At 43.4% G+C, this 70,650-nt stretch overlaps 7 protein-coding genes and 1 pseudogene across 8 annotated transcripts in view; 4 read left to right on the top strand and 4 right to left on the bottom strand.

Moving 5' to 3' along the window:
• Nucleotides 1-1,207: 1,207 nt before the first annotated feature.
• Nucleotides 1,208-6,036, bottom strand: LOC133913092 (putative linoleate 9S-lipoxygenase 3). Its single transcript, XM_062356141.1, has 8 exons — nucleotides 5,743-6,036; nucleotides 5,050-5,342; nucleotides 3,863-4,100; nucleotides 3,394-3,729; nucleotides 3,201-3,286; nucleotides 2,672-3,087; nucleotides 2,276-2,539; nucleotides 1,208-2,184 (listed from the first exon to the last, which is right to left on the bottom strand). The coding sequence occupies exons 1-8, from the start codon at nucleotides 5,930-5,932 to the stop codon at nucleotides 1,413-1,415; spliced, it is 2,595 nt and encodes an 864-aa protein (XP_062212125.1). The 5' UTR covers nucleotides 5,933-6,036; the 3' UTR covers nucleotides 1,208-1,412.
• Nucleotides 6,037-19,404: 13,368 nt separating this feature from the next.
• On the bottom strand, nucleotides 19,405-19,749 carry LOC133910720 (F-box protein At1g55000-like). The gene has a single exon (XM_062353020.1). The coding sequence runs from the start codon at nucleotides 19,747-19,749 to the stop codon at nucleotides 19,405-19,407; it is 345 nt and encodes a 114-aa protein (XP_062209004.1).
• A 5,631-nt stretch (nucleotides 19,750-25,380) lies between these two features.
• On the bottom strand, nucleotides 25,381-26,036 carry LOC133910718 (uncharacterized; annotated as a pseudogene).
• LOC133913093 (N-terminal acetyltransferase B complex catalytic subunit NAA20-like) lies at nucleotides 25,933-28,990 on the top strand. The gene is made up of 6 exons (XM_062356142.1): nucleotides 25,933-26,250; nucleotides 26,347-26,437; nucleotides 26,930-27,062; nucleotides 28,253-28,322; nucleotides 28,504-28,564; nucleotides 28,658-28,990. The coding sequence occupies exons 1-6, from the start codon at nucleotides 26,173-26,175 to the stop codon at nucleotides 28,747-28,749; spliced, it is 525 nt and encodes a 174-aa protein (XP_062212126.1). The 5' UTR covers nucleotides 25,933-26,172; the 3' UTR covers nucleotides 28,750-28,990.
• A 5,682-nt stretch (nucleotides 28,991-34,672) lies between these two features.
• LOC133913091 (pescadillo homolog) lies at nucleotides 34,673-40,488 on the bottom strand. Its single transcript, XM_062356140.1, has 14 exons — nucleotides 40,331-40,488; nucleotides 40,154-40,239; nucleotides 39,704-39,832; nucleotides 38,901-39,020; nucleotides 38,695-38,820; nucleotides 38,146-38,230; nucleotides 37,925-38,035; nucleotides 37,659-37,752; nucleotides 37,209-37,495; nucleotides 36,990-37,097; nucleotides 36,280-36,401; nucleotides 35,654-35,864; nucleotides 35,319-35,549; nucleotides 34,673-34,910 (listed from the first exon to the last, which is right to left on the bottom strand). Exons 1-14 carry the CDS (start codon nucleotides 40,352-40,354, stop codon nucleotides 34,824-34,826), a joined length of 1,821 nt encoding a protein of 606 aa, XP_062212124.1. The 5' UTR covers nucleotides 40,355-40,488; the 3' UTR covers nucleotides 34,673-34,823.
• A 9,840-nt stretch (nucleotides 40,489-50,328) lies between these two features.
• LOC133910717 (uncharacterized) lies at nucleotides 50,329-53,221 on the top strand (the record flags this gene model as incomplete). The annotated part of the gene is made up of 14 exons (XM_062353019.1): nucleotides 50,329-50,445; nucleotides 50,584-50,661; nucleotides 50,789-50,827; nucleotides 50,915-51,011; nucleotides 51,115-51,211; nucleotides 51,325-51,391; nucleotides 51,469-51,500; nucleotides 51,607-51,685; nucleotides 51,903-51,982; nucleotides 52,077-52,146; nucleotides 52,246-52,314; nucleotides 52,384-52,451; nucleotides 52,540-52,588; nucleotides 52,768-53,221. Coding segments are annotated over 14 exons (1,326 nt in total), but the record flags the coding sequence as incomplete, so codon positions are not given.
• A 10,630-nt stretch (nucleotides 53,222-63,851) lies between these two features.
• LOC133911210 (oleosin Zm-II-like) lies at nucleotides 63,852-64,406 on the top strand. The gene has a single exon (XM_062353415.1). It carries the CDS (start codon nucleotides 63,852-63,854, stop codon nucleotides 64,404-64,406), a length of 555 nt encoding a protein of 184 aa, XP_062209399.1.
• Nucleotides 64,407-70,436: 6,030 nt separating this feature from the next.
• Nucleotides 70,437-70,650, top strand: part of LOC133913090 (alkaline ceramidase-like) — a 4,308-nt gene continuing 4,094 nt past the window's right edge. Inside the window, exon 1 of one of the 2 annotated variants that reach the window (XM_062356138.1) lies at nucleotides 70,437-70,602. The gene's annotated coding sequence lies outside the window, so the exon portion shown is untranslated. The other variant, XM_062356139.1, reaches the window with a different exon arrangement.

The raw sequence follows: 70,650 nt of genomic DNA, 5'->3' as shown, positions 1-70,650 counted from the left end.
TCGCATTTATATTCTTGCAAATTATCTTTGTGCATTTACTTTTTTTTTAAGTAGTTTGTTAGTATTAGCTATAGATTGTAAACTTTTTGAGTGGTAGAATATACTCTTAGATAAACCTAGAGCACATTTAGATGAAATTTGATATAACTTTATCTTGTGAAGCTTTTGGTGCAATTAGATTTTAACTGTCATAATTCATCTTCTTTTAGGACGTCACCGATCCTTACATCGGGGTAAACCGGTGACCCCGGGGTTAAAGGGAGACTATGACGGCGGTGGGTTACGACATGGCAGTGCGGCGAGGTGACGGTGGTAGCGCCAACGCTGCGAGCGACAGGTGGGCAGTGGGCGGAGTTGGCGGCAGGGGAAAAGGAAAATTGAGTGGTTAGCGTGGTGACGGACGGTGGACACGGATCCAACTATGCGGGAGCCGTCGGAGACGTTGCAGGTAGGCGGGGTGGGGCGAGCTCTGGAGGAAGAGTGACATGAGAAGCATCTCGCGTGAGAGAGATGGCCAGAGGTGGAAAACAAAGCATCAACAGTTAGATCAACATCGAGTACCCAGGAACCGTTGACTATAACATATGTCAATTTCAGACACCTCAAAATTAGCATCACCCTTAATTCAACTCCGTCAGTCCTCTGTGTGTCCAGAACTTCCGATGCAACAGCTTACATTATTTTGCTACAACTAGTTAACTTGCCCGTGCTTTGCTACGGACAGAAAAAATATTACTGCCCAGCGCGTCAATGCAATTTGTTGGGATTGGTAGCATGAACTACAAAGCACGAACGATGGTCAATTTGAACCCCATTGTATTGAAAAAGGCATCGTCACAAACTCGACGGCGATGAAAAGAATGGGTGCGGCGATGATGTCTGTTGTAGCTATTTAGTGCTAGAGACTGATAAGAGTAAGAGCATGAGAAAAAAGACGATTTTTTGGAGACAAGTTTGATGAATTTTAATTGAATTTGTGAGACACATGAGGTCACCTGTGCGTACGTCGCTGAGAACTTGTGGTTTTGCTCGTGTGCCATCGTTAAGTTCATAATTGTGTGTTGGTTTGACAATGAATTTGACTCTGAGCCATTTTCAACCGGCTGGGAATGTCAGCTTGTTATTTTGGCTTTGAAGAAACCGTTTTCCGGCGAGGACAAGGGAGAAGGGAGGCGAACAGCTCGGGGGAAAGGGACTCAAGATCGACGGGACAAGCAACATTCACTTCGTATTTATTATTTCCATTTTCCGGCTCATACAAACACTAATCGATCGATCTTTACATGCTCCCGTGCCGGACGTACGATACGCCGCTCATACTACGACTTATTCATGGCTCGTACGTAGCCTCGCGGTAACCGCGTACGCGCGCGCGCGCAGCACCTAGACGTGACGTGCAAATGCAAGCTCGATCAGATGGAGATGCTGTTGGGGATGCCCTTGGCGGTGAGCCCGGCGGCGGCGCCCTTGCGGTCGGAGGTGTTGGGGTAGAGCAGCATGTAGGGGAATTCGGCGGGGCCGTTCCGGTTCTTGAGCTGCGGTTCGCGGTTCGCGCCCACCACCTTGCCCTCGATCGCCACCAGCCGGTCGCTGAACCGCTTGAACGCCTCCAGCGCCCGGGCGTCCGAGGTCCACCCCGGCGTGTCGCGCTGCCCGAGGTACACCTCGTCGGAGGAGTGCTTGGACAGCACCTCCAGTAGCGAGATGCCGATGATGGTCTGGATCTGGCTCGTGATGGTGTGGATGAAGGCCAGCTCTGGGTCGCGCTCCAGCTCCGCGTACTCCTTGGTACCGGGCTCCGGCATGCGCCGACGGCTCACCGTCGGCCGGTTCGGGAGGTACCCCGCGTACGGGTACTGCCCGAAGTTGACGGCCGCGTGCAGCGCTGACGCGATCCAGATGATGGTGGTGCAGGCACTGGCCAGCTCCGACACGGCCTGCATCTCGGGCCACCATGGCGCGTCCTTGAGGTCGCCGTGCCCGACCTCGCGCACCTCCTTCCACCACGCCTGCAGCTCCGCGTCGCCCTGCAGCACGGCGTCGCTCGGGTAGTAGATGGCCAGGTACTCGCTCACCCACTGCTCGATCGCGTGCCAGATCGCCAGCCCGTCAGTCGCGTACGGGTAGTCCTTGATCAGCAGCCGCACCTTGTACGGGCTCGACGGGTCGGCCACCGCCACGCCTCTGCATTGCATTTCGCACCAGTGAATCAGTGATCATTACACATCTTGATTGTGTTCTTGATCCTAACAGTGATCGATGATGAGGTAATTACCGCTTGATGAGGTCGGCGGGGAGGGCCTGCTCGGTGAAGTTCCAGTTCTTGTACACGACGGAGGACATTCCCAGCGCGTACTTGGCCGGGAAGACGGTCATCTCAAAGATGCCGCCGCCGTTGATGAGCGTCTGCCGCGCCAGCGCGTTGATGGTCATGGTGTCGCGGTAGTGCGGGTGCAGGAGCTTGTACACCGGGTGCGTCACGCTGAGCTGCCGGTTCGTCGCGATCACGAACGGCTCCATCACCGCGTGCGTGTTCAGCCTGCACGCACGTACGCAGAAATCGATTGATTAATTGATTAGTTTGTTTCACGACTACTACTCATCGTAATGGAGCACATGCATGTTCACATCCAAGGCGAAGGAGACAGTGCTGTTGTTAGTCGGTCCGTACCAGTGGCTGATGAGCTGGTGCCAGCCGGAGTCGTTGACGGCGACGTAGGCCTTGGCGAGTTGCCACACCCAGGCCTCGACGCCGCTGGACGCCGGCGTGTAGACCTTGCTCTTGGCCGTGGTCAGGTTTCCGTCGAGGTGAGGCTCGCTCAGCTCGATGGCCAGCGGCGTCAGCGTGCCGTCGCCGCGCAGGAAGAAGAGTGTCCTGGTGGCGTAGATAAAGTTGCCCTCCAGGTTGTTGACGTCGATCAGGAACGGCATGAACCGGTCGTGGTGGTCCAGAATGTAAAGCCGGTTGCCGTCCAACGCTTGCTGCACGGTGAGGCCCTCGAGGTTCTTCTCGATGTGAGCCGCCGTGATGGTGCTGGACTGGTCGCCATACTTGCTGGGATCAAGCGTGCTTTTCGGCGGGAATTCCTGCGACCGAACAGAGTGTTGATCATCAGGCTCACTCCATTTCATTTCCGGCCGGTGAAGCCACTCATTGACACACGCTTGCATGCATCTTTGTAAGAGTATAGTTCGCTCACCGTGAGACGCGTGATCATCATCGGATTGACGCCGGCGAGAACCTCCCGCGCGAACTCCTCGTCGGTCCTCCACGCATCCTTGTCCTCTGTTTTGCACAACGCGCGCAACAATGAGCTTGTCAGTCGACCTCTCCCTAGTGACCACTAGCATAAACGTTAAAAGAAGACGCGCGTGCCGACGAGGGCGACGTGCCTTTGATGATCTGCGGGATGGGGAGCTTGAGGAGGTAGTCGCCGCCGGCGGGGAGGAGGTCCTTGACGAGCTGGAGAGGGAAGAGCTTGCGCATCTCCTCGAGTGCCGGGATCTTGGGCAGCTTGAGGCCGCCCTCGTAGAGGTTGATGATGTCCTGGAAGGAATCGAACTCGCCGGGGGTGGTGTCCACGTACGTGCGCACGGCCGGCACGATGCCCTGCGTGATGGCCTTGATCGAGAACCCTAAAAAGTCCGACATCTTGAGATGCCCGAACCGCTCGTCCCGCGGCACGTAGATCTGCTCCACCAGCGACAGCCGGCTCTCCGAGTTCGGGTCTGCGGTTGCGAGTCAAATAAAGTCAAGTCAAAGCCAGTCAACTCTGTAGCAAGTACTCCGTCTGACAGCGGGCCCATATACCAGTGCAGTCAACAAAAGGGACCCTGCTCGATCCACGTGTCATAGGAGTACCTGTTTTCGTGGGCTTGCGGCCGGTGCGGCAGCGGCGCGGGTAGGGGTGGTCCGCGGAGCCACCGAGGACCGGGCGAGGGTTGCCGCGGTCGGGCTCGCCGAGGTCGTTGTAGACGTCGTAGCGGTACACGCGGTCGTGCTCCTTGTAGGGGCCCTGCTGGTCGTCGCCGCGGAGGTTGCGGAGCTCATCGTCGCGGTACGGCCTCAGCGCCGCTGGCATCTGGCTCGGCAGGTACGTCTGCGTCGTTCGGCAGAAAATTAAGACGAAATCAAAAGACTGACTGGCATTCAGCTAGCAATCCTGGTCAATTAGCTAATCTCTCTCAAAAAGTAAGCATACGTTGATCGCCAATTTGCTAGTACTTTTCAACTGGTTTGAGTCCACTCCACAACTAATACTTGACCCGGGCAACTCGATCCTCATCGTGTTTTACCATGTCAAAGTATACTCGAGTGCATTGGCATCGATCTTTTTAAAAGTTTTCTCGGGGCGATAAGACGAGGTCGTCAGCAAATGGACGTGCATACATGGCTGCAGGGATTCTTTACCCGTAAATAAAATTCACTAGAAGTTACCGATAAATATAATTTATTGAATATATCTGATATATCGGATAGCATTTAAATAAATTTAACTAAATATAATAAGTTTTTTTTATACCGAGATCTACTGTAGAAGGCCAGGCCATTCTATCCCCTGTCAGTGAATTCACTTGACCTATCATAGTACTACTTACGTTTCTAAATAGATGTTATCGTAAAATACGTGTAGTTAATTTTTAGAAAATTTTATTATTAATATAACTATTAGAATTTGACATACGAAAATGATAGTAATGAATTTATCATGAAAAATACTTTGACATCATCTAAGTTTTATCAACTTTTAACTAGTTATCAGAGATAATGATCAACTGTGCTGGTTAGAGACTGTGCTGGTTAGAGATTGTGTTGATATTTTAAACGATAAGTAAAAGAGAATAAAGATAGTTCTAATAAAGCAAGTACACAGGTACCACTTCATTTAATCTTCTTCACCAAACCATGTCCTTTCCTACCTAAATTACTAACATAAAATGCTAACTAATCATGAAAGATAATCCTTAAAAAAACGCAGCCACTTGCCAAATACTGACAAGACTCGTGACCATGAACGACACGCAAGAAGATCGACGACGGAGACTTACATCGTTGGCGAAGAAGACGCGGTTGTATTTGTACTTGGCGACGGGGTAGACCCATGAGTTGGCGACGAAGGTGACGGTGCCGCGGCCGGGGACGTCGTCGAGGGTGATGGTCTTGAGGAAGAACTCCGAGTTGTGGTAGTTCTTGACGATGATGGCGCCCGGTACGCCCAGCTTCTCCACCTCCCACTCGAACGTCACACCGAACTTGGACTCGCCGGACGTCAGCGACGGTATGCTCGTCAGCCACTGCTCCAGGTTCGCTTCGGCCCCCACCTTGCCGCGGTTGCCGTTGTCTGCACACGCATGTGCACGAGGGCGCAGGTGAGTATGTCGCGTTTCGGCGTGTCGCGCATGCACGCACGCGGCTCGCCGAGGTTACTTGGGCGCTTAACAAAAGATTAAAGAATCTAGTTCAAAGTACAATAAATAGTTTCTGATCTTTTGCTTTGGAGCTGCTACTGTGTGCTTTTAGCTAGTAGCAAAGCATCCGGTGCTCTGCACCCGAGCATGATGTCCTTTTCTCGGTGTCGCTCTCTTATTTCCAGGTTCCGTCAAAGCTATGACCGAGCTAGGCAAGCTAGCCATGGCCCTGGTCGCCCACACAGTGCTTTGCATGGGGAGAAATGGCATGCACAAAGGAAAAGGCAACGATCAAGAGCTAGAGATCAGGTAGAGGGGGAGGGTGGACGGTACTTGGGTCGACGAGGGTTGAGCTGATGAGTTGGCAGGTGACGCCCTTGCCGAGGAACTCGCCGATGCCGTCGATGATGGTGGCGCCGAAGTCGTTGAGGTCGAGGACATTCTTGCGCATGAGCACCACCGTGCCCTTGACCCGCGCATTCTTGTTCGCCCCCGTCAGCCCGCTGATGATCCCTCCAATCATCTTCGCCCCCAACTACTTACCCTTCTCGCTTGCAGGAGCGCCTTTGTTTTTGCACTGGTGACTTGGTGTGGATGTGTCTGTGGGGAGAGCTTGCAGAGCGAGCCGGGGATTATTTATAGCGAGGCGAGTCGAAAGGGAGCGCGACTACCGACTACGTGCATGTGCCTGTGTGTGGTGAGTTCGGCAGGCAGCGTGGGGCACTGCGGGTACCACTACCGTTCCGTGTGGAGATCGTCTTTTCGTCGCCGCCGCGTAGCAACAACGCAGCAGCTAGTGAAGGAAGCTGACCGCATGGCGCACCAGCCGCGACGGCGACGTGCCCGCCGACGGCCGCCCTGTGTTGCGCGTGCGATATATGGTATGGGCTCCACGGAGATACCAGCGCGCGGCGCCCACCGTTCCGGCACCCAGCGTCAAACGGTGCATATCTCCGCCGCACACGTGTGGCTGCACGCATGTGCGTACGCGAGTCACGTTCACGTTCCACGATGAGCGTCTGACCGCGAGCCAAACGGGTACCCGGTCCGCCAGTCAATCGCGTCGCGTGGGTGGCAAGCGTCGTCGTCCGCGGGGCGCCCCCGCGACCGGCTGGCAGGGCGCGCATGCCGCAGGCGGAGCGTGTCAAGTTGCATCTCATTAAAAAGCTTCGAATAAAGTGAAAGGGGATCCGGTGCTTAAAAAAAAATATCCTAGCTTACACTTTGGAGTCATCCAAGGAGGTGAATAATAAGTGAAGATATCAGGAGTTAATCACCTCTGTTGACAAAGTCATATACCTGCTGTAGGGGAATAATATTTGGCCCGGTATATCTCTCTCTCTTAAAGATTAACACGGCTCTAATAAATCTAGAATGTCACCCCGCGTGATGTCCAAATTTTATCGTTTCCGAATTATACTGGTTACTGCATGTGCTTCGAATATATCAGTTTTACCAATCAGCACATCAGGGTGATAAGACTCCTGACACTAATTGAATAATGTGCCACAATTAAGTAGTGGTTACACTTGCCAACTGCCCTTCTTTTAATCGCTAAATCACTGTGTTACGTTGTTGCCACGAGATCCTTACTTCACTAATTTTGTGCATTGGTCTATAAGGACACACGTGGGGTGTGTAAAAAATGATCGTAAGGCAAAAATATGGTCTTAAGACCAAATAATAAAATATTATTTATACATTAATTCTTCCCTCCTATTCATCAGATATCAACTAATATCAATTGGAGCCCCCATAAATTTATTTTTTATTTTCAAGTGAGACCTACCTTAGAGTCCGATTTAGATATCAAAGGAACACAAGTAAGCAAGACTTAAACCAAACCAATATATATGAGAACATCTTAAAGCTCGTTGTGATCTTAAATACTAGTGATGGCCTATATAATAATATAGAATTAAAGCACGCATGGACAAACCAAGAATAACATATTCGAGGAAGCAAAAAAAAAAAAAAAACTCGAACGAGAAATGACAGGCAAAGAAAAGAAAAGCTGCCGTTAACTGCAAAAGACAGTGAGAAAAAAAACTACTCTATACTAGTAATTGGTAGCTCTGGCTAGCTGTAGCCATTTTTACGTATATTAATTGTGCTTAGCTCGAGATCCGTTGATTACTTGATGGATCTACTCATTTGCGTGCTGCATGCATGAGTTGGCAGGGTTCTCTCGCTTTCAAGGTGGCCTAATACCTTATCGAGGACAAGATCGATGCAACCGTGCATTATTATCATCCAACGGTATTTGACTGCTTGCAACTAGATCTACAGGATACGAGTACTCCGATCCGTTCGAATCATGATAGGCAATTCAAACGTGGCCTTTTCCAACCATCTGTACGTGAAAACAAAATGTTTCCGGTATGTATACTGACAGCTAGATTATCACAAAAATATCCGTCGCCATAGTTGTTGTTGACGTAGCAGAGGTAGCTCGGGATACGGCAACAGAAGCTGAAAATGTGGAGTTTTTACATTTTGACTTTGTTTAAAAAATATATATTCTACCAATACATCTTTACGAAAATAATTTTTTAAAATATACTTTTTTGTACGAGGTCATGATATTTTATGTTGTGGCTGAATAATACGATGACATGCTACCGTCTTGTATTTTAGACTTAAAAGATGATACGCGATAGCTTCAAATGTCATGGCGCCGAAAAAAAAATCTATTTTTTTATTGCTTCCCATATATCTATACGTAGATTTTTTTTTTTAAAGGACTGAATTCTAAAAATTCTCCGCGCTGAAAAATCTCGTAGCACACTTCGATATCTTTTCGCCACAGGCTCAGAGTAAGTAAATAAATAAATAAAGTATATGAAACAAACGGAATATCGTAAGCAGCACGCGATGCACGCTAGGACCGTATAAATACATACTCTCAGACAAAGTAGTACTCGTAGTTATTACAACTTGGACCACTCGCTGCTAGCTTCCATCCAGCATGGGAGTCACGTGGTTGCAGATTAGACGGGTGTCCACGTGTACATGTACCCGGCGAAATTCCGACAAAATGCACGAGCACGTAGGGTCGCTTCGCCCGCTGGCTTGCAACGTCGCGTCGATCAGATGCCCAGCTACTCGCCTACTCTTTGGTTCGGTTGGCAGGGGTGGATCTAGGAGGGCTCAGGGGCTTCCTTGCCTACGAAGTGGAAGCGCATGACGGCATGAGTTTTTTTTTTTTTGGCTACGGCTGAGGGAGGAGAAGAAGAAAAGAAATCGAAAAAAGAAAGGAGAGAGATGAATGAGCTTCTATAGGGGCTGTTTGGTTAGAGTAAAGGAGCAAGTTAAATTTTAGTCGTGTTCTGTAAATTTGGTCTACGTTTGGTTTGAGATTAAAATATGATCATATCTAAATTTTTTGACCAGTTAAATTTTTTTATAGCGTTTCTATACAAATTTCGAACAGGCAAATTGTTCGCTAAATTTTTTGACCGATCAAATTTTAGTTTAGTCTAAAATCAAACACCATTTTAACCGTCAAAATTCGACACTATCTAATTTTATCTCTGACGAATTTTAACTTGATATGTTGAGACCAAAACCAAACAAACCCTATATATCTCTGCATCCGTCATTGTCGATTGGGATCCGAGATCCATTCATGCGTACTCTGCCGGATCCGCTGCAGCTGTCTCCACAAACTCGCAAATCACAATAATGGCAGCGATGCAGATTGGCGATCGAGTGCCTGGCCGGCTAGGCAAGCTACTCCAGCGCGGTGACGGTTGGCACAAGATCGACTCAAGCCGTACGTGCAGGTCGATCTGCACCAAAAAAAAGAGAGGAAAGGGAAAAAAAAAGGGGGTCAAATGTGCACCCTCCAGCTACAATATACAAGCAAATATGAAAATCGCCCCGCTCAAAAGAAAAGCTGAAAATTGTAGGATTCTGGAATCCAATGAACGAGATCCAGCTTGTGGCAGCCGAATTATAATGTACCGGTACTGTGAATCCCTATTCGCAAACGAGTTCTATGGCGCCGCTGGTGTAGTGGTGCGAGATGGCTGATGGGCAATTCACTTTATTCATTTGTTTTGAGAGAGCAGATGGCAATTATGTATGGGGTCGCCGAGATGGCTTCCGTTTGTCTCTGCTCCAGAGAGCAAGGACGTGCTGAGACGGTCTCTAACTTATGCTATGTTTGTTAGCATGCAACGACAGCTGATTCTCTGCAAAGACTCGCTCGTCACGCGCGCCGGACTCGCTCAACGCCAACGGAATCGCTCGCCGCGGCTCCGCACGCCCAGCGCCAACTACGCCGCATATAGCTCACGAATCCGTTAGCAAACTCTACGGCTGTACGTGTATAAATACAACCCTATATTGATGAATACAAGCAGCGGATCCAATCCTCTTCTACATGGTATCAGTTCAAGCGCCGAAGCCGAATACCGTGGCGTGGCCAACACTGTCGCCGAGTGCTCCTGGCTTCGACAGCTCCTTGGCGAGCTACATTGCAACATCACCAAGGCAACCGTGGTGTTCTGCGACAACGTCTCTACAGTGTACATGAGTCGGAACCCAGTGCATCACAGGCGGACCAAGCACATCGAACTAGACATTCATTTTGTTCGAGAGAAAGTGGCGCTTGGCGAACTCCGTGTCCTGCATATGCCCAGCGAGCGCCAACTTGCGGACATTTTCACAAAGGGACTACCGACGTCAACCTTCATCGAATTCAGAAACAGTCTCTGCGCCGACAACACGAACGCCGAGACTGCGGGGGGGGGGGGGGGGGTGTTAGCATGCAACGACAGCTGATTCTCTGCAAAGACTCGCTCGTCACGCGCGCCGGACTCGCTCAACGCCAACGGAATCGCTCGCCGCGGCTCCGCACGCCCAGCGCCAACTACGCCGCATATAGCTCACGAATCCGTTAGCAAACTCTACGGCTGTACGTGTATAAATACAACCCTATATTGATGAATACAAGCAGCGGATCCAATCCTCTTCTACAATGTTCAATCATTGGTGGATTTATCAGGGGTTAGGGGGAAAGGGAATTCTATGATATTCGGTTTTATAGAAAGACTATTTTTTGTGAATGTCACGTCTCACTTCTTCTTGTTAGTTGCATGTGTCAATTGTTGAATTAGGAAAAAATGGTATGGATCAAAGTCTCGGATTTTTTTTGGTGAAAAGTCTTGTAGAATTTCCTTCCGTTACAGAGGGCTTGAGTTCAAAGATCTCTTAAGTTCTCAATAATTTTGATATAGAAGAGAAAGAAGAAAACAAAGAAGAGATGGAAGAATAATAGATAAAAGAGAAGAGGAAGGAAAAAAGATGAAGAAGGAGAGGATCCTGCTTCTCAGCTTCAGATCTGCCATTGAGTTCGGTTCATGGGCATGCCGTTCTAAACGGGCTACCCGTACTGCCGGAGTAATCTTTTGGGATCGATGACGTATGTACGCTCACGCACGGCGGATTATGAAACCATCGACCTTGGATCACGCACGCATGTCACGTGGTCAACTATTGGCGAGAGAGATCTTATTCGTGTGGGTGAGAGAGAGACACGCCCTCGTCCAGTGGTTTGCTTGCCTGGCAACACGGTCGCCACCCGTGTTGGTTTTGCACTATATTTTATGTCAGAACTCAGGAAAATTGCAGCTTGCTTGCCCCCAGTAGACGATTTTTTGGTTGGTTCTTGAGAAACTGTGCATCCAACAATTTACAACCTAGCAGCTACCGGTAAATAGAATTCGCATCATGCATGCATGCAGCCTTCGATCAATTTTGAGTCCTTTGGTTTGTACATGTCGTTTTCGTCTCTTGTATTATTGTGCCCATGCAAGTACACTGATGCGCAGTTATATGATACAGTATTACAGAACAATTGCCCTATTTTAACTTTAATCGATATGGCTAGTCTGCCTTTCTTCGAGATTGTCGTTCTTCCCCGCCGGCCTGTTTTTTCTTTAATAATGAAAACAAATTCCGGCCTTTTAAACAGTTCATGCATACGACCTAAGTTTATTATTATAACATTTCAGAATAATGAGATCAAATGATGAAGATTACAAATTAGTAGAAATGTAGCCTATAATTATGTTATCACCCATTCTTAATGAAGATTTACATTGCCACTACCTCTAAATAGTGACAAGCCTTTAGGATATCCTTACTTTTTGATTTCTTTTGTAACAGCCACTAGAAGCGCAACCAAAAGTTTCCCTGAAAGTACCCTGCATCGTAGACATATTACCTTTTTTTATTGAAGATAATGTCAGTACAGCATTATGGCATAGCCATATGGGGAAAAAAATGGTAGCAATGCTAACTAGGAATTTAGTGGTAGCTACCCTTTATCTGAGCCAAAATCTCATAATATGGCCTATGCTTCTAGGTTTATTTATTCCTAAGGCAATAGTGATTATATACCAAATGGATCTAACAAAATGACACTAAAAAAACAGATGTTGAATGTTTTCGTTATAATTGCAGAAACAACATTTAAGATTATCTTTCCAATTTCTTTTGACCAAATTATCATTGGTTAAAATAACACATCTACATAAATACCACAAGAAGACCTTGATCTTAAGTGGAAGTTTAAACTTCCATAGTCCCTTTACTGTGGTGAAAATGGGTAGAGCTATCATTTGATTGTACATAGAATGAATTGAAAATAATCCATTCTTATGCAATCCTCATTTAAAGGTATCTCGTCCATTGCATAATTGGACATATGACAATTTGGATACCATGTTGTGCCAAGCAATTAGTTTCTCCCCAATAATCGGTCTACGGAAAGAGAGGTTTAGTGGTAAGGAGTGTATGATTTCTGCCACTGTGGTTTGCTTTCTTCAAACCATATTATACAGTGACGGATACTGTTCACTCAAAGGGGATACTCCTAACCATATATTATTTCAGAATCTAGTCTGTCATCCATCCTTAACCTGGAAGGTCACCCATCTGAGTAGCTCATGTTTCACTTTCATAAAACCAAACCAAAAGTGAGAATCTTCTATTTGTCTTCTACCCGAGTGACAGATTTCTTGCCTAGGTATTTATTCCTGAGCATTTATTGCTGAAGCCCATCCTCAATAACCAGTCTTAAATGCCACTTGGTGAGAAGGCATATGTTCAAGACCGAGAGATTAGTAATGCCTAAGCCACCCTGGTCTTTCGGTTGGTAAAAGATGTCCCATTGACATAGTCGATATTTCTTATTAAAGTTATCCCCTTACCAAAAGAACCTAGAGCAAAGATAATCTAGTCTTTTAAGCACACCTCGGAGAATTTCAAAAAAGGACATCATAAAAATAGGGAGATAACTTAGTATCGAGTTTAGAAGTACTAATCGGCCTCCAGCAGACATATGTTTTCCCTTCCTACTACTCAATTTCTTTTCAAATTTTTCTTCAACCCCCTTCAGATCACTATTTCTTAGATTCCTGTGAATTATTGGAATGCCAGGATATCTAAAAGGCAAAGAGCCAAAATCACATCCAAATAATTGTTTGTAATGGTCTTTGCGTTGTTTAGTATCTCCATAGCAGAAGATCTCACTTTTATGAAAATTGATCTTAAGCCTAGATAGTTGTTCAAACATACACAACAAGAGCTTCATATTTCTTACTTGCTTGAAATTATGATCCATGAAAATTATTGTATCATTTGCATATTGCAGAATAGATAATCCATCATCAATAAGGTGTGGGACCACTACAGTGATTTGCCCATCTTTTTTTTCTCTCTTAAAATTAATATTGCAAGTATATCTGGTACAATATTGAAAATAATAGGTGATAAGAGATCTTCTTGTCTCAAACCTTCTTTTAATTTGAAAATAAGGTTCAATTTCATCATTAGCCTTAATTCCTACATAGCCCCCAGACACAAAGCTTTGGATACATCTACACCATTGTGTAGAAAAAACTTTCATTCTCAAAATCTGTTAGAGAAAGGGACATTTAACCTTATCATATGCTTTTTTAAATCAATTTTCACGATTACACTATTTTATTTTTTCCTATGTAACTCATGAATTGTCTCATAAGTATTATTGCTCCTTCCATTATATTTCGACGAGGCATAAAGGCAGTTTGAGAGGGGCTAATTATTTTTTCAGCCACCGTACCAATCCTATTTATGGTAACTTTAGTGAAAAATTTAAACCTGATATTAAGGAGGCATATCGGATGATAATCTTGAATCTTCAACGAATTACTCTTTTTAAGAATCAGGTAATAACATCGGAGTTCAGGCTGAAAATAAATAATCTCCCCTGATGGAAGTCCTTGAATAAAGGCATAAGATCATCTCTGATAATTTCTCAGAAACCTTGGCAAAATTCAATAGGGAAGCCGTCAAGGCCTCGAGATTCATTATGCTTTATTTTGAAAATTGCCCTTTTTACCTCCTCCACTCCGAACGGGGCAATAAGAATCTCATTTTCTCTTTCACTTACTTGAGGGATATTATCAATTATTGATTCATCCATTACAAAATTATTATTCTCTTCTTTGCCAAATAGATCTTTATAATACTTTGTAATATATTTTTTAAGATTAGCCCTTCTAATTACGTTGCCATACCCGTGCTCCAACTTATATATCTTATCTTTCTATTTTTACCATTGATCACTTAGTGGAAGAATTTTGTATTACTATACTCTTCTCCTCTTAACATATGAGCTAACTTTTTATTAAGGTAATGCTTAAATGTTTATTCATTAGACATTAAAAGATTATTCTCTACCCTTTATCTAGCTCATTTATTATTGGAGTGAGCTATTGTTTTTCTTTCTTAAGAATATTAGAAATATATTTGGCTCAACTTCCCAAATATTCCCCATCAGCCTGTTGAAGAGCCCTCCCAGCATCTTGTATAGTTGATATTAATCAAACAACAATCACTGAACCAACACATGGTCTCCGTACACCTCGGTGGCTATGGACGTGGCGGAGCTCACCCTATGGAACTGACGATCAACTGCAGGGAGGAGCAACAGGAGAGCCAATGTCAGTGTGACCGTCAGATATCTGTAGTCCATTGATTCGATTACTGTAGTGTTTAAATTGTTTTAGCAACTCAAAAACTCTGTTTTTTACTTGTCGCCAACTTTTTTTACTGTAGTAATTTTGATTTTATATTTTTTTCTACGAAAAATTTACGAATATTTAAAAGTATCTGATACTAATAAAGTATATTTTATGATGAATCTAAGATACAAAAGTTTTAGTTATTTATAAATTTTTTATAGAAAAAATTGTAAGGTTAAAATTACTACAGTAAAAAATAGGTGTCAAGTAAAAAAACGGAGGTAGTATATATCTATATGAATTGTCATATATAAAAATTCTCTTTTTATAGTATATCACTCCAACAGCATATCTATATTTCATTCTTCATATTCTTTCTCTCATTTTTTAATAGTATTATGTAGCTAAAAATATATTCGTAACGACTATATTTTTGGAACGACTATATTTCTAATAGATTTTTTTTTTCAACGGCTATTTTTTCAAAGACTATTTTTTTCAGGAGCTATTTTTCAACGGCTCGTTTCACCATTTCATCGCACTCTAATTCAATTTCAAAAAACAATTCGAATTTCCCTCAATTTACGCGTACCAATTTTCAGAAAATAAATTTGTATCAATTTATTTCGTGGGCTCTAATTATTTTCGACTAATAATTAGGCCCATATAAAAACCACTAGTTAACCTAACCCTAACCTTGTACTTATTCTCAAATTACCCTCATCTTCTTTTCCTTTTCTCTTTCTCCAAGCCAGCCACCGCTCCTTCCTTTCTTCTTCTCCCTCACACTATCTCCCTTCCTGTGTTACCTTCTTCCCAAATCAGAATAGAGCAAAACAAATTGAGAACCTTTACAGTACACTATGATACTAGATAGTGGAGAGTATCATTGTTGTGATCCAACCGTCCATTTTAGTAGGTATTATTGTAATTATCTTGATACCCTTAGGGGTAATTACGTCATTGACTAACCGGACTTCGGACATTTATCACCCATCATCGACCGATCGACGGAGGGTGGAAACCCTAATAAATGAAATGAACAGAATAAGTGAAAGTTTATCCGAAGAATAAACTAATATTTTGACCTTTCCTAATTAAACATATAATTTACAAGTTTATCATGATTTTTTGTTTCCAATCCTACTGTCGGAGAGTGAACTCCTGTCGCAGGGATCCCGAGAGACCCCTCTTTAGAGATTCGGCCGGGGGGATGATCCTGGAAAGGCTTGTGTGGGAAATGAGTGGGAACGGAAGTAAATGCGATGGCTGGCGGGTACACCGGGTTTTTGGACAGGTTCGGGCCGCACGGAGGCGTAACACCCTACTCCTGTATGAGTGCTATATCTATCCTTGAAGGGGATTCTTCAAGGATATATCTGGTTCTAAGAGGAGAACTGTTTACAAAGAGCTGGAGGCTCTTATGTTCTAGCTTAACTCGAGCTGGTTCGAAAGTCTATCGATTTATCTTTCGCCTGGCTCACCGGAGGTTGTTGGCTATCTGGTCTCTTGATCGTCTTGTGATCGGGGGCTGTTGTTTTCTTGTCCTTCGACTGACCTTTTTTTCCTCCTCTTTTCAGTGTTCTCCATCCTTTCCTTTTATAGGTGTGCCGACCTCGACATATCCTGAATGGGAAAGAGGGGACGCGAATGCCCAGGTGCCACGGAGAAAGGCGTAATCATTTCATCTTGGCGAAGTGACAGGGGCGGTGGAGGAAAGGCGGCGCGCATTCAACCACCAGCCGCCGCGGGAGCTTCGGGGCGCTGTGAAAAGGGCCCACCGGACAGCCTCGGAGGTGCCCGGTGCGCCCACCCTGTCTTGTTCTCCTGCCAGGGCAGGGTGGCAGGCCGAACGCTTCGATTCTGGCAATGTTATCCCGAGGTGCGCAGGTAAAAACGGGACGGGACCCGTGCATTTAATGGACCCACGCCCCCCTGCCAGTGCATGGCAGGGTCTGACACTGGGGCGTGGGCAGCCGAGAATATCAGGATGTCAGAATGTCAGGCCACGCGCGCCTATTAAATGCGGCATTGGGCCCTTGACTGGATGACACCCTGACGACGGGGCCCTTCGAGTCTTTGAACGAGCTTGCGCGAACCTTCTGGGGACCGAGTCCTCGGGGGCTGCCACGTGCAGCCCCGAGCACTCTCTCCCGAGCACTTCGGCGGGGCCTTCGGGGCACCGAGTCCTCGGGGGCTGCCACGTGCAGCCCCGAGCACTCTCTCCCGAGCACTTCCGTGGGACCTTCGGGGCACCGAGTCCTCGGGGGCTGCCACGTGCAGCCCCGAGCACTCTCTCCCGAGCACTTCGGCGGGGCCTTCGGGGCACCGAGTCCTCGGGGGCTGCCACGTGCAGCCCCGAGCACTCTCTCCCGAGCACTTCCGTGGGACCTTCGGGGCACCGAGTCCTCGGGGCTGCCACGCGCAGCCCCGAGTACTCTCTCCCGGGACTCTGCTTCTACCTATCTTGCAGGGTGGTGATATGTGGTGGACGGCCGGTCTGGCCTCGGGACTTAGGGACCTCTGGTTCTAAATACACCGACACCTACCCTTATGATACCCATGATACTCTTTAATGATACCCATGATACTGATGGACGATAGAGTATCATTGGGTCAATTTAAACCACCGAATGAGAAAAATGGACGGTATGCACTCATTTAGGTGTACTGTAAAAGTCCTCAACAAATTAACACCACCACCGTTGCTTCCCGATCCAATCCACCATCATCTCATGTGCTTGTCTCCTTTTTCCACCAAATCAGTCATCAGCACCACCACTCCTCTTCCTTAAGCTGCTAGTGCAGCCCAATCGACGCCACTACCTGGTTCTCTACCACCTCCGCTCTGTCGCCGTCAAGATAGATTGACCCTGAGCACTAATGCTGTTGTTGTTCCCACTCAACGCATCCATGTGCATAAACCTCGCCAACTTGCAGCGCCACCATGAAGACCTGAAGCTACTGAAGCCGGCGTTGTTGCCAAGAAGCTGCTGAAGCCTGGTCTTCTTCCCTGATTTTCACGACCACGTGGAGGCCGCCCACTAATGCTGCACTAGAGCCAAGCGTCATCGTCGACCATGTCAATTGGAGCAGCTGCTGGACACCACCAAACGCTGCCCGTTTCCTTCCCCGTGAATCCGAACTAGCAGGAGCAGGGGAGCTCCTCCTGCCGCCTCCAACTGGTACTTCGTCACCGTCTCGCTATTCGTCCTCTTCTTCCGTGACAACTAGAGCTACCTCCTTCCGGATGGTGGCGGGAGCGCACTGGGCAGTGACGGTTGAATGATGGTGTGTGGGGAGAGGGACACTAGATGTGGCATGCGGGAGGAGCGAGATGACGTCCTCGTCAAAATGGCGTGGATGATGGAAGTTCTGTTGGAGATCGATTTTCTCTTATTTTAGCTATCGAGTGGGATGACGTGTAGGATAGAAGGGCTGTTACAGATGCTCTTACAGACCTCACTTGATCAGCACGTATGAGCCACTTGTACAAGTTGATAACTAAAACATTTGCATCTTAACCATCAAAACAAGTTTGATGGTTCCCGGTACAAATTACTCAAGCATATATTTTAAAAACTTAACAAATAACAAGTGAAACTTTCACCTGTCAATCATGGGATAGCTATGAACCTATGACCCCAATGGCATGAGAATTTGCTTGTGATCACTGATGCCATTCGGCAATTATTGTATCTGTTTCTTTGTTCATACACTGAAGCTGATATTATATCACAAACTTTTTTTATTGACAACATAAATTACAAAGGCTCAAATTGTATAATATATTGCAGAGGGCAGCCCAGCAAGCTGATAGTATTATATTACAAAGGTTCAGATTGTATAACAAATCACATGCCGAGGGCAACCTAGCAATAGTTGTTCGAGCAGGTTGCGACCATCTATCAAATGATACACTGATCAAGCACCATGATCTTAACATATCCCATTGATCTGAATCTAGTGGCCTGCTCGTTGCTGCTCCTGCCTTGGTCCTCAGAGAACTCCATCATGGCAGCCCTCGGATCGCCGTCTGTAATGGACAAGTAGTATGCAGCCGTCCCATCGTCAATGTGCAAGCTTTGCCTCACGAACTCGAGAATCCTTCTGCTTGGTCTCTCCGCAGAATAACAAGTGAAGCTTTCACCTGTCAATCATGCGATAGTTATGAACCTATGACCCCCATGGCATGAGAATTTGCTTGTGATCACTGATGCCATTCTATTTACTAGTACGGTAGTACCTGCTAGGCTGCAAATTGTTGGATGAACAGTTTCTCAAGAACCAACAAAAAAAATCGTCTACCAGGGGCAAGCAAGCTGCCATTTTTCTGAGTTCTGACATAAAAAAACAGTACAAAACCTAGAGGACACACAGGACTGTATTGCCAAGCAAGCAAATCACTGGACGAGGGCGTGTCTCTATCTCACCCACACAAACAAGATCTCTCTCGCCAATAGTTGACAATTTGACATGCGTGCGTGATCCAAGGTCGATGGGTTCACAATCCGCTGTGCCGGCACATGCATACATCACCGATCCCAAAAGAGTGATCCGACTGCACGGGTAGTCTGTTTAGAACGGCATGCCCACTCAACCCATGGCGGATCCGGAATCAAGAAGTAAAAAAAAATCTTCCTCTTCATCTTGCTTTTCTCCTATTTTTTCTCTTCTTTTCCTGCTCTTCTCCCTCTTCCGTATAAAAAAATATAGAAGGGTTGGAAGAGCTCTCAAGTGTTCCTATGGGTAGAGGCTGAAGCCCCACTACAACATAAATTACAAAGGCTTAAATTGTATAGTACATTGCAGAGGGCAGCCTAGCAAGCTGATGTTATTATAGTATAAAGGTTCAGATTGTATAACAAATCACATGACGAGGGCAACCCAGCGATAGCTGTTCGAGCAGGTAGTGACCATCTATCAAATGATACACTGATCAAGCACCATGATCTTAACATATCCCATTGATCTGAATCTAGTGGCCTGCTCGTTGCTGCTCCTGCCTTAGGTCTTCAGAGAACTCCATCATGGCAGCCCTTGGATCGCCGTCTGTAATGGACAAGTAGTATGCAGCCGTCCCATCATCAACGTGCAAGCTTCGCCTGACGGACTCGAGAATCCTTCTGCTTCGTCTCTCCGCAGAAACAGTGTTTGCCGAAGATTCAGTTTTTCCACCGGGGCCGCCCTCGGGATAAAAGACTGCAACCTCCCTCTTTGCGTTGTGATCCATCTCAATGTAGCAGGTGCTGCCCGACAGAATTTTCGGGTTACTGATTGGTATCAAAAGCCTCTCCCTCGAGTAGATACCATGGTCACTCATGTTGTTGAACCGCCACGGGCCGGCGACAGTGGTGGGCGGCGGGTGGCGCCAAGCTGTGACCCAGCTTCCTGTCCCTTCCCTTTCTCTTCCCCTTCTTCGCCTCCCCCTTCCTTTGCTCTTTTCCTTTGAAGTTCGACGGGATGTGTTGTGGTTGTTCGGATCTGTGAGAGAGGGACCAGGTCAGGATGGCAACGGCCTTTTCTGATGGTTGCCGGCGTCGGTTCCAGCGCGATGGTCGTGCGGCCTTCGGTGGCGTTGCCCCTGTGCTTCCTGCCTGGTCGAGCTCCAGGCGGCGGTTGCTGGGGGCTTCGTCATCGTGCTCCCCATCGCACACGTGTTCGTGCGTGCCGTGAAGCTCTCGCTCCGGTGTTTTTGTTGAGCCGCCCGTCGTCTGGGTCGGCCGATGTCCGTTCGAGGCGCCCGTGCGGGTTGGCCCGGGCCACGTCGACGCGCGTGTTGGCACACGTCCCCTCCGTGTCCGGTCGGGTCGTGCCGCTGGTGGGCTTGTACGTCCGCGCTGGGCTCCTCGACTTTAGCCTCGGCCTGCTCGGTGTTCACGGGCGGGCGACTAGATCTGGTGCAGTGGAGGCTAGATCTGGTGTGGTTGCGGCCGGATTTGTGCGTCCGACCGGTTCAGTGGTTTTTCGGTTCTGCGGGCTCCGATTGTGGTGCCCCGGATCAGTGTTGGCCGCCCCCGCCTCTGCCGCAACCTACCAGTTCTATTGCCTTAGTGTTGTCTATTTTAATTGTGTGCTGTTGCTATTTTGGGTGTGATGGCCGCTCTTTGCTACCAGACGCTAGACTCTGCTTCTTTCCCGTCTCGTGTCACTATCAGGCTCCTCCCCTTGTCAGATCTCTCCTTTCTTAGATCTGGCCCTCGAGGAGTCTGGTGAAACGGTGATTTGACAATAGGGTAGGTTTGTGGTATTTTACAACTACTGCCAGAAGCGGGGTGGTATGGGGGAGACTCGACTAAGGGCCTATTTGTTTCAGCTTTTACAATTCGAAACTGAAACAAACAGACAGTTTTTGGTTATAGCTTTTTAAAATCTGCTGGTTGGATTGTGGAAATCTGAGAAGCTGATTTTTCTCAGCTTTTGATAGATTGTGAAAGTCTATTTTACTAAACTGTCCATCAAAGTTTTTTAAAATCTACAATATAAAAGCTTTTTACAATCCAGCTTTTTACAATCCAGCTTTTCACAATCCAGCTTCTATAAGCTGCTTTTCAGAATCTCCAGCTGAAACAAACAGGCCCTAAAGCCTTGCCCGGCTTTTTACCGATGCTGACAATGACGATGTCCTCAGGTATCGCTCTCCTCCCTAGAGGCGTTGTCGTGACGTTTTTTTCCCTCATCCCACCCGTGGGGGATTCTTCGGGTGAAAACCCTGCGACAGCAGCGCTAAAACGTTGTGTCCTTCTCGAAGGCATCACATTGGAAATCCTTTATAACTTTCCGGTGGCCTTCGACCTATTTAGTGCAGCTTTGGTTAGTTTCGACGTCAGCTCCATCGACTTCTTCTGTAGGTTTACACCTACGTCCTCGACTGTCGGCGGCTCTTCATTCTAGTTTGACTCTTCCCAACAGTGATTTGTTTCAATGCGCGCTCCTCCAAAGCGATGTGCTACCAACTTTGGTGACAAGGAAGTGCGGCGTGAGAGCAGTGCTCCGCCGACCGAGTTGTGTTATGGTGGCGTGGGAGCAGGGCTTCGCCGGCTGAGCCACGGTGGCGTGGGAGTAGGGCTCTGCCGACCGAGTTGTGAAAACGACAATCGTTTGGTTGGCTAGCGCGCGAGTTGAGTTAGGTTGGTCTTGTCTGTTGTCGGGTTATGCCGTTTTGGTGTGAGCGTCGTTCTGTTTCCGAGTTGGGGTCGTACTGTTGTCTCGAGGTTGTCTGCTGGTTCCTTGTAACCATGCAGTTGTGGGATTTTTGGATCTGATTTTTCTTATAAATTACATCAATACTCCTCTTCTATAAAAATTTTGGCAACTCTTACCGTCCTTTTGAAAAAAAAACTTTTTGTTATAAATTATAAATTGTCAACATTTACAAATTTAGCTACGGTAAACCATTGATTTTTAATTTCAGTTGCACCAACCGCTTCATTAAAGGTGGTCTTCGAGTAACATATGTAAATACCGAATAATCCTGCACTGGTCACTAAATATAATGTCCATAATCCAATAAGCCTTTTATTTCAAAAAGAAAATGCTTATCTAACTTAATGGAGATGATAAGATTGAAAAATTTGGATTAAAGTTATATCAAAATCATAGAACGATATATATTTTAAATTTTATAGAAAAAGATAAAATATAATCTATTTTAAGACGGAGGAAAGATAAAATATAATCTTTTTTAAGACAGAGGTAGTATAAGCAAATATGAAAACCTCCCCGCTCAAAGGAAAGCTGAAAATTGTGGGATTCTGGAATCCAACGAACGAGATCCAGTCTGTGGCAGCCGAATTGTAATGTGCCGGTACTGTGGACCCCTCTTTGCAAACGAGTTTCTATGGCATCATTATTCTAGTGGTGCGAGATGGCAGATCGGCAATTCTTTTGATTGATTTATTTATTTTGAGAAAGCAGATGAGCAATTCTGTATGGGGTCGCCGAGACGGCTTTCGTTGGTCTCCGCCCCGGAGAAATACGAAAATTTCACTAAAATAAACGGACACATAGTTTATCAGACGTTCATTTATATTAAAACTTATGTTTAAATAGTAAGTGAAAAAATTATAAAGTTAGTGAGAAAATTAAATAATGGATTAGTATTAGCGGGAGAAATTGATGACTAAGATAGATCATATATGCGCAAGAATATGTAGGGTTGCATTTCCTGAACAAGCACGTGCCGAACTACTCGCCAACTTTTAGCAGGTTCGGTTAATGAGCATACCGTTCTAAATATAAAAAAATTATATAAAATCCTTTATCAAAAGATCTCTATAAAATCTTAATATATATCATTGCTCTTCTGATTCAACAACTCATATGTGCAGAAGAGAAAAAAAACATAAAAGAGATGATATTTTGAAACACCCCAGACTACCCGTGCCGTCGAATCAATCTTTTGAGATCGGTGACGTGTGTACGCGCACGCATAGCGGATTGTGAGCCCATCGACCTTGATCACGCACGCATGTCACATTGTCAAGTATTGGCGAGAGAGATCTTGTTCGTGTGGGTGAGAGGGAGACACGCCCTCGTCCAGTGGTTTGCTTGCTTGGCAACACGGTCGCCACCCGTGTGTCCTCTAGGTTTTGTACTGTTTTTTTATGTCAGAACTCAGAAAACTGGCAGCTTGCTTGCCCCTAGTGGACGGACGATTTTTTGGTTGGTTCTTGAGAAACTGTTTATCCAACAATTTGCATCCTAGCAGGTACCAGTAAACAGAATTGGCATCATGCATGTAACATGCCCCATTTACATGCATGCATGAATACAGCCTTGGATAACTTATTTGCATCCTTTGATTTGTCCAGTAACATACGGTCTATTTAGTAAAACTCTCTCTGATCTAAATTTTCTACGACGAGTGATTTTCTAAATAAAATAATTCTGTAGTTGAAAGTAATTATCTAAGTATTTCTAAAATAAAATATACGGATGAAATGATTCTGTATGGGAAGTGAATCAGGAAAAGCTGTTTTTTAGCTCTTCATCTTCTGGTTCATTTCAGAGAATAACTTATACGGATTTTATTCAAGGAGCTAAAAGCTAAACACTGCTGTTTGACACAGCTTACTTGATTACAGCCAGGAAACTGCTCTGTAAGCTCTGCCAAACATACCCATATATGCTGATAGGTACGTCGTACATGTCGTTTTCGCCTCTTGTATTATTGTGCCCTTGAAAGTACACTGATGTGCAGTTACATGATACAGTATTATAGAACAATTGCCTCAATTTAACTTTGATTGATATGGCTGGTGTGTCTTTCTTCGAGATTGTCGTTCTTCCCAGCCAGCCTGATGAAGGGCCCTCCAGCATCTTGCATAGTTGATACTCCCTTCGTTGTTTTAATACTTAGGCCCTGTTTGATACACCCTTTTGTTACAAATTACAAATTGTCAACAATTACAAATTTAGCTACGGTAAACCATTGATTTTTAATTTCAGTTGCATCAACAACTTCATTAAAGGTGTTCTTCGAGCAAAATATGTAAATGCTGAATAATCCTGCACTAGTCACTAAATAAAATGTCCATCATCCAATAAGCCTTTTATTTCAAAAAGAAAATGCCTATCGAACCAACACAATCAGGCACAAGTGCGTAGTAATTCCAATGAGATCATGGTGATCGAAACAGCAGCAGTGGTTATAGAAAAGAGATATTTCGAGACTCGTGAGAACAAGCCACTGTCTACTAACTTGAAATAATTAGAAGATTATAATACATACAGTTGAATTTTTTTTCCTGAAGCAGTATATTAGGAAACATTTTGCATTATTATCCAACACATAGCAAATCCTAACAACAGGAAGCCAGGTGTGAGCTACTTGCTGCCTTTGACCTCGCTGTTGAGTGATCAAACTTTCGACCACTTTAGGTCTTGCATACAAGTTCATATTGTCAGAAGTAATTTTTGTGTTTGAATAGCACACTCAAATGCAGTAGATGTAAAAATTCGATAAATCCATTTGTTGGCTTGACAACATAGAGAATTAAGGTTTCAGTAACTTGCACTGTAATGTTGTCTAATTCCATGATGCTTCTGCTCCCAGTTCCCAGTCTCCCACATCTCTCGGTTCAACCAATCGAGCAACAGAGCAAGTACCAAAACTGGAGTTACTAATTTGGCACTTGCCCACAAATTGCAGACAGCGTTAAAAAGTAACAGCAGATCTAGGTTATGGTAAAAAAAAATTAATGGCACTAGTTTCACAAGTTGTGACATATCATAACAGCTATAAGTGCAATTCTTATTAGCCACTAGTAGCGATTAGAGATGTCCAATCCACTGACAGAAAACTAGAAACCTTCTTAATCCAAAAATTCCTAGTTAATCTAAGTAAGTAATGATACCACATTGAGAAACTTAAAAACCACCACCTTCCACACAGAGAGTAATTGCCAGCGTGAGCCCGTGACTCCTTCCTCCGCCAGATTCACCATACTCGATGCTGCATATGAGGACAAATCCCTTTACCTCTTCTCAATCCCAGCTCACCAACACCACTAAAATGCCACAGAAAACTTCTACTGGTCCAACTCCATTTGATTCCTTCCTATCAATGTATCCCGGCTGTGTTTTATCAGCCACACCAACCTCCTGACCACTACTGCCATATCATCAATTCCCAATTGGAGCACCTCTTCATTCGCTTATATAGTCGAAGGTTAATGCCAGCATGAGAGACAATGTACTCTACACAAGTGCTAAGCTTCACTGGGCTCAACAAGACATAAACGAAAGATCCTAGACTACATAATTCTAAGTATTTAACAGCTCATAATTTGGCGATTGTTGTTACATTCTTTGTACACCTGCAAATTATTAACAGTTTGTTCATTCCTTTAAGATAGTTGTTCAATAAGCTGATGACCGACTGACTATAAAGTTCCACTGGCTGGCTCCATCTTCGGATGGAAGACATAACCTCGCATCATTGATCTTGCAGTAAGCCAGATTCTCTACTTCCATAATACTATGAAATCTGTCAGGTTCAGTATGGATTGGTTCTGCCACGGGGTACTTACAAGCGACCAAAGTCAGATTCACATGAGAATTATCAGAGTTTCGACATGGTCAATAGCACCTCGACAACATCATTCCGAACGGACAACTCACAGGCACGCACCTAGACGGAGTACTTGAGGGCGACGCCGGGGACCGTGTCCCCGCGCCGGACGGCGTGCGAGAGCGCGAATCGTCCCAGGGAGGCGGCCCGCAAGAAGGCCTGCGTGGCTGGCTCCCCGACGACGCGGCGCACGCCCCAGGGCGCGCGGAAGGCGGCCTCGAGCATGGCGCGGTCGGGCGCGCGAGGTCGGCCTGCGGCAGTAACTCCAGGACTGCGCGCAGCAGATCGCCCGGGAGGCACGCGTCCGCCGCGGCCGGATCGGGCTCGGGGTTCGGCGGGTCCGCAGAGGAGGCGGTGGCGCCGTCCACGTCGCGGGTGCGGATGGGGAGAGAGCGTGAGAGACTTGTGCTGTGGCTGGCGTTGGAGCCGCGTGGGTGGGAGAGGGCCGGGTATGCCCTCGCTGTGATCCGATCCGCTATTCTCTGATCGGACGGCTCAGGTCCGTCTCCACCCTTACACCGCCAGAACCTTCTTGCCCCCCCTAAAAAAAAATCCCACGAGAGGTCACAAATACGAATAGAGCGCCGCACCGCCCGGCAACGAGATTCCGCTCCGGTGCCGCCACTGCACCGAGCCGAGAGGAAGGCGAGGAGGGAAGGAGGGAAGGAAAGTATGACAACGATTCGCCGGTTCTGCTGCGACGACCTCCTCAGCTTCGCCTCCGTCAACCTCGACCACCTCACCGAGACGGTACACCATCAACTCCAATCTCCTCTTGTTTCTTCATTCGGGGCCGCGCCCGTGGCCCTTCCTCCCGCTTCTAACCCTTGGATTCGGTCGCCGCAGTTCAACATGTCGTTCTACATGACGTACCTGGCGCGCTGGCCCGACTACTTCCACGCCGCAGTCAGCCCCGGTGGCCGCGTCATGGGATACAGTATGTCCCGAACCCTTTCGTTGTTGTCTCTTCCTAGTGTAGTAGCGTCTCTGCATCTTTGCTTATCAGATTAGCTGAAACTGTAGATTGAAAACCCAGGATGTTAGTTTGAGAGTTGAGGCATTATATTATCTTCTTGGATTATGTTTTGCATACAAGGAATCGAGTCTTGGTGGACCTTGGTAAACTATATGCTTATTTACCCCGAAATAGTTGTTGTTTCAGGAGTGAAAAAGGTACCTGTGTGATGAATTTGCAATGTTGGTTCATAAGGGCGATGCATGAAGTGGCATATGAAAATAGGATTAGTCACTTTTGCCATAGGTAGCTGTTGGATTTAATCTTTAACAGTGAGCATCTTGATGTTAGAGACTTTAGCCCCCTTTTGCAGCAGTGAATGCAATATTTTTTGTGTTCTTCTGGTTCCATTTCTTTCTTGTTCACCTTACCGCAGTTTACTATCACAATTAGTAAGTTGGACATCTTTTGCAGTCATGGGTAAAGTTGAAGGGCAAGGTGAATCGTGGCATGGACACGTTACAGCAGTTTCTGTTGCCTCAGAATTTCGGAGGCAGAAGTTAGCCAAGAAGCTTATGAACTTGCTGGAGGAAATCAGCGATAATATGTAAGTAGCCTAGTTATATTTTATCCTTGTGATTCAGTCTCTTGATCTCTTTTTTCCCGTTGTATTATCGAGGTCTTGTGCTATTATTGAATCGTCACAACGTCATGGTTGTAATCTTAATTTCTGCATGTGTGGTTGATGCTTGTACTTGCAGATTCCAGCTTTTGCTATCTACACTAGATAAGGAATATATCTTTGTCTAACCAGCTTGGTTCCTAGTTTTTTTCTCTTTGGAGTAAATTTTGCAAAACTACACTACGATCATCAAAACTATCACAAAACTACATTTTTAGAAAACTATTTCACAGAACTACATTTTTTCTGTCCTTTTGTATCATAAAACTACACATCTGCAAAAACTATAAAAAAATTACACTTTCAGGTGACCTTATCGAAGAACTACACCATATTTGTCCAATGGTATCACAGAGCTACACTCCCGTTTCCCAGATCCATTTTGATGGCTAGGCCCCACCTGATATACTCAGTGGCGCGTGTCAGAGTCCGTTCGCTGACGTGGCATCCCTTGCCACGCGAGCTATGGCAATACACGTAAGCAAGTCGACCTGGACTTGGTGAAAGCATGCCTGGGAGCAATTTGTGTGGTAAAATTGCCGCGCTACCAAAATCTAGGAAACGGGAGTGTAGCTCTGTGATACCGTTGGGCAAAAATGGTGTAGTTCTTCAATAAGGTCACATGAAAGTGTAGTTTTCTGATAGTTTTTGTAAAATATGTGTAGTTTTATGATACAAAATAACAAAAATTGTAGTTCTATGAAATAGTTTTCTAAAGGTATAGTTTTGACGATCGTAGTATAGTTTTGCGAAATTTATTCTTCTGTTTGTGTGTGTGTGAGAGGGGGGGGGGGTTAACAAGGTAGCATCCTTCCATTTTCACTAATATTCTTTTCAATTTTTCATATATATGGTTCTCAAGAGTATTTGACCTGGTATATTTCCTCTCGCTAGACACCATCACTTTTACATGGAAGTGGATAATGAATTGTGACATATATCTCTTGATACCCTAATCTGTTCTCTTGTCACTGCTAACAAGATATTGGATATCAACCATATTCAGCCAATATTCGTGTTATCATGTTGGATTGTATTGTCCTTACTCATTGTCATATTATATTATTTTGCTACCATTATTTGACATGCTATCATACCACATTTGTCATATTCAGGGATAAGGCCTACTTTGTGGATCTCTTTGTAAGGGCATCTAACATGCCAGCGATAAGGATGTATGAAAAGGTATGTCTTTTACAAACTTCATGACCACTGGACTACTGCTTTACATATCAATACTCCATTTCTGCTGCTCCCAAACAGATTTTTTTTAATTTTTTAATGTTTACCAATGAAACCAACAATCTTTTATTCAAGTAGAGTTGTGCTGAGTGAATTTACCTAATTATGCTCTTTGTTTCCATAGCTTGGTTATGTGGTTTATCGGAGGGTGCTTCGGTACTACTCAGGGGAAGAAGATGGTCTTGGTAAGTTTTGCCAGATGCTCAGTGCATGTATGCTCGAGTTTGTTGCTTGCTATGATGCAGTTGCTCATGTCTGTATATGTTCTTCTGCTTCAGATATGAGAAAAGCACTATCACAAGACGTCGAGAAGAAGTCCATCATTCCGCTCAAGAGGCCAATTACACCTGATGAACTTGAATATGATTGATGATAAAAGTCTAGCTAGTGCAGTGTGGTGTTGTTTATCTCCACAGCTCCGATGTTGGGATTTAACAAGCTTTGACTGTCGAGTAGTATCATTGAGTAGTGAGTGTTGTATTGTTCTCTTTTTTCACGCCTATTAGGGCCACATAGAGTTTCAAGTTTAATTCTGCAGTTTCCGTGTTTGAAGTAGTGACAACTGAGAACTATACCTTGGAGTGGAATCAAACCGCTTTATTTTTAAGTCACAGACCAAGCCATTCTCATCCTGTAATGTTACCTGCTGTACAGTGAGTTGTTGTATAGCTTATACATGTAACCGTGCGGAGCTGTAGCATTATAGCTGAGTATATAACCTAGCAGCGCAACTAAGAGTAATTCAGTACATTGGAGGCTTGGAGATACTGAATGACAAGGTGAGCCTGTTAATCCAGTGATATATGACCGCCGCTCTTCAGTCTTGTCACATACGCTGTGGACTAGAGGGTTTGTGTACCGACTTCAACGTATTCAGATCTTCATACAAATTTGAAATATCTGAACCATTCAAGGCTTCTTTTTGCTCCAAATTCTTATGTATCAGTTGATATCAATTATGTCAGTCAAGTTCACAAAGAGATGCTACAATTAGGTGGGGCCAGTCAAAATAACGAATGCAAAATGTCCAATTTTTGGAGATATGCTTCCTGAAGCTCATTTGGGGAAGGATATGGAATTACAAGACCCCACTTTGATTAGATGGTTTGGAAGTGAAAAGCTAGATGATCATAAGGTTGTGAAATTTTTTTTAAGAGCCTTCATATCAAGAAACCCTACTTTGATAACACTCATCCATAAGAAAAAGGATTACAAGAGACTTACATCAAATGATATACTTGAAATAATTCTTGCTCATGAGCTCATAAAGGAGTAAGCAAATGAACTTAAGAACTTTGTGAAGCAAAGCTCAACCTTCAAAAATAAAGAAGTAGCATTAAAGGCATGTAAAAGTAAGCAAGATGAAGAATTGAACTCCAAGTGAAGAAGATAGCTCCGATGATGAAGAAATTACGTTCTTTGTAAGGAATTTTAAGAAATTCGTAAAGAAGAACGGTGTAGGAAACATGCCCTTAGGTTGATTGCCTAAATTACATAAGGGCATGTATGTGATTTTGGTGATTAATGACAATATAGTCAATAAGACTAACATGTTTGTCAAGTATATGCTTTAGTAGGTCTCATGGATGCAACAAAAGAGAAGTCACCGAAGCCGAAATAAAGAAAGGAATGAATTGGACTTGTTCCATGAATTTTGATGTGATCAAATGGGTTGGATTTCTGTATAATTTTTTAGAGTTCTTCACAAGCTTTCAATAGAGCCCAAGATCATCAAAATCGGAGTTCGGAGCGAAAAGTTATGCCCAAAATACAAAACGCAGTTGTGCTGAAATTTGCCTCACCGGATTATCCGGTGCTCACAATGAATTTTGATGTGATCAAATGGGATGGATTTTTGTATAATCTTGTAGATCTATTCACAAGCTTTCAATAGAGCCCAAGATCATCAAAATCGTAGTTCGGAGCAAAAAGTTATGCCCAAAATACAGTTGTGCTGAAATTTGCCTCACAGGATAATCCGGTGATCAAAATCAACATAACTCCGGTGCTTCAGAGGAATATCCGGTGCTCAAATCAACATAACTCCGGTGCTCAAATCAACATAAGTCCGGTGCCTCACAGGATAATCCGGTGCTCACAAAATGAACTCACCGGACTAATTTTTGCAGAGAGCTCCAAAATGAACTTATGGGCATAGGATAATCCAGTGCTTTTGTCCGGTGTTAACTAACTCATCACAGGATAATTCGGTGCTCACAAAATGAACTCACCGGACTACTTTTTGCAGAGAGCTCCAAAATGAACTTATGAGCATAGGATAATCCGGTGCTTTTGTCCGGTGTTAACTAACTCATCACAGGATAATCCGGTGCTCACAAAATGAACTCACCGGACTAATTTTTGCAGAGAGCTCCAAAATGAACTTATGGGCATAGGATAATCCGGTGCTTTTGTCCGGTGTTAACTAACTCATCACAGGATAATCCGGTGCTCACAGTTGAGTTTGAGTGGGTTCCAACGGCTAGTTTCTCTGATGTACTCACAGGATAATCCGGTGCTTGTACTACTATCATCACAGGATTATCCAGTGCTCACAATTTTCTGAGCCGTTGGGGCAACGGCTAGTTGGCGGGTTTGAGGCTATAAATACTCCTCCACTCAGTCATTTGAAGGTGCTGGAGTCCAGAGAAGTTCATGTACACTTGAGAAGACATCCAAGCCACCAAAGTGCTTAAGTGATCAAATCCAAGGCGATTAAGCACACCATTAGAGAGTGATTAGTGCTTGTAGGCCTAGAGAGAGTGTAGCTAGTTGATAGCTGCATAGAGAGTGGATCAAGGAGTGATCCTAACTTGTACCAAGTGGTACGCCGGCACCTTGGAGTCTTGGTGACTAGCCGGTAAGCTTGTTGACCCTCCGACTTGGTGTGGAGAGGCGGCAAGGTATTTGTGCGGGGACGCGGAGACCCTTGCCTTTGTGGCTCAAGCTCCGAAGTGATCACGGCGGCGAGGAACCGGAAGAGAGGCTAGTGGTGAGACCTTGCCTTGGTGGTTTGGTGGCTCATCCAGGTAGAGGTCTTGTCTTCGTGACTTGGTGGCTCAAAGGCCGTGACCGGGTGCCGACCGGGAGCATATCCTTTGTGGAGCTCCAACGTGGACTAGGGGTGGCTTTCATGCCATCGAAACCACGGGATAAAAATCCTTGTGCCGAGTTTGTTCTCTCTACCATCTTTACACTTCCGCATTTACATTCTTGCAATTTACCTTACTAGATAGGTTGCAAGTTTCCTTAATCGGTAGAGTAGACACGCTAGATAAACCTAGAGCACATTTAGATAGAAATTGATATAGGTTTATCTTGTGTTATTTTTTGAGCCAGTTTAGTTCTAAGTGTCCTAATTCACCCCTCCCCTCTTAGGACGTCACCGATCCTTACAAACGGCTATAGCAAGTACAAGATCATCCAAGAGAGCTTGCTATGAGTGTTACAAAGTTGACCATTTTATCGCCAAATGTCTTAACAAGAAAAAAACAAAGACAAAGAAGAAGAAAAGAACAAATCTTACAATAAAGACAAGTACAAGACCCACAAGAAGATCTATTCGGATTAAGCCCACATCAGGGAGGAGTGTGACTCCAACCCCGACTCCGATGATGAAGGGATTGTCACTGTCACCATCCGCTCTTCTACATCGACAAAATCACTCTTTAGTGACATGTGCGACGATGACGACGACACTCCCAAGTGTCTGATGGCAAAAAGACGAAAGGTAAAAATACAACCCAAGCTCTTAAATAGTGATAATAATTGTGAATCTTTGCTCAAAAATCTAAGTAAAAATATCATGTCTAAAGTGAAAGAGCTAATGGAACTAATAGAGAGTCAAGAGTAGATTCTCGAGAAGCAAGTGGATCTGCTCATCCTTTAAAAGGAAAGAAACTTTAAACTCGAGGAGCTCCTTCCTAAAGAGAAGAAGAAAGTTAAAAAATTAATCAAAAATCTTAATTTGGTCAGTATCTCAATTGCTAGTCTAGATGATAGCAATGCCACACTTCAAGAGGATTTTAATTATTTAGATAAAGCTAATAAAATTCTTGAAGTGCAATTTGATACCTTTAGAAATAACACATCTTTCTCTAATGGTACAACATTTCTCTCTAATATATCTACTTAGCCAAAGTTACTTTCGTTACTATAATATTTAATATAAATATTTATGCTACTAATATTTAATTCTTATAAGTATTACCAAAGAAAAATGAGTTAGAACATCTCAATCCGAGTTACTAAGGCTACATCGCTGGATATAACGATTCGTGCTTAAAAATGGACTCCAACTGGCTCCCTATCCCTCGCTATTTTCACCGGCTCGTCGTCTTTTCTCTAGACGGATTTGATAAAGAAAATCGTGACAAAGTTCGGCGGCATTAGTATACTAGATGTAGCTGGTGCTGTTTTGCTTTGCTTTGGTTGACGTCGTTTTTTTAGGCGCGTGGACTGTGTTGTCTCCCGTTCGGTCTGGGCCGTGTTTGGTTTTGTGGTGGGCTGTTTGGCTCCGTCCGGCGCGGCCAGGTTCGATGCGGCGGAGGTCATCACGGTTATAGCGGAGAAAGGGCTCGGATAAGGTGGGATCGCTTTCCTGGGAAGCTCCGTCTTCTGTTCGACCTGGGGGCAGACCGGAGGGGATTCGCTGCCTTGGCGATCTGGGACATGGCGGCCTCCTCCCCGACCGCACCCGGCAGAGAGCGTGGCGGCGTCCTCCTTCCCGTGCGCGCTGCCGGTCTCGAGCCCACCATCTTTCCCCACCAAACAATCGGAAGAGACACCGGCTTCCTCCCGTGCACGGCCAATCGGCAATGGCGGCGCCAATCCCTCCCTCCCATCCAAGTCTTGGCCGCCGCCCATCGGCCCCAGCCGAGTTGCGGCCGCCGCCCACGTTCCCATTCGACGTCGTCCCTTCCCGAGTCGTAGCCGCCACTCTCGGCGCCGGGTCGTCGTCGTCGTCGGAGGTGGACTGGCGGAGATGGCCACCGAGGGCCGCATCTCTCACCTCAACGCGACCGAATCCGGAGGAGATGGACGCCAGGAACAACGTTCTGCACCTCCACGCACGACGGCGCCACCGCTCCTCCCCGGACTCCACAACCTCGGGCGGTCCCGACCTCATGTTATCGCGTTCTTCTTCCTTCGATGAGCGGCGGGCTCCTAACCTACGCCCAAGGGCAGAGCCGCGGGGAGCGCATGGAGGCTTAAGCGTCGCGTGCTGGCGCCGCGGCCAGTGAAGGCGACGCCGGCCGCGAGGGGCCTCCCATGGAGGCGGGCGCGTCGGACCGGGGTGGCGCAGCGGGTCGGCACAGGGAGAGGAAGTGTTATCGGCGTCGCAGGGAGACGCCGCGGCGGAGTCGCGCGTACCGGAGGCACGACAGCGGCGGCGGGGATCGAGAGGATGATGCGGAGGAGAGCGGCGCGCCTTCGCGTGCGTCAGAATCCACGCGTGGCGACCGGCGAGCCTTCAACGGCCGGATCGGCTCGCCCGCGGGATCGGAAGGCTGCGCACGGCTGGGAGGGCACGCGTGTCGCGCTGCATGACGGGAAGTGATTATTGAAAATGATTCTGAAGTGAATTAAAAAAACTGGTTTTTTAGTTTCTAGTATTTAGTCCATTTTATAAAATCATACGAAATTACTCTAGAATTAAAAAAATGTAAACGGTTGGTTGATAGAGCTTTAATTATAGGCGCTATTAGGATAGAGATATCAGCCATTCGTCCTGCTCCAATAGATTACGCTAATACGCTGAAGTCGCTTTTGGCATTTGACTAAAGGCCTGTTTGTTTTAGCTAGAGATTCTGAAAAGAAGCTTATAAAAGTTGGATTGTGAAAAGCTGGATTGTGAAAAACTTTTAGACTGTAGATTCTAAAAAAATTAAATTTAATGGATAGTTTAGTAAAATAGACTTTCACAATCTATCAAAAGCTGAGGAAAACCAGCTTCTCAGATTCTCACAATCCAACCAGCAGATTTTAAAAAGCTATAACCAAAAGCTGCCTGTTTGTTTCAGCTTCGGATTATAAAAGCTAAAAGCCAGAATCCGAAGCTGAAACAAACAGGGTCTAACATGCCTAACATCAGATGAGCGATGAAGCCGCTGGTCTTGTGCGATCAGAAACGTTAAAAATAGAAAAATGAATAGATAATAATCCAGCGAAAAAATGATTTTGATGGTTTTAAACTAACTATTTTAGAAGTTACTAATAATCAAAGTTTAAAAAAATTATCCGGATATTGTATAAAACGTTAAGTATTTATAACTGAAGGAAGTATTTGCGACAGTCTTGAATGGGAATTCTCATACCTTGCTCTGTATGCTTATAGTAAAAATAGACCAAAAATTTCAATTCTGAGTATCTTGGTACATTCTTAAAGAGCAGGAAAAAATTATGTCAAAACAAGATTCATGCGACCTTGATGAACTCGGAGCATCAGCGACGTTTAGCAGCACTAGAATCAGCATTCTTTTTTCTCTTCTTCAGCTGCTCAACCTTCTCTCTTTTCCGTTCCTTGTGAATCTGTGGCCGCAAGGATGAAGAGGTCAGTCGTAGAAGACATCCACGAGGACAGATGTTATCGTCATTTAAGATAGGATAGATTGCATGAGATATCGAAGGCTAGTAATATGTGATTGAATTTGTGTCTAAAGATTGCAAAAATGTACATGAGGTAGTATTAATACCCAAGAGGAAACGAACACTAAAGGTCCATGAGAAATTTTCCCTCAAATGGACACAAGATTATGCACAGGATGAGAAAAACAGGGAGGATTAGCTATGGGCGAAGATGCGAAGTTATAGCTAATAGATAAAAACAGGAGATAGGTGAAAAAGCAAATTTAATTAACCCATAGAAAAAAACTGGGATATATGATGCATAACCACCATGTCAGTAATGGTAGTACATATAAGATGGAGTACACGTACCTCAATTGCCTCAAGAAGGCCTCTCTGCTTGCGAGACATGAGAGACTTAGTAATGTCAGCAGCATCCTTCTCAGCTTGTTTATTAGCATCCTCCTCGTGATCTGACCGAGTATCATCTTTTTCCACAGCATCTGGTGGGTTTTCTGCTCTGCTATTTGACAGATTAGAGAAAGTAATGCCCTCATATTCCATCTTCAGCTCGTCATGGTATTGCTTCTCTAGCATCTCCAACTTGAAAATCACAAAAGGCAGAAAGCATTACAAATGCATCGATACAAGAGAAGACAACAGCACATCACTAGAGATTAAATAGACTGAAACGGAACAAAGCTCACCTTTCTCTTCTTTTCAGCATTTTCATTAGACCCTGTTCTATCAATCATTGCCTCTACCAATGAATTGTCCAGATCTTCATCACCTATACCTGGCAAAGGCAAGACCTGATTGCGAGCAGCAGCTTGCAGCCTACTTATCGTCTCTGCATACTCAGGAATGTAACCCTCCGCATCATTGTCCACAAAAGGAGACAAATGTGGTGGTGGTACTCTGCAACATGAAAAATAACATCAGAATCATCAATTTCGCACACTATTACAAAGTATATTGCATAAGTTAGTAGCCCAACGATGGCAAGTTAACTAAATGTTGTAGTAGTAGTAACAGTAGCGCTAGCAACTAGGAAGTATTAGCATTAGGCATTAGCAACTGGCAAGTACTAGCAGTAGGCAGGCAAGTACTAGCAGTAGCAGTAGAAAGCAGCAGCTGGCAAGTAGTAACTAGTAGCAACGGTAAGAAGTGCTAGGCCTTAACGATTTAGTAACTAGAAGTAACTAATTAAATATTATCACAACCTAGATTCGAGAGGAGAGATTAAAAGATACAGCATAAGTAGTTCCAAAATTTAGCATATATGGCAGCATCCACGTTGGGCTCAATGGGAAAATAGCAATATCACAAGTACCTTCCAACAAGATAACCTTCTGTTGGCAATATGACGCGAGCATTTACACAATCATATACCCACTGTGGTTGAACATACTCCCTAGAGAGGAAAACATGGCTTTGTGTCGGCCTATCAACAATCTGCATTACAAAACAAGTGATACAATATGTAAATTGAGAAATCAACTCAAAGAAACAAGATGAAGTAACATCACTTGTTCCAAAAAACAGAAGAAACGCCACGCACATTTTTACCTTAAATTAATAAAAGAACATGGAATAAATGAAAACTCAAGATTCGTAATAGTTGTAACAGAAAATGGAAAACTTTAGAAGTACAAGTGCATGATGGTGCATTGACTTACACAGAAAAATTCTGATCATGCTTAAAAAGTCTATTAAAAAAAGGGATGGAAATGTCCTATTTTAGATTGCCATATGGTTAGCAGCAAGCATAAAAGAAAGCTGCCACATACCATTTAGTTTAACTTCATTTCTGTGGTTTTCATTTGATCCAATTTATCTGTTTCTGACATATGATCTTACCAAGCGTAATATCATAGTTAACCATGTCTCACAATAAACTGCATTGAAGAATAGGTGCCTTAATATGGCATTGCGATACTTGTAATTAGTATTGCATCCTATATTACAAATGGTAAGCCAATTTCTCTCATTCACTTTAGTTAAACTCTGGTGTAGTAGAAGCTAAGAGCGAATGAAATCAACCTGGTGAGTGATGTCTTCATCTACTTCATTAAACGGGGCTCCTTCTCCTTCCCACGAAACAGTTCCTCCAAATGCTGGAATAATAAATAACAGGGACTCCCTAGGCACCTGAGAGTGAAGAAAGGATAAAAAATTAAGAAAAATATTCAAATCAACACACGTTTGATCTGCCTCCAGAATATTGAAAGCTTGCAGTAAAGATATTTTCCAACAACCTACCTCACGACTTAAGTAGAACTTCAAGTTCTTAAACAAACTTTTGCATTCTTTAGTGTCGTCATCGTCTGCATCAGCAGCAGACGATTCTTCAACAAGATGCATTAGTGCACCAGGTTCATTAGTTGGGAGCTGATGTTGAAGCTGTGCCAATCTGAGTTCAGACTCATCTGTTTTTGAACTCGCTTTATTATTTTCATCTTTTTTATCCTCGATTAACCTGTTAGACTCCGAATTTCTAGTTACTCCTCCAGAACCAGCAGACATGTATCGGCACAATGCATAGAGCTCTGGTACGGGCATAAAATGAAATATCAGACAAAGAAAAGGTAGAAAGAAACTTAGAAAACAAAAACATTAGATAAAGGAGGACAAGAAAAAATCAGTACAAACACCCAAAAAGAAACACCAGACAATGGCCATATAATAATAATAATAAGCACCAGCACATACCAGCAGCTAAAGCTTCCAAACGAGAATCCAGAATAGGAGGATAATTTACATTTATTGAATGGTAAAGCTTGAAGTTCACAAATCCTAGAAGAGTCTGCAGGAAGGATATGGAAGTCAGAAAGCTGAAACCAACACTACAAATAAATAACAATAGAGCTTTTGGCTAGCCGTGCTGCTAGTTGGACCATTTGACCAAAGTTTACACTAACTGTTGCAGAAAGCAGGAGACACACAAGAACTGAAGAATAGTTTGGCATCCTTGTTACCTCATAGAATTCCAAAAAGGTAAGCATAACATTGAAGTCAACATCATCAGTTAATACTTGCTGCAGAGCATGCGGGGTTAGCCAGGTGATCTTTTGCCCTTGAACTTCAGCCTGCAGTGCATAGTAGAATTAACAAATTTTCGCAATAGCATGTGCAATGACGGCAAATAAATAAGGTATCAATGTGTGTTAATAAAAAGAAGTGCGAAAAAAATAATTACCTGGTAATATATGCCCTTCACAGATATAAATGTCTTCCTCAGGGAATGTGTCCGGGATATGTATGCTTGCCATTCATGGCTTAACCTACAAAAATCTCCAAATGAATTAAAAAATACAATGGCTTGTTCATATAACAAGAAATTGTGAATGACCTAAGCACTAATTTTTTCTTTCCATTTACAAGATTGCGACTTCTGTTTGAACCTCAGGACATCAAATTAGCGATTCATCACAGACTACACGCAGATTTAAAGGTACAATAGGGTGTTAAAGAAAAAGGCAGATTTGTATAGCAGCATAATACTCACTGGTTACTTGCAAAACAATCACCCTTTTTCAACCTTGAAATGTTGCATCACAAAATCTAGGCAACATATAGCAATATGCTATAGCGACAATAAAGAAAAGGAAAAACCAGAGGTCACCTAGTGCACTAGAGAATAACATGTAAACTCTTTTTGGTGCCTTTGGGGGGGGGGGGGGCGTTACCAACTCATCATGTGTCTGAGGCTGAGACATGGACATTCATAATCTTAAACAAAACATACCTTCGGCAGTTATGGATTCGTTTAACTTCAACACGTTCACCGTCAACAGCAGGTAATGCCGCGAACAAATGCACCATTGTGAGGCAATCATCCAAGTCCCGGAGAGCATCAACAAATGTTGGATACCTGTTCAAAACAGAAAATACAGCTGATGTTACATGTATTCAAATAAACTCATGAAGAACCATTTCTAATTCACTTGGTACCTTTCAAGGATAAGCCTATCAAGCTTGTAAGTTGGTGGTCGATTCAACAGTCTGTCTGCAAGATCCTTGTTTTTCTTAGCAATAGCCTTTTTAACCTTCTTTCTGTGAACCTTGATTTCCCTGAATAATGGAAATAGCATTAAGAGAGAAGCATGTGAAAAATCAGAAAACGAGCATTTATTATATCACAGAATGACAGCCTGAGAATAGCATAATCTGATTCACTCATACTGTAGTCACTCCATGAGATAATAAACGAAGCATGACAACAGTGAATTTATATATTGTTGCAATGCTGTTGGTCAAAGAGAACACCTACACCTAGATTAACAACACCAAATGAACTAAATAAGAGCCACTAGTCTGTCTTGCAATCATTAACCAAGATTTCCATCACTGACAAACAAGGTACCATGAGGCTGTAACTGTAACTCTTTCTCATGATTATACAAACAAAACAAAAAAATTATCCATGTAGCCAATCAACACAGCCAATGGAACTTTTTTTACCAAAATGTGGTGGTTCAAATTTTTCCTGCCATCCGAACAAAACTAGATTCAAATCTATAAGCATCACTACTAGATACCAACTACCTACCACTGTGTTCTTAGTTAAGAAAGATTGCATCTCTTTTCAAACTGAACATGCATATCCAACTGTATTCATGGAACACTATCCCTGAAACAGTACACAGAGCAATAAGCAATTAATTAAAAGCAATATATCCTATAGGTACATAAACTCCTCTCTAGTAGCACCATACAGATCCACTCCAGAGAACATTTGAAAGAAATTTAAGCACCTGAACTTCTCAATCAAAGGGTCATGAAGCAGGAAGGCGATATCCTTCATGTGGTAGTACGTCTTGTGGTTCCCTTCGACCTTCTTCTTCGGCTGCCGCGGAAAGACACCCTTGAGTATGCATAACTTCCTGAAAATAAATTGCAGAGTTTCAGCAAAATTCTCAGGAGACTTTTAGAGTTCAAACTAGCATCCTAAGTTAGTAGCGGCACAAAAGCCACACAGAACTCGGTGAAGTGGATATTTTGACTAATTGGCTCCATTAGCATTCGAAGGTACTAGCGGCACAAGGGATAACACAAGAAATTGAACAAGCTAAATGGACAATTCAACCGCCACGTAGAATGGGTAAATTTCGTCAGTTCCCACGTAGCTGATTAACATCAACACCGCCACAAGTTCAGCCAAGATTTGTACGCTGCAACCACTAATGGGGGGATAATAGAGAGACCTGAAGGTGGCGAGGCTAATCTGAAGGTAGTTCACTGCCTTGGTCCTTGTGATGTACTTCGCCGCATTCCCCTCCTTCTTCTTGCCCTAAACCACAGCGAGAAACAACACCTGAGAAACTCTGCAGATAATAAAGAGAAGGCCGCAGTGGGAGGAGGAGGAGGAGGAGGAGGATTACCGGAGGGCGGTAGTGCTTTGGCATGTCGGCGGCGGCGGTCGCTCTTCGGGCGGGGAAGGGGGGCGAAGAGAGGAGGAAGTGGGTTTTAGGGTTTTGGTTTATATGGTGGCGGCGGCTTGGACTGGAGGCGGGGTGTTTGGCGGAAGAGGTCGGCCTGTCACTGTCAGCGTCTGCTTGCAAGTTGTTACATAGTACTGACTTATTGTTTTCAGAAATTGATACGTAAGAAGGTAGAGAACAAAATAGGGATAGATAAAATTAGATATTTTTATTGTTTTCTATTAGATATATGTAAATCCTATATATAGTTATATAATATTATTTTAAGAATTGATTCTAGAAGATTTATATCATTAATGTCATAGAGATTAAAAATTTGATGGTATATGGATTATGGACATCCACATAAATGAAGATTTTATAACACTCCCTTTGAATGTCCATTAATTATGAATATGCATGACTTGTTAAACCTTGTTAAGAAAAAACCCAGTAGAAAAAAATCATGATCAACGAAAAAAGAGTACATACATATGCACTCCCCTGATGACAATATCACTTAATGTCTTTAAGTCACCGCAGTCCAACATCGTGAGTCAAATTCTTGAATACTGAAGTGGGGAGTGCATTTATGAATAAGTCTGCTAGATTCCCGCTTGAACAAATTTGTTGGACTGTAATAACACTATACTTTTGAAGGTCAAGGATGAAGAAAATTTTTGGTGATATATGTTTCACTCTATCTCCTTTGATATATCCATATTTTAATTGAGTGATGCAAACCATATTATCTTTATATATGACTATAGGCGCTTCTTCTTCTTAAAGTAAATTGCATTCTTTGCGAATATGATGTGTCATATTTCTTAACCACACACATTCTCTGTTGGCTTCATGAATTGCCAATTTTTTTTCATGGTTAGATGAAGTTGATGCTATAGTTTGCTTTATTGAGCGTCATGAGATAGATGCACCACCACACATGAAAACATAATCAATTTGTGATCGATCATTGTGTGGATCAGATAAATACTCTGCATCTGCAAAACCAACTAGTTCTTCACTTCTTCCTTGCATATATTAGAAAAGTATAAACCCATGTCCTTTGTACCTTGAAGATATTGAAGTATATGCTTCACATCATTCCAATGTCATCGTGTAGGACAAAAGCTATATCTTGCTAACAAATTAATAGCGAATGTAATATTAGGTCGTGTATGAGTAGAAAGATACATAAGTGCTCCTATGACACTTAAGTATGACACCTCATGACTAAGAATTTCATTGTCACTTTCTAGTGGGTGAAAAGGATATTTGGTTACATCAAGTGATTTGACAATCATTTGGGTACTTAAGCGATGTGCTTTATCAATGTAAAATTGTTTCAATATTTTGTTTGTATAAGCTATTTGATGCAATAGAATTCCATATTTGAGATGTTCAATTTGTAATCCAAGGCAAAAATTAGTTCTCCCTAGATCCTTCATTTCAAATTTCTTTTTCAAGCAATCAATTGCCTCAGTGACTCCATGGGGAGTACCAATTAAATTTAGATCATCAATATAAATAGATATTATCACAAATTTAGATCCAAATCTTTTTATGAATACACATGGACAAATAGAGTCATTCTTATTCCCCTCTTTTATCAAATATTCACTAAGATGATTATACCACATTCACCCATATTGCTTTAATCCATATAATGACTTGTTCAATTTGATTAAATGTTGTTCTCGAGAATTTGCTCCTGGCAGTTTAAACCCTTCAGGAAGTTTCATGTATATGTCATTGTCAAGTGATCCATATAAGTATGTTGTAACAGTATCCATTAGACGCAAGTCAAGATTATCTTTTGTTGCCAAATTAATAAGATATCTAAAAGTTGTTGCATCCATCGCGGGAGAGTATATTTCTTTATAATCTATATCAAGTCTTTGGGAGAATCCTTAGGCAACTAATCGTGCCTTATATCTTGTAATTTCTCCCTTCTCATTCCGTTTTCGCACGAAGACCTATTTATAATCAATAGGTTTGACGCTATTAGGTGTATGGTTACAAGTCCAAAAACTTCTCTTTTTTGAGGGAATTCAATTATGCTTGAATTGCGTTATTCCATTTTGGCCGATCTTTTATTTGTTTGCATTTCTCGACTGATTGAGGTTTTTGATCCTCATTTTAATCCATAATTTCTAGCACTAGATTATATGCAAACGCATCATCAATAATGACTTTATCACAGTTACAAATATTTCCAGACATGACATAATTTAATGAGATCTCATTTTCTAAAGAATCGTGTACATTTATTTCCTATGCAGTATTGTTATTTGCCATGTCTACTATCTCTTCAAGAGATTTTTCTTGAATTATCGTTATTTCCTCGATCTGGCCATCTTGATTCTTTGCTCTCTTTTTTAGGATTTTTGTCTTTGGAACCCAATGGTCTACCGTGTTTTATAGTAGGTTTTGATTCATTAGCGGTGGGTTGTTGCCAGTCGTGGACATTAATTTTTTAGAAGTATTAGCAGCTATAATATGTGATTTTGTCACTCTTTTCAAGTTTGTGATCCAATAAATTTTAAGTGAATTCTCACCAAATTTTACCCAGTTATCACGATAACCACGATTTTTTGATAACCATCGATGAGTGGTTTTTTGAACCTTGCTCACGACTCAACTCGTTCTGCCCCCGCCCCCCCCCCCCCCGTGACTCGCGGGTCGCGGCGGGTCACGGGCACACCCCCGCCACTTCTTCTCCCCCTCTGGTCACTTCCCTTCCGGCAAGAACCATAGCTTCCTCCATCCCAGGTATGCCTCCTCTGTTCTCTCCTCCTCCTCAGGTCATCGGACTTTTCCTCACAGCCACCACATCTGGCCTCTCTTCCATCTCCTTCGCTTCCCCTTGTTCCCAGCCAACCACCGAGCACCAGCATCAAACACTAGATCATCGCTAAACCCTAGATCAATATTGGCTCAATGTGAGCTTGTAATCTAGATCAATGTTGGCTTGCTTCTCCTCTGTGAGCTTTGAGTTCATGCTGTAAAAGATTCAGATATGAGCGTATGATTTTTTTGGAAAAAATTGTATACAAGACAATAGATGGGAGTGTCAAATACGTTATAATGCCCTAATCGCTTTAGTTCTTCTCCTCCTGTAATTTATTCTACTCACTCTTGTGAATGTTCCATGTTTGAGTGGGATTCATTATTTGTTGCACCTGTACCATATGTTGATCTTAACTGACCTATCCTAATTTGTTAGAGAGAAAGGACATGAAGGTAATTCAGGATCAGGAGATAACATTTGGGCTGGAGCCTCTGAATTGCTATTTGAGGTATAAATTCATTTTTAGTAGTAATTAGTAGTCTGCTCCTGATATGCAGTGTTAAAGGCATAAAGTGCATCATGGTACCAGTGGGAGGGAGTACCATGGTTGAAATCCAACCAATCATTTAAAGGGGTATTTTAGTAATCAAGTCATTATAAAATCAGGTCTAATGACCCTTAGGTAAGTAGGTCTCTGTGTGTTTGTTCTAATCGGGATCCCGCTTCAGGAAGGCCCCTCTGTGCTGCTACCATCGCCGCCCATCGCTCGTCGAACGTGCAGCAACGCCGCTGCCCCGTTGAAAGTGCATCTAGGTCCCTAAGTGGGTTTTAGCTTATTGATTACAAAACGATTAAGGAACTAATATGTTTATCGAAGCCATGAACAGGTCTTAGTCTCAATTGTGAAGACTCACGACGATTGACGCCCCTCGAAAAAAAAAAGAGAAGTAATAAGTAGTACTCAATAGGATTTAAATTATCCTATCTTTGAAATTGAGTCTAGGTTAGCCGTACTATTAAGAGGGTTGCATTTGTTTACTGTCATGGTGTCTCAATGCTCAAGATAACCTTTAGAACCAACAAGTTGAGAGACATATTCACCCACGAACACTGGGATTATTGGCAAAAGTTTACTGAGTCCGGAGTTTTCGGTGTTCATCGGATACTCCGGTCCTCAGTATTTAGGCCGGAGTCTCCGAGATAGACTCCGCCAGAAGAGCCTCGGTTTTAATTTTTTTAATTGTCCGGAGTATCACTCTGGTAGGTGGTGAGTTTTTAGGCCGGAGTCTCCGAGGGAGATTCCACCAGAGGTCGCTCGGTTAAGCATTTATTTTTGGAAAAAAAAGGCCAGAGTCTCCGGTGTTCACCAGATACTCCGGTAGGAAAAATGTTTTCGACCGGAGTCTCCGAGAGAGACTCCGCCAAGGGTCGCTCGGTTAGTATTTATTTTAAAAGGCTGGAGTCTCCGGTGTTCACCGGATACTCCGATACTTGGAGAGGCCGGAGAGTCCGGCAAGTCTCCGGACTTTGTCTATGTGGTAGCTAAGTTTGGGCCGGAGACTCCGGTGTTCACCGGAGACTCCAGAAGCTTAACAGTATCGTAACGGCTAGTTCTGATACAATTCTGAGACCGTTCTGACGGCGTTTTGGATTTTAGGCCGGAGACTCCGGTGTTCATCGGATACTCCGGGGTAGGTGTGTCAGAACAGTAACGGCTAGTTTTTGAGAGTGAGTTATATATACTCCCACACCCCCAAGCATTAAAGGATTGCTGTTGCTGCTGAGCTCCACATTCATAAAGCCTTCCAAGAGCATTTAAAAGTCCTCCAAACATCTCTAGTGTCTAGTTTTTGCGCCAAATTCGTGAGATTGTGTTTGGAGTGAAGTTGAGATATTTGAGCATTGAGTTCATCATCAAACATTCATTGTGATCATTTCTCTTAGAGCCTTGTGCTCCTAGACGGCAAGGTGTCGCCCTTAGAGTATCCAATCATTGTGGAGTGCCACGGGAAGTTTGTAATCGACATCGACTTGAGTAAGGAAATTCTAGCTTGATCTTTGTGGTCGCTAGAAGAGGATAGGGTCAGAAAAGACCCGGCTCTTTGTGTGCTCCTCAATAGAGACGTAGACACTTCTTTGTGAGATGGCCGAACTCCGAGATAATCTTTTGTCTCATCATTTGTGCAATTCATTTAGTTGTGTAGTTTTGGGATTTTTCCCATTCAATTAGTTTTTGTGATCATCTTGCTAGTATCTATTGTTGTTTAAGCTTTGTGCTGTTATTAGATCAAGTATCACCTTTTAGACTTTAGCTGTTCCTGATTAACTTTAGCTGTTCTCAGTTTCTGTATAAACTGGAGACTCTGGACTAGACCGGATACTTCGGACAGACCGGAGTATCCGACCTTCACCGGAGTATCCGGCATCTGTTTGATCCGCTGGTTAGTTTTAATTTTCAGAAAAGCCTATTCACCCCCCTCTAGGCACATTTAAGTACATTCACCCGTGAGGCCGGACAAAGGGCGTTGTTTCCACTTGTTCATCGCCCGCGAGGCCACCCAGGACGAGTGGGCAAGCAGCCGGCACTAGAGGTAGACCGTCGTGACACAATTTTACGGCCAGCTGTTCAAGTTAGCAGCCATCATTCTAGACAACAGGCACATATCCCTTGTAATCTCTGGAGCTCACAACAGTTGTATGATGTGGATCTGGTCAGAGAAGAGGCAGAGGAGGAGGTAAGCTGCTACTTGCCATGGTTCAGCCGAAAGAGTAAATGAGAGATAGAAGAGCAGGGAGAGCAATAGCTGGAGGATAAGGCCGACCGCTCGGGTTTCTGGACGGCCGGCCAACGACATCGACAAACAATGGGAGGAGGCAGAGATGAGGGGCTTCATGGCTTTGGACGGTGTCAAAATGAGCACAGGTGAGCTCGGCCGCATGACGCGTGGCTTATGCTTGTGGACAGAGAAAAGAGAGGGAAGAGTGATGACAGGTGGGATCCATTCATCGATGGCATATAAGAGGAAATATAAGGAATGAGTATTGAAAGTTTGTTGGTGATGAAGAAAATTTAAAAAGTAAATTTTATTGAGAAGACTCTCCATATGGAGATATTAAGAATAAGTTTTAGAGAGTCTTTTAAAGATGCTGTTACGGCGAAGTCTGCACATGCATTTAGGTGGGTCTCCTGTGCAGGAGTTACCAGCTAACAGGCCAGCCATGTCCCTTGCGCTAAGTATGTTTGGATTCATAATTACAGTGTTTTGCAAAGAGTATTTTGAGAATACGTTAATGTTGGACGTGGGCCTCGAGAGATATAGTGATACAGTTATCAAAATTTAGTTATGTGTAGTGGACAATTTTAGTTTTATACCTGAAATAGCAGCTTTGAAAATTTCATTTCTTCCAAGCGTATTGTGCACCAATTTTAGTTTCATACCAGAAACAGCAAACATTGAGAATTTGATTTCTTCCAAGCGTGGACTTACATCATTGAAATTTCAAGTATCTATACAATCAAATATACAAGCAAATACTTGTTGCAACCGGCAGTGAAGCCTCTTTTAAAAAAACAATAACAAAACACAAGCAGTCTAGTCGTCTGTTCTGGAATCCAACTGATCCTAAAACTTGCATTGGATTCAATCCACTCCATGGTACACACAAGGTTGCTAGTTCCCACAGGATTACTCCAAAACTATAGATGTCACCTGAAGCCAGCATAAAATGTTCAATTTGCAGAAATGGCAGGAGAAATTGAAAAGACTTTCAGATAACTCTGTTAGTGGAGACACTGAAAGTGCATGTTCTCAAAATAGATGATGACAGGACGATGGAAGTAAAGCAAATGTGTGAATGGACACAAAAATACTTGTGTTCCTTCGTAAAAGACTGTCAAGTAACTCTGTTAAACTAATAAAATTCCATACCTTTACAAACCTACACAAGGGTTTATATGTAATGCCTCGTTGTAATTAACATGAAGAGCTTCCACTTTATAGAGTGGGACATGACATAAAACTTCCAAGTCCAACAACAAGAAAACATCGAACGCACGTGATGAGGATGAATCAACTTACGGGACAACTGTTGACAATGACAAATCACCAAAAAAGTAGAGCACATTTGTCATCTTCTTCATTTACATGATTTTGAGCAATGCACTATACTATAACCTATACCCCTTTCAAAAGGTACTCGCAAACGGAATAATCAGATGGACAACCCATATGTTAATAAGTGGGCGAGGCCACCATCCAGAAGGGAGTCCAAACCAACCAATTACGTTGATTATGTCTACTACGACAATACACATAACAAATCAACGGAGCATCAAACAAGGATAGATTTTAGGTGCACCAAAGAAGATGCTCCAACTCTCCAATACATCAAATCCTCACGGACAAAGGAAAAATTGGTCCAGATCCACGACATCTCCTTAACCAAAGAAAGGTTGGAACACATCACACGAAAAGAATAACGGCTTCAAGACAATGTAAGTGCATTAATATTCCTTTTTAACATAACATGCATCTAATCTAACACAAATTCTTACTTGAAAATATCGGATATTGCACCTTACATCTACTGCCTACGGGAAGATAAGCGTCTAAATACAAAGGCCGGTGGAGTTATTTCCCTCGAGGTTACAGTATTTACCTGATGTCTACAAAGGAATGGCGAAAGTCTCTTTTAACCAGCAGAAAACCTGAATTTTATCGATGAGTTCTCGGTCGGACAGAAACCTATCTCAAGCATGATATAGTACAATTTACTACCATTCTCGATGAATTTTATATTTTTTTAAACAACTTACAATACACTTACTACATATCTTCTTGCCTATAAATATCGAGAAAACCCATTAATATTTAGCCGTTGTCAACGCCAGACTATGTAATATATAGGTTCTCGACTCAACAAAGCTTACTGAAAATCGTCCAGAACTCCGCACTACAGTGTGTAATTATCCTCTATTAAGATTATTCCACATGTTTTACCCCTGTTCCTAATAAGTGTCACTAAACAGCTGATAGGCATAGAGAGTTACTTGAAAAATTACCACCACAACACCGATCTAAATACATTAAGTGGAAAGACCTCAACGTTGCTTCTTGGCCAATCACAGAAGTGAAAAGCCTAATGCAAATAGATGGGTACATTGAACATCAGCCCTAATTACAATACTAATTCTTGTCACCTACAAAATATTCCACTAAATATTTTGCAATTATGTAGATCATCCTGTGGTGTATTCATGCTCAAATACGCTGGTCAGGAACTAGGCTATCTCCCCACTTTACACAGGTATTCTGTACACGATTAATTTTTATTAGATTTATTACTCCCATGTTAGCAGATTTTACCTAACAATTATTTCGGTTGACGCACTATAGAGGAGGATATATACTGTTTTAGACATAAATTGCCAGTTTTATTGGTGGACTCCATGATAAATAAAATCCCACAAACTAACGGAAGAGGATGCGATGAAGAAGATGCTATAACTGTAGATTAAATTACTAAAGGTTCTTCGGTCTTAGGAACACAATGATCGAGTTACAATGTCATTATCCCGATTAATACCATTTGCATCTATTTTTTCTACAAGAATAGTACCTACTATGCAAGTTAAACGTACAAAATGCAAGTCTATTTTTTCTACGAGAATTGTATGGACAATATTAAGACGTATTGGCATGATGTATGACAACAAAAAGACGCAAATACATAATATTGACCATTACGAATAGCATAATCAACCACCAATGAGGAACATCAATATCTACCTGAGAAACGACAGTCAGCAAGATGCTTTGTCTCAGTCGACTCCAACCGCATGCTCTCTGGTAGAAGACAGATGCAAAAGGCTCCTGAAAATAATTTGGATTATCCTCCATAATAAACTACGCATGCTACAATGCATTGTTTTTTTTTCCAAGATGCGATGTCTCCTTGCAATAGAACAATACAGAACAGAAAGTGTTCGTGTTTTGACATGAACCTACATGATGATAAGCCTTGGGATGCTTATAGCCACGTGTTTCATTTGTAAGTGACTCAGTTCCATCCATCATAAAAAAGCTATTTCTCATCATGGAAGATATTGGCTTCAAATATTATGGCTTATTTCTAGTTGTTTCTCTCATGTGGCCTCAGTGCCTCACATGCATCTATTTTTTCTACAAGAATTGTACCTACTATGCAAGGTAAACGTACGAGTTCATAATTTCTGCACTATTTCATCTTGTCCCATTTTTTAACATGTTTTGAATCACACAATTACGCTGCAATGAACTACAAACACCGAGTTCAAGTTTACGAACAAATATGCAGGCCATGCTAGCAGTCAATCAATTGCTAGAATCTAATGAAACCACAAAAATGCAAACATAAATCAACTTCAACAACAATCAGCCAACTCCAGTAAGACATGGTTACTCTCCTATTCAAAGAATAGCATTGTTTCGATGATTCTCATTACCTGAAATGGGAAGCTGGTGATGCCCTTGCAGGCAAGTCTCTCCATGATCATGCACGTGATCCTCAGCTTGGATATTTCCAGCTCCTCCTCCATGGCGCACTGCCACCTGCCTCTTCTCCTCCTTGTACAACGTATGTTGCGCCGTGGCGACCCCGTCTCTTGGAACCCGATGCACGCCACGGATGACTGGAACCATGTTGACGCCCCGCGGGGAGCAGCGCTGGCCACGGGTCGAACCCCGTCCTCTGCCACCTGTTGAAACAGCGCGATCGCCGCCATAGTCGTATCGCCCCCGCCCCAACCTCGATCCATCGCACCTAGGCTTTCCGTCGAGCAGCGTGCCGTGCACCTCACCACCCACCACTCTTTGATCCAAGGTTCGGCTGGGAGCCCTCACCCTCTCATCAATCTGACCGGACTTGGGATTGTCGCCACCCTTCATCTACCAACCAGTGGAGATGAAAACCCTAACAAATGAAAGGAACAGAATAAGTGAAGGCTCGTCCAAAGAACAAACTAATATTTTAATCTTTTCTAATTAAATATATAATTTATAAGTTTGTCATCGTTTTTTTTTCATCCTACCTTTACGACATTCATAATACTCATTAATGATATCTATTATACTGATAGATAAAAAATATCATTAGACAAATCTTGCGTTTGTGAGGACCAATCGTTTGATGGGCTCTGTCGTTTCTCCAGACCTTGCAGACTTCTCAGTTCCTGGCGGTTGCCGACGAGGACGGGTACGTTGGCCTCTACGACACCCGCCGGCGTCTCCCGTCCAGCTCGTCATCTGTAGATAAGTCAGGTCCGTCCGGAACCCTTCCCCCTCCACCCCAATTTGATCTAATACGTCCGCTGTCTGGTTGATGATTAGGGTGTTTGGAGGCTTATATTGGGTACCTTGTGCAATATGTTCCAATCTTACATGAGGCTCTTCCCGCATCTGAAACGAAGATGTCTGATTGGGTTGCTCACAACAATGCCATCTTTGATGTGTGCTGGATCAAGGTAGCTTCACTTACTTGCATTGGTTGAAATAGGCCACATGAATCAACTAACTTGCAAATTTTAGGTTAGCTCTAAGCAGTAAGTGATACACTAAGTAAGTTGTAATCTTTACATGTTATTTATGTAGGATGGATTCCAAATACTGACTGCATCGGGCGATCAAACTGTAAGTAATACAACAGGGTCAAATCAATTTGTTTAGTATATTATTGTGCGACCAATGAAATATCACTGATTGTTTGTTCTGCATCAGGTGAAGATATGGAGTGTGGAAACTAAGAAATGCATTGGTGTCTTGTCAGGACACACTGGAAGTGTAAAGTTACTATCATGCCAATCTTCGAATCCTGGTTAGTACTATCTAGCCTGAATCTATTATGTTAAATTTGATATGTTTTATCCGTAAAACTTGTTCAGTAACTCCTATTCAAGTAGTTTATATTCTTTGCGCAGAGCTTATTGTTTCTGGTTCGAGGGACGGTTCATTTGCTCTTTGGGATTTAAGATGTGACCCTAAATCTCCAAATAGCCATGGTGAAGCATGCCTTATGTATGTTGTCCTATTGCTACTAGATGTTCCTTTCCAAATTGAAATATACAATGATCATAAATGTTTGTAGCAATGTAACATATTTTACTGAACATAAAACATTGGCATGCTAGGTCTTCTGCTGTTGTCAAAGAAGCCCATAGTCCCATCCAAAGGAGCCGAACAAGGTCTCGAGCAAAGGTATTAAATCTGCATGACTTGGTTTTTGATTGGGATGACTGTGCATCCCATCTTATTTATTCTGCATTTATAGTTAGTTACCCAATTTCATAGTTAAATTGCTTCTAATGTATTCTGCAAAATTACTTTGAAAGCAATGGATTCATTTTGTTCAATGTTTAACATTTAAGAATATTTCAAAATACTAATCTTGTGCTTTTATAAATGTCTGCCAGTGTTGTGAAAATCTGGGATACACGGAACCTCAAAGTGCCTGTATCCAACAAAAATTGTCAAGCAGGAGCGCAGCCTTTGGTAAACTACTCTATTCACTTCAAAGAATAAGTAACCAGCATCATATAAACATGAACTTAATAGCAATACCAAATGTCCAAAAACATTTATAAAATTGAGTGTTTTAAGAGCATAACCATGGATGTCAATTTTAAGCAATGGCTACAGAATGATGTGTTTCCTTATGTCAATTTCAATACAACCTCTCATCAAACTTACTGGCCCTTGGTCTCTGAAGGAAGGGGTGAAACATGGCATATCTTGCCTATCTCAGAACTGGTACGGTGCATATATTGCTGCATCATGTATGGATAACAGGTAAATTACACTTCACCATAACACACTCCATAGTTTTCCTGTCATTGGTGAACGCTAGTTGACTATGCATGTTTTTCAGGATCTATTTGTACAGTGTTCTCAATGTGGACAAGGGCCCAATAAAGGTTTACCCTAGCAGCAAAATCGACTCTTTCTTTGTCAAGGTCAGTGAGTGACCATCTGGTTTTAATTTTTAAAATAAGGAAAAAAAACTGTATAGGTTTAGTTTCTTTGTATATTCTGTAACATTCTGTCCCATGCAGTCTGCTATTAGTCCTGACGGAACTCATATTCTTGGCGGCTCGAGTGATGGCAATGTATACCTGTGGCAGGTACTTGTCGCATTCTCATTACCTGTTGTCTTACATTATGTTCTTGCTAATACTATTCCTTTGACATAGGTGGATCAACCTGAAACTGGCCATGTAGTTTTAGGAGGACATGAAGGTGAAGCTACTTCAGTTGACTGGTACGATCTATAAACAGCGATAATTTTTGTGAAACCCTCAGTAGCAATCTAATCCTCATGTTTCAATGTGAATTTCTCATTTTCTCAGGTGTGTATCAGAGGTTGGAAAGATAGCAACATCTTCTGATGATTCCACGGTGAGTCTACTTGGTTAAACCTGCGGATTTTCCTTTGTCATGTTGTGCTGAAGATGGTCCATCCATTTCACTATTTATTTCTGCAACAATATGTTGTGAAAAACATCTACATTGCTTGATGACAGTTGTGAACAAAGGGAGGAAGATTGAAAAATCTGATAACGTATCCTATGTACCAGGTTCGTGTATGGAGTACCAAGAAAATAGAATGCACCAACGTAAGCTCACCAACAGTAATCCGTAAGCAGATAACTGCGCCTAACACCGAGTACCGAAGATCTGCTACCCATGAGCGAGCTACTACTTCAGGAGATGCGGTTGCCTGCACCAGTGCCGATGGTGAATTGCCAAGTGGTTGCCACTCTCCCCTTCAACCCAGAGTACTGGACTTCGGCACTCCAGAAACTTCAAAGAAGAGAGCGTTTGCATTGTTTCAGGAGGAGGGCCATGATGCGAGGAAGGGCCCGGAAACTCAAATGAACAGCCCCTCTTCAGTTCTAAGCCCGCCTCCTTCGCTGAAAAGGCGAACAATTCGGGACTACTTTGCCAGTAATGCATCTTGAATCTTGACACCTTCTGACAACTAGTCGGTCTCAAGAACTCTTAGATGCCTTGAGGACCGGGGCTTTCTTAACTTATGGTTATAAGTTTTTTATTCTTTTTGCCTGAACTTATAACGTTCTTACTCGTTAGATTTTTTTTAAAAGATAAAGTTCCAGCTTTTTGCATCCGGTGATTCATACAGCCACTGTTGTATTATTACATCATTACAACTTATTGCTGATAGTGAAACAAAATGAGACAGCTAATTCTGAAATGGTTACATAACATTTTTCAGCACATAAGCTATGACTAAATCCCCAGTCATTCTTAGCAAAAAGCTCTATAGCCGCTATCTTCAAATTCTGTAAGCTATTCTGATCTCTTCCCATTGATCCTCCTTTTATAACAATCTTTAAAATCTGAACCAATATGTTCCCTGAAGAGTGCTTGCAAAAAGATGTTTTATTAAAAATCATATCATTACGACATAGCCAAATTGTACAAAATAGAGTGGCTCCTCAACCAAGATAAATTTCTTTTTTATTAACATCCATGTTACGTAGCTAACCATCCATAATATGATTCATGTTCCTTGGCATGGTAATGCCTAAGATAATACGAATAATTCACCAAATTGACTTGCAAAGTAACACTTGAAAAACAAATGTTAGATGCTCTCATTGTGGTTGCAAAAGCAGCATTTGAGGTTCCCTTTTCAATTTCTTTTGGCCAAATTATTTTTGGTCAAAATTACTCCTCTTGATAGATACCACAAGAAAATCCTACTTTTGAGTGGAAGTTTAAGCTTCCAAAGCCAACGTGACCGAAAGGAAAAGGGTGATGAATCAATCTATTATACATGGATTATACTGAAAATTGGCCATTGGCATGCAAGCCCCATCGAAACGTATCTGCTCCGTTTGTTAAGTGAACATGTATTATTTTAAACACTAACCTATGCTATCTGATTAATCTGTCGCCAACAATAGGTCTACGAAATGAAATATTTAGAGGTATTGCTCTTATTACGTTCGCTACAGTGTCTTACTTTCTCCTTGCTATATTATACAAAGAGGAAAATTGCTCTCTAAGTGGTTTTGTGCCTAACCACGTGTCTTATAGAATCTTGTTTGTGCTCCATCCTGTATTTGGAAAGAATCCAATTTAAGAAATTCTCCCTTAACTTTCATCAACCCAGATCAGAAATAAGAGTCTCTTGGCTTTCCTTCTACTTGGGTTAGAGCTTTGCAACCAAGGTATTTATTTCTTAGTAGACGTTGCCAAACCTCATCCTCGTTTAGTAATTTAAACAATCACTTACTAAGGAGGTAAATATTTTTGATCTTGAGATTAGTAATGCTTAATCCACCTTGATCATGGGGCTGGCAGAGGATATCTCGTCTAGCAAGTATGTATTTCTTTTTTGATTTCCCCCTTGCCAGAAGAACCTCGATCGTATATAATCAAGTCTCTTTAGGACACCTTTGAGTATTTCGAAGAAAGACATCATCAAAACTGGAAGTTTGTTTAAAACAAAATTGATAAACACTAATATGTCCCCTGTAGACATAAGCTTACGCTTCCAGCTACTCAGTTATTTCTCAAAGCGCTCTTACACCCTTCTCCAATCTCTATTTTGAAGTGTATGATGGATCATAGGTATGCCTAGATAATTGAATGGTCAAGTACCAATATCACACCGAAATAAATGTGCATATTGGTCTTCATATTGTTTAGTATTGTCATAACAGAAGAGTTCACTTTTATGAAAGTTAATTTTTAGTCCGGAAAGTTGTTCGACACATAAGGAGCTTCATATTCATTGCTTGCTCCAAATTATGGTCTAAGAAAATTATGGTATCACCTGTATATTGTAGAATTGACAGTTCATCCTCCGTCAGATGTGGAACAACTCCCGCAATTTGTCCATTGTTCTAGCCCTTGATATCAATACCGCTAATATACCCACAACGATATTGAACAATATGGGCGAGAGCGGGTCTCCTTGCCAGAGTCCTTTTTGTGTCTGGGAAACAAAGGGTCAATCTCATCATTGACTTTTTATACCAACATAGCCCCAAATACAAAACTTTGTATCCACTGCCACCATTGTGTCGAGAATCCTTTCATTCTCAAAGTTTGTTGCAAGAAAGACCATTTAATTTTATCGTATACTTTTTCGAAATCAATTTTCAAGATCACACCGTTTAGTTTTCTTCCTATGTAGCTCATGTATGGTCATGTGTAAATAATAACTCCTTTTATTATATTATGACCATGCATGAAAGCTGTTTGAGTTAGGCGTACCACCTTATCAGCGACAGAACCAATTCTGTTTGTTGCAACCTTACTAAATAACTTAAAGCTTACATTGAGTAAACAAATTGGGCGGTACTCCTGAATTTTCAGAGTGTTGCACTTTTTAGGAATGAGTGTAATGACACCAAAGTTGAGACTATAAATGGATAATCTCCCTTGGTGAAAATCAGCGAAGAGCTCCATAAGGTCCCTTTTAATAACTTCCCAGAAAACTTGGTAAAATTCAGCTGGAAAGCTGTTTGGACCTGGAGCTTTATTATGCTCCATCTGAAATATGGTCTGCCTCACCTCTTTTTCATGAAAAGGTGCGGTTAACATCTCATTTTCTCTTTTGCTTACTTGTGCAATATCTGCCAGAATAGTATTTTGTGATATATCTTTTTTAGGTCGGCTTCCTCAATCAAGGTTAATTCATCCTGCTCTAATTTGTATATCTATTGTTTCTGATGTTTGCCACTAGCCACCAGTTGGAAATATCTAGTATTGCTATCTCCCTTGAGAAGATCTTCAACTTTAGCTCGTTGGTACCATCTGAGCTCTTCTTCTCACAACAAGTGTGAAATCCTCTCATTGAGGTATTGCTTAAGGGCCACCTTATGGGCGTCAAAGTGGTCGATTCGTCTTTTTTAGTCAACTCATTCAATTTCGTATTGAGTTGTTTCTTTTCCTTTCTAAGGGTGCCAGATGTATGTTTGACTCATCCCCTCAAGTATTGATGTAAGGTTTTCTAACTTTATTTTGCCATCTTTCGATAGCATTAGACCCCCTCTGTTCTTTTTGCCATATGTCGGTGACCATCTCATAGAACCATCATGTATAAACCATCCAAGCTCAAATTTGAACAAAGGCTATTTTCCATATTGAAACTTTGCTCCCGTATTGAGCAACAAAGGGGTATGATATGATCTTCCCCTATTTAGAGCCTCCACCGCGACTTTCGGATATTTAGCTTCCCATTTTGTACTCATAAGGACTCTATCCAATTTCTCATACATCAAAGAATCTAGGTCATTTACCCATGTATATTGGCGTCCTTGAAACTTAATCTCCCACAAATCCAATGCATCTATGACTGCATTGAAAAGGTGAGGTCACCGAGGATTGGAGTTATCATTGTTTTTGTCCTTCGGGCGTCTCATTATGTTGAAATCCCCCCCCCCCCTCCCCCAGAATATTGGGTTGGTTTCAATGCTACAGACATGAGCTAGCTCCGTGTAACAACCCAAATGGATTAAGCATATCATTAAGCATCATAAATATCATTGGCATCATGCTTAATTGTTTGGTGAATTGTGAACATGTTTTTTTTATTAAACATAAATTGTAAAAATCAATGTTAATTGGTGCGTTGTTAAGAAACTCATAATGTTTCTATACAACATAGGGTTGGAAACAATTTTAGAAATTAGTCCATGGAATATAAATAATATAAATGAATTTTATCAAATTTTTGGGGATGGTTTCGGAGGCATAAAAATTACCACAATTTAGAAAAGGTTGCATATTTAAGGAATTTTAGTTTGAAATTGGCTTAGGAATTATGGGTCAAACTAGTTAAAATGGGTTGCACATGAATTGTAGTTTCACAAAAAAATTGTCCCATAATTTTTGGACCATGGGAAGGCATTCTTTTGAATAGAAGAAGTGAGATGGATATTTTATCGGTTGGCTACTGTTCATCACCCATCTCTCCCGCTCTCTCTGCTCTCTCTGCCACTGCCCACCGGCTTTGTAGACTTTAGAGGCCGGATAGTCCATCACGCCATCGAGTCACACCCGGGCACCTTCTAGAGAGAGCGCCCACGCCCTTATCTCCCCTCCCCTCGCTGCTCTCTCCCTCGTTCTCTCTCTGCTCCTTCTCACTCGGCCCGTCATCCATCAGAGAAGAGCAGCCAAGCAACAGCCGCCGGCCATTTCCACCACGTAACCTATGAGTTCCACCGAGCCCGAGCAACGGGGAGCACGAAGGAAGGTCGTGGAGCCTCCCCCGAGTCTTCCCCACGTGAGCCCCATCCTTTCCCCAGCCGAAATCGACGCCGCACTGCTGTCTTCCCCAAATCCGGCGCCCTTTCCACCACCTCACCGTCGAGTTGCCGTATCTTTGCTTCTCCGCCAAATCAAAGCACTGGGTGAGCTTCACCTCGCACACATCTACCTTTCGCGCGCGTTCATTTTGTTTTAGCGTCACCGGCGTGGCTCTCCGCGAGAGCCGAGCACCACCGCCCATGGCCGCACGCCGCCGGCCGTGCTTCGGTCGGGCCCAATGGCCGATGAGCGCACCGTTGATTCCACATGCCTGCATAGATGTTGTAGGAGTGCTCGACCGGGTCGATTACCCCGCCGTTTGGCCGCCGGCGTGCTTGATCGAGCCGCCGCCGTTGATTGCCGCTGTTTGCCGTCGATGGCCGCCCTCCGGTCGTCGCCAGCGACCACACGACCCTCAATTGAGTTCCCCGTGTCATGCTGGTGCCGCCGGTGCCCTCCACTGACCGCGCCGTGCTGCCATTCGCCGCCGGCGAGTTTGCCGTGCTGCCGGCACTATGCCGCCCCGCCCTCGTCAATTTTGACACGGGTCAAAATCTGCCGGGCCAACTATCAGTGACTGTGGCTAACTCGGCTTGGGTGCAAAAAGGATTCTGGGCTATTTTTAATTCGTATATTCCAGAAAATGCGAAATTGAATTTTGGTTCAACACATAATTCGGCTGAAACTTGTAAAATACATAGAAAATTGTATACGGCTCCAAAAATCATGAAACCAATTTTGTTAGGTTTATATGATCATTATCTACATGTTAAAAATGCTAATAGCTATGAAATGTGTATTTAAATTTCTTCGGTTAATAAAATTGGTTTGAGCTTCATTAATCCATAATTAAATATTGGTAACTCCAAAATTGATGAAATCAATTTTGTAAATCTTGTTAATTGATTCCCTGCTCATTAAAAATAATCACCCTCATGTTATACATGATGAAATTCCTATTTAGGGTTAAACTTTGTGTTAAGCTTAATTAATCCAGGAAAATGAGTAGATGCTTAATATTAATCCAAATTAAGATAATTTTGAGGCTTTAAAACTCATGTCATGATGTATTGCATCTCCACCTTGTCATTCACCGTGGAGCATCCGTCATTGCATGTCATTCGTTCTCATCATTGCGTGCATTCTTCAGTAGTGCACAAAGAATCGGAGCGTGACGCGAGTGTGATCGAGGGACACCGAGCCACACCACTTTTGTGAGTTCTGTTCGGAAAGTATCAGGCAAACCTCAGAGCAGAAAGACAAGCATCTAAGTATACTACACCTTTGTTCAAATTAAATGGAGTATAAAATTGATAAATTATGCTTCATGTATGTTTTCATGTGTTGAATCCAGTGTTGGGTTGATATGGGTAGAACCTATGTTGATGCATTATCTCTACCTTAATTTATTATGAATCCTTATCCTTGTAGTCTTGATGATATAATTGGTGTCTAGCTTCAAGGGTTATTCAAAATGCTTAGCAATGCTTAGGTCCTCGGTAGAAGTTGAGCGACGGTGCTGCTGTTGTTCGCGAGTTTAGGGCTTAATCACTGTTTACAGATACAAAGATGAGGTTGAGATGAATGGTTGAGGTGTGAGATTGATGCGAGATGTGGATGGTGTTAGGGGTATCCTCTGCCTAGGAGGAGTCCTCTGGGTAGTTCGGGAGAGGAGCCCGGATGCCATAGACCACTTGCATCATTTAAGGCCATCCGTCGGTACAGTTGGCTCTAGCACTTACCGTACTCACCACATGCCGATCTAATGGTAAGGTAAGCCGATTATTTTATGCCGTGTCGACACTTGCCTTGTGGCTCTATGACGCGTAAGAGAAAAAGAAAAGGAGAAGCAAGGTGGCGGGATGCCGGAGGTGTCCGGGACACGCTCGCGGTAACCCCGGTGCCATAGGGACATTGCAAGTGGGTAGTTCTGAGTATGAGAAAGGTTGACACGAGTACCCCTTGTGTGTACTTTCGTGAGTAGCACAAGCCGAATGGTCCTCGAGTCGTGTGGGTAAAGTTGTACCCCTTGCATGGTGTAAGAACAATTCGAATTGCTGCGCTCTCGGTCATGAGCATGCTATTGTTTTATTTGTATCGGTCGTAGAGTTTACAATTGTAGGATAAGGTTATGGTATGATAGAATTGGTTAGTAGTTTGTTGATGAGATACCATGGTTACTATACATACATGTTCAAGTTGTGGTCTACAGGGTAGACAAGTAGTTGTTTTTGAGTTAAGTATAGATGCTCACACATATGTGCCTAGTTTGCTTACCGCATATGTTTTACTTGACCTTGTGGCCTACTCTTGCTAACAGCTCAATGCATAATCCTTGGTGTCGAGCTATGTATATGTGCTCTATATAGATTAAGTCTTTCGAGTACCTTCGTACTCATGCCTGCGCTTTCAGGTCCTGCTGGTGAGGGTGATGCGGTGTTTGGCTATTTCGTGCCTGTCGATGCAGGTGGTGGGTAAGAGTAGTGCATCCTACTCTGGTGAGACGTAGCTTTTGGGGTGGAGCCTAAGGGCATATAGCTCCACTCTTCTTTTGTTGTTGTTAAAGTTTTAATCTTCCGCTGCGTAGTCTCTCTTTGTATAAATTGTTGCAAATGGTTGTATGCTTAAGAACTTGTAATATAACTTTAATTATTCGCTCTTTCTTAAGTTATGTTGTGATATGCATGTTGGAAAGACATGTGTTTCGATCTTTGGTATAAAACACGTGCCGGGACTACTGGAATAGTATTCTGGTTAATCACTGAGGTTGTGATTATGAATAACGATCATCCTGATGATTAATTAGAATACTGTTTGGACAGTTCCCCACACTCCGTCAGAAATTCAGATTTGGATTCATCTTGGGTGGATCCGTACACCGCATATAATGCCAAGTAAAATCATCCTCCTCATTCTTTAATAGGGATTTTGTATAAAAATCCCCTTCAATAATTGAGCCAAATGAAACGCCACCGTATTTGCCTTATAAGCATGCCACTTGAACACACTTTAGGTGCCATGCTATGCTATAAATACTCCTGACCACCACATAGGTGTCTGAATGATGAAAAGTGCTTCTGCTCGATTCCATGATAGCAAGAAAATCTAATTGTTTTTTTTACCGTGTTGGAAATAAAATTATGTTTAGTCAATTCTCTCGTACCTCTACTATTCAAAAAATCCCTCTTATTTAAGAAATAATTTGGATGGAGTATTTGGCTTCTTGGGAGGACAGTTAATTTGCCCTTATATTTCTCTAAATTGGATTTTTTTTCTTCTCAAAACCGCATTTAGATCATGACATATGTGATCTAAACTCTTATCATTGAGCACCTCAGTTAAATCACGACATAAGTGACTGAGGGTCGCATCAAGATCTCTCGTTTCATCATCATCCTAAGAAGAATAAGGATCTATTGTTCTACTACCCTGTTTATTATCCTCTCTAGAGTTAGGAGTTTTTACAGAGACAATTAATCTATCCACCTCAATATTTTTTAAAGAAATAACAGATTGTGGAATGGTTCTATCATCAAAACCTATGGAAACCCCTAAATTCTTAATGTTGGAGGTAATAAGATGTGAAGGTAAAGAATTAATGACTTAACTGAAAAACTAGGTGTACCTTCGTCAAGATTTGTCCTTGCTACCAGTTGCTTTGCTTTTGACAATGTGTCTTCATCATCTTGAGCTGCAACTCGCCTACTGGATCACAAGCCACCAGTGTTCCCTGTTGGGACAGTGAACATGTTGTGTCCCAGTAACTTGGCAATATGCTCATCCAGTCCCTTAGAATGTAGGGTATGGAGTGCCTCAGCCATAGCATTATTGGTCATAGTCGCCCTAATGCCATTTGCTTTGCATAATGCCTACAACTTGTTCCGAGGTAGAGAATAGAAGATAGTGTCGGACAAATTTATTTTTACCGGCATATCAACCACAGATTTAGCCGGCTCCTTAGGAACCACCTTGAGCAGAGCTTCAGCATATGAAGGCTTCACATCATGAGCAGCAGCAAGCAGTGGCGTCTCGGGCATAGCGTCCCTTAGAAGCTGCCTAGCAAGGCCCTCATTGCCCGCACCACATCTCTCTCCTGCATGCGGGCAATCCCGCGCAGTCAATGCCCCAACCGGCAGTGCATTACCCGAGCAGAAGGTACCAGAGACTAAAACTGGTGCCATCATCGCCTCGGTCGGAGCCACATCTTTGACATGGGATGAAGTTAGCATATGATTCGACATCGGAAGTGCAGACGTCTCCGCATCGGCTGACCCTGCAGAGCCCTCGAGCAGACAAGGGTCGACGGAAGCCAATGTAGAAAATGCCCGCACCTCGGCTGTCGCCGCGGCATCCAGCATCAATGGCATGGTTACTCGTTAGATGATCACAGCAATTCATAACTGTCCCCTTTTTCCCCTTAGCAGGACTAAGTATCAGTTCAGCTGCGAAGACAGCTGCAAATTTTGGGAAATTCTTCTGTGGAGCTGCTGTACTTAAGCTCATGATTGATCAGGAACGCGGTTGTACATAATATATTGCTATAGAACCATCTTCCTTTTTCTCTTTGTCTTTCTTTTTTCTCAATTGATCTCAGTCTAACAGAATTGAAGAAATATTTAAGTTTATATCTAAACGCAACGTATCATCAGTAAAAGATTGCATGCTGATAAATTTTCTGGTGATGTTGGCCTCATACCTTGAGACTTGAGAGCACTGTGTTTGAAGTTTGAACTCTGCATCAATGTCGACATGACTTGCGGGGCATGCCGCGGTGCTTACCACCTGTTTGTCTATGACAAGGCCGAGATAAATGAAGATTGGCTTGCTTAAGCCGTGACCATATTCATCAACTAAATAGTATAAACTAGCGGGGTAGCAGGTAGCCCGCATAATTGATAAACACAATTTGAATACGTGCCTATCATAACAACGCCATCATATGTTTAGGCATTATATTGTCATCATTTTGCTATATTTCATTTAGATTCTCCTCCGCATGAATTTATTCTTTGTTTTATATATTCTAATCGAATAACTTTTGTTTGGATAAGAGATAACGCTCCATTATCTGCGTGCGCTTTTCCCTATCGGCTGGCTTCCTAACGTTGCAACCTTACCTACATGGTTCAAGCCCAACGCAGATCAATGGCATCGTCAGGGTTCATTGTCATTTCTCAGAAGTTACAGTTCCACCATCAGCAATTTGTGAGCTATATCTTACTGTGTAGCCTGGCTAACGCAGCAAACTCAAGCTATGGGGTTCAAGCCAAATGCAACAGTGCATGTATCCTCCACTAGCAATCCTTCTCTATCGTGACCAAAATATTTTGGTGACAGTCAAAATCAACTATGGAGTTCCTCTAGGCTTAAATAGATGGCCACAACTTGGAGTATTTTTTCTCTCTCTCTCTCCAATGCAACTGAAACTTGGAAATAATAATCAGCTCTGGTCTACGCCTGATAGTTTAACATGGCTTGACTTCTTTGCGCTGAAGAGTGTCTTGATTTTTGTATATTATGAAAAACATAATCTAGCTATATATTAGGGCGTGCTAGTATTTATGCAAATTTTAGCGAATTGGATATCGTTTGTGAGATACAAAGAATTTATATTCAAGAATTGCGAAATACTTTTTCTATTGATGGATATACCAAAGCCAAATTTCTCGTGAGAAATTTAAGTAACTCTTGTGTGCATTAGTATGAAATTTTGTAGAAACTTGACCTCTCGTTTTATAGGGCGATAGATACGACGGGAAGGGGAAGACCGGGTCTCTCTCTATATATATATATATATATATATATATATAACACACGTGTAAAAGTGGTATATGAGAGGTGAAAGTACATACACCCAGGAGTACATACTAGTTTTCCTATATATATATATATATATATATATATATATATATATATATATATATATATATATATATATATCACGCACTCAGATACTTTATCTTGTTTTTTACTCTATCAAACTCCGATAATTCGGTAAATATGAATTCGAATACAACAAATGCAGGCCCATACCAACCACGCTAGCTCACACACCGTCTGCTGTCTGACGCTGTCATGCACATACACACATGTACACCCCTGAAGCTGGCACGCACACATAACACACTGGCACACTGCGCATGAACCCAACAGCCGTGCGTGCCGTGTCGGGCTCCTCGACCGGTGTACTCCATGCAAGCCTCCTCCCCGACCACGTACCCCCTCCCCTCCTCTACGTGTCACCGCTCTCGACACCTATATAAGGCGACCTGGCCAGACTCTCCACTCCAGTGCACTCCCTCTCCTCTCCCGGCCCGTTCTTGTTTGGCTCGCTCTTCGATCGATTTCTCCAGGCACGGTCAGCAACTAGCGAGCAATGGCGGATCGCGACGTCCGCGGCGCCGTTCACGGCACCCACGGCGGAGGCCTCGGCCAAGGCGGCGTCCGCCCGGTGGGCGAGCAGGTGAAGGGCATGCTCCACGACAAGGGCCCCTCGGCGTCGCAAGCCCTGGCGGTAGCGACGCTGTTCCCGCTGGGCGGGCTGCTGCTGGTGCTGTCGGGGCTGGCACTGGCGGGCTCCGTGGTGGGGCTCACCGTGGCCACACCGGTGTTCCTGCTCTTCAGCCCGGTCCTGGTCCCCGCCGCGCTGCTCATCGGGATGGCCGTGACGGGGTTCCTCACGTCGGGCGCGCTGGGTCTGGGCGGCCTCTCCTCGCTCACGGTCCTCGCCAACACGGCGCGGCAGGCGTTCCAGCGCACGCCCGACTACGTGGAGGAGGCTCGCCGGCGGATGGCGGAGGCCGCGGCGCACGCGGGCCACAAGACGGCGCAGGCCGGGTACGCCATCCAGAGCAGGGCGCAGGAGGCTAGCGCGGGAGGCGGCGGCGGCGGCGGTGCCGCCGGAGGGGCCTCCGGGAGGGCGTCTTCGTAAGCGAGCGTCTCTCGAATGCACGCACGTCAGGGCCGTGGAACGCTCGCGCGCGTGCATGCGGGTGGCCTGGTGAAGTGTTGTGATTAGCTGCTGTTTCGTGCGTGTAGTACGTTCGTGCCCGGGTTTTGCATGTCTCCCCGAGCGTACGTAGTAGTGTCCGTGCGTGTTGCCATCTGTGGTAGGTGTTCCTGCGTGTGCCTCTCTCTGCCTAGGCCGAGTGTAGGTTATGTTCGACCCGTTCAGTTCCGAGTTGTGAATAAGCTTGTGCGAGTGGGCACTGAGTTGGATATATATATCTATGTATCAGCAGTATGCTCCTCTCTGTAAGGGAAGAATTGGCGAATCAATAACGTTCTCTTTGCTCAATAAGTCAGCTGCTTGTTATGTTCCGGGATCGTCTCCGGCGACGGCGAGAGGCTGGTCTTGTTGACGCCGGGTCAGGGGCCATGTTCACCCGATGCGCTCCGACTTTGAAGGTGGATGCATGACGGTGGGCCGTATCGTGGCGCTGCCGGGCGCGTGGAACGGTGAATGGCAGTGGAGGTCCGAGTTGTGACGGAGGAGGGGGCAGTGGGCCGTGGCGGTTGGTCTCCCGGGCATGAACGGCGAACGGCGGTGGGGAGCAGCACTGGTGGAGGCATGGCGGTTGAACTGCGGTGGACGACAGCATTGTGACGAGGAAGGACGGGCGGCGAAATTGCTATCGGGCGCGCGTGCGCTGCGACTCGAGGCAGCGAGCGATGGGCCACGTCTAGACCAGTGCACGTGGAAGCACTCAGTGCACCCGTTCATCACGGCATGGCCATATCCTTTCGAAAAAAAGTTCAAATTAGTCCCTCAACTATTTCAGTGTTTGAATAACTCTGAAGTTAAAACAGTTTATTTAATCCTCATATAATCTCTAGAGTGGTTTGCAATTACGATTTCGATGATATAGCTATTACGTGTCACTCGGAACGTATGATCAATGTGATCTGACCGGAGAGTATGATGGAAGCAAGAGAGACATTATCATATGGCCAGTCATGGGAGGGAGGGAGAGGCAATATCATATGACCAGAGTCATCCGGCTCGAGAGAGTATGATGGGAGGGAGAGAAAGATAGAGGAAGGGGCCAACCGAGAGGTCAGTAGAAGAGAGGTGAGCAAGAAAAATATGACACACGAGTCAGAGAGGTCAGCGAGAGGGAGAAAAAGATAGAGAGATGGGCTAACCAGAGAGAGGTCAGTAGAAGAGGGGCAACAAGAAAAATATGACATACGAGTCTGTTAAATAAACAGTTTTAAAGTTTAAAGAATTATCCAAACACTAAAAATTACTCAGGAAAAGTAATTCCAACTTTTTACTATTCTTTTCAAACTAGTCATTCTCCTCTAGCCTCCTTCCAAGCCGGCTCCTCCTTCCCCTCCAGGCTCCAATACTCCATCCTTCTCCCTCTCCTAAAAAATGGATCGGCGGCGGCTGGTGGTTGCCGTCCGTCCCTCTGCTCCACTCGAACGTCAAATTACCGTTCCCCTTCTCTCAGCTCTCTCCCGCATCTGATTCGTGGGAGGCGAGCAACTCTGAGCATCACCGGCGAAAGGCGAATGGCGACGCCGCTCGTTCCCTATCCCCTTCCCCACTCCCTCCCTTTTCTCCCACCCTCTCTCTTTCTCTCCTCTCAGATATAATGGCCGTGCAGATTGGGGGCGGCTGCCGGTGAGGGGCTGCGCCGTCGGAGGAGGAGCTACCGCCAGCGCCAGAGAAGTAGGCCACCACCGGATTAGGCCGTTGTCCACCAAGATCTGAGTTGAAAGTTTTCGAATCTGGGGCACGGAGTTTTTAGATTGTGTGTTCCAAGTTTTTGATCAATGAGCTTTTTGAGTTGGTAGAAAGTTTTTAATCCATGATTAGAAAGTTTATGGAGCTGAGAGTAGAAAGTTTTGGATTGAAGGAGAAAGGGAAAGGGAAGGATCGGAGGAGGCACGAGGAAGACGGTGAATTGGTGAAGCAGCCGCGCGTTGCTAGCGATGCTCGCGCGCTGCTACGAGTTGACAACATGCGCTCGTCACCGTGGTACTGTGGTACGCGCTGCCGAACGTGAAAACGGTGAAAAGGTGGTGGAGGTAGGGGTGCGTTTGGAGGTTGGGCAAGAAAACTTCTAGGCTTGTTTTAGTTGGCAAAAAATGAGTGTCGCAACAAAAGCTGCAAAAATTCAAAATTGGACAATATATACGAATGTATTTACCGAAATAGATAACATGCAGTCGTATTTATTAATTTAACATTCGTATTCGGCGCACAATATACTAAAAATAGAGTACCGAAAAAGCAATTTTCGGTACATAATATGCAGAATATGACACTATTACCCGTATTCGGCACACTATGTGTAGAAAATAGACTGAATTCGGTACATGGTGTGCAGAATAAGGGTAATAGTACCGTATTCGGCACATCGTGTGCCGAAAAACACTTTTTCGGTACCAACATGACTGTATTCGGTGCGAATACAGCCCATTTTCGACACACGGTATGCCGAATACGTGCAACGGTGCCGTATTCGGCACACCGTATGCCGAAAATGGCTTTTTTGTATACGGTGTACCGAAAATCCATTTTCGATACACCGTGCGCCGAATATAGATACTAAATTAAGAAATACGACTACATATTATATATTTTGAAATATATTCATATATTATTATCTAATTTTAAATTTGCACCCAAGAAAAACTTGTAACCGTTTGGTTGACCACGCAACCAAACTATTGGTAGGGGCAAGTACAGCGTAGCTAAAACAAGTAGCCTAGAGCATTGCCAAGCGCGTAGCCAGTCTGCAATGGTGGTTAAATTAGGAGTGCAACTATGCATATATACAACAATATATTTTGCATCAACACAATTATTCGGAGCTGATTGAATGGTGTTGTTGATTAAATTAGTCTCCTCCAAGCTGAGCATCGACGATATCCTACTTAGGGGTAAGGCTAGAAATAAAGTTAAAGGCTCGTGAGTCAAGCGTGAAAAGATTTGGCTCGGTGGCTAAATGAGCTTAAGCCTGAGATGCTTGCCTAGCTCAGTGGCTAGACGAGTCGAACCCGAGCTGACTCGTGAGCTTGTTGGCTCGGTCGCCGGCCTAGCCCACAAAGCCTAGCGCTCTTTTCAAGCGTGCGACTCCACCGCTGCTGCCGTCCGACCCCTGCCTCTCTATCCTCGCTGCAGCACTGCCGCCCACCCCTACCTCTCTGCCCCCACATGCCCCCTTCTTCTCCTCTCCTCCTCTCCTCCCCTCCCCTCCCCTCCCTCTCGCTGCAGCATGGAAGTGGACGTTCTAGCACGCCAAACTTCGGGATTAGACTCGCTTGTACGCCCACCCCTAAAGAATTTAAATATGTGATTGGTTATTCGAATTTTTCTTAATGATATATATAATTTTAGAAAAAAACGTGTTTGATTGCTTGTATCTATTATTTCAATCTGTCTTGACAGATGTAAATATATGGTCTTATTCGACTTCACTCCGTAGTCTGATCTGATGGATGCAGTATCTACATTCACTCATGCAAATGAGTTCACTTGTCAATGACTGTAGGGATCGGTGAGGTTCTAAGGGGAGATAAATTAGAGCACTTAAAATTTATTGTCTATAAAATTTTTACAAGATAAATATATATCAATTTCTATGTAAATATGCTTAGACTTATCTAGTATGTCTATTCTACCGTTTAAAAATATTTACAACATATAACTAGTTCTAACAAACTGCTCTAGGAAGGTAAACAAGTAAGGATAAATTACAAGTATATAAATGTGAAAATATAAGAACGGTAGAGAGAGCAAACTTGGCATATAAGATTTTTATCTCGCGGTATCAATGTCATAAACGACATGTATAATTCACGTTGGATCAACCACTTAAGCTATAGTTCCCAGACGACACCCGGTCACGGCCTCTTAAGCCATCTAGGCCTCAAGTAGGTTGAGTCACCAAGTCACCAAGATAAGGTCTCACTACAAGCATCTCTTCTGGTCACTTGTCGTCGTCTTTACTTTGAAGCTTGAGTCACCAAATCAAGGGTCTCTGCTTCCCCGTATAAGAGTTTTGTCATCGCTCCACACCAAATTGAAAGGTCAACAAACATGAGCCACTAAGGCTTACAGTGCCGGCGAGTCACCAAGACTCTAAGATGCTATTATGCAGTAACACTTAGCAATAACTCTCTCTAACTCTAGTAGCACTAATCATTCTCTAATCTTATATTTAATTACTTTGGATGATCACTTTTAGCACTTTAGTGGCTTAGATGTATTCTCAAATATGTATGAGCTTCCTTGGACTTCAGCACACTCAAATGATCAAGTGGGGGTATTTATAGTCTCAAATCCATGAACTAACCGTTGCTCTAATGCTTAAAAAAATTATGAACACTGAATGATACAACGTTAATAGCAGTACAAACATTGGACCATCCGGCGTGTATAATATAAAAAACTAGCCATTAGAACTAGCCGTTGGACCCGCACTCAAACTCATTGCAAAACACCGGATACTTTGGTATAACCTTGAACTCCATCACCGGATTATCCGTTATGTATACTTGAGCCAACCGAGTCACTTCTCATTGTTTATTTGTTTGACGTGTAGATCATCTGATCATCGATTCATCGAGTGAGTATAACTCCATCTCCACTAAGCAAAAAGCACATCTTTTTTGAAAAATACTCTGATGAAGCTATATTAGAGATTACCGGACCATTCAGTGAGTTCAAAATCTTTCATATAAAGATTTGTACAAGTTTTGTAAAACACTCTGGTGTGCATATCACTCTAAAATCGAACCATCCGGTGTATAGAACTAAAGAATCTCTTCTGAGTCACTCCGTTGTGAATTATTTTCTGAGCACCAGATCATCCGATGAGTACACCTTGCTGAGCAATAGACCATCCGATGAGTGCAATCTTCTCCGAACTCGTTCAATTTAAACTTTCTTGAGTTCTGCTTCGGTTGTTTCTTCATGTATTGCATTCATAGAACCTAATAAAATATATACTTAACAAACATATTAATCTTACTATATTATCATTAATCACCAAAATCACATATATACTCTAAAAGGAATATGTTCGCTACATTATCACAAAATAATCTTCATACAAGTAACTAATCACAATCTTAACTCTTAAATCTGCTCATACGATCTTAGATTAAGTTAACCAAATAGAAACTCAGCTCAGCTTGTTAAGACAGATACAACCAATCAACCACTCTTTTTTTAACGAATACGACTCCGTTCAATATATTTTTCTTCAATCTACTTATACGATATAACTGTATAAAACTTGATTCGAGATGTAAATACACCTAAGAAACTTCACATCTTTGAATACTTGAACTTTCACTTTTCCGCGAGTAGTTCACTCCAACACAAAATTGTACCTGCAAAAGAGGGTTTTCACCTCATGCCAGCATGGGCAAGTACCGAATAGGCAAACGGTACCGGCTCTACCTAGCTGACACGCGCGATTTGTGCGTACGCTTTCAGCAGATCTGACCATGCGGGAGCTATGACGCATGCTGTTTCGCACATGACATGCGACCTCGTGCCACCATCCACCAACCACCGTGAAAGGACCATGACCTCATATTGATATTGTTTGGTATGGTTGAAATTTATAGATTTTTTTTAAAACTGTTTATCTGAAAAGTTATTTATGGCTTTTGAGAAAAATAATTAGTTTATGAGTTTAATTTTTAGACTCTCAGTACACTAGCTTATCAGATTTTAGTTTATTTCATTAAAAACCAATTTATAAAAAAGCTATAAGACAACAATAAATTTAATACTTATTTTAACTTATCAGTTTTTTAAAAAAACAGAAACTGCTGATAAAAAAAAGCCATGGTCTGCCCCTCTCTTACCATAGCCCCACCCCTCGCACAGGCCGACGTACGGGCCACGACAATTCGCACCGCGTCTTGCCACTACCAACGTCTCGCGCATCAAAACAAAAAGAAAAAGAAAAAAGAAAAAAGGACAAAGAAAAAGAAAAAGAAAAGGAAGACAAGCCAAACAGATCGATCGAGACAAACATCCAGGGCATCCACCCCATGGGCCTCGCCGTCCTGCCCCCTCATGCCCTAGCAGTAGCCTTAGCGAGCACGCAGCCTCCGAGCCTACGAGCGAGAGCGCCGTCCAGCCCAGCCCCCCCGAGGTAACCGCCTTCTCCGATCCCTCCCACCTTTTTTCCCCAATCCGCGCG

This window comes from Phragmites australis, chromosome 3 (assembly GCF_958298935.1).
Source record: "Phragmites australis chromosome 3, lpPhrAust1.1, whole genome shotgun sequence".
Lineage (NCBI taxonomy): Eukaryota > Viridiplantae > Streptophyta > Magnoliopsida > Poales > Poaceae > Phragmites > Phragmites australis.
This window is presented reverse-complemented; position numbering and strand designations above follow the sequence as displayed.

Excerpts from the sequence above, each read along its gene's own strand:
- LOC133913092 (XM_062356141.1), bottom strand. The coding sequence starts at position 5,932 with ATGATTGGAGGGATCATCAGCGGGCTGACGGGGGCGAACAAGAATGCG. Across the intron at positions 5,343-5,742 it reads CTCAACCCTCGTCGACCCAA|ACAACGGCAACCGCGGCAAG; the intron begins GTACCGTCCACC and ends ATGCGTGTGCAG. Across the intron at positions 3,730-3,862 it reads CCGCAAGCCCACGAAAACAG|ACCCGAACTCGGAGAGCCGG; the intron begins GTACTCCTATGA and ends TCGCAACCGCAG.
- LOC133913091 (XM_062356140.1), bottom strand. The coding sequence starts at position 40,354 with ATGCCAAAGCACTACCGCCCTCCG. Across the intron at positions 38,036-38,145 it reads TGAAGGGCATATATTACCAG|GCTGAAGTTCAAGGGCAAAA; the intron begins GTAATTATTTTT and ends TATGCACTGCAG. Across the intron at positions 37,753-37,924 it reads CCTTTTTGGAATTCTATGAG|ACTCTTCTAGGATTTGTGAA; the intron begins GTAACAAGGATG and ends TCCTTCCTGCAG.
- LOC133910720 (XM_062353020.1), bottom strand. The coding sequence starts at position 19,749 with ATGAGTGACCATGGTATCTACTCGAGGGAGAGGCTTTTGATACCAATC.
- LOC133913093 (XM_062356142.1), top strand. The coding sequence starts at position 26,173 with ATGACAACGATTCGCCGGTTCTGCTGCGACGACCTCCTCAGCTTCGCC. Across the intron at positions 26,251-26,346 it reads TCGACCACCTCACCGAGACG|TTCAACATGTCGTTCTACAT; the intron begins GTACACCATCAA and ends CGGTCGCCGCAG. Across the intron at positions 27,063-28,252 it reads GAGGAAATCAGCGATAATAT|GGATAAGGCCTACTTTGTGG; the intron begins GTAAGTAGCCTA and ends TGTCATATTCAG.
- LOC133911210 (XM_062353415.1), top strand. The coding sequence starts at position 63,852 with ATGGCGGATCGCGACGTCCGCGGCGCCGTTCACGGCACCCACGGCGGA.